The 64,554-nt window shown below is 49.6% G+C and overlaps 3 protein-coding genes and 1 long non-coding RNA gene across 6 annotated transcripts in view; 1 reads left to right on the top strand and 3 right to left on the bottom strand.

The window, feature by feature from the left end:
* Positions 1-3,834: 3,834 nt before the first annotated feature.
* SLC13A3 (solute carrier family 13 member 3) lies at positions 3,835-32,265 on the bottom strand. The gene is made up of 13 exons (XM_063350287.1): positions 32,125-32,265; positions 21,668-21,933; positions 21,140-21,303; positions 15,761-15,827; positions 14,854-15,039; positions 13,815-13,940; positions 11,342-11,437; positions 9,518-9,622; positions 8,440-8,537; positions 7,052-7,164; positions 6,543-6,704; positions 6,062-6,199; positions 3,835-5,477 (listed from the first exon to the last, which is right to left on the bottom strand). Exons 1-13 carry the CDS (start codon positions 32,233-32,235, stop codon positions 5,292-5,294), a joined length of 1,818 nt encoding a protein of 605 aa, XP_063206357.1. The 5' UTR covers positions 32,236-32,265; the 3' UTR covers positions 3,835-5,291.
* Positions 32,266-39,853: 7,588 nt separating this feature from the next.
* TP53RK (TP53 regulating kinase) lies at positions 39,854-41,483 on the bottom strand. The gene is made up of 2 exons (XM_063350288.1): positions 41,036-41,483; positions 39,854-40,466 (listed from the first exon to the last, which is right to left on the bottom strand). The coding sequence occupies exons 1-2, from the start codon at positions 41,427-41,429 to the stop codon at positions 39,988-39,990; spliced, it is 873 nt and encodes a 290-aa protein (XP_063206358.1). The 5' UTR covers positions 41,430-41,483; the 3' UTR covers positions 39,854-39,987.
* A 6,185-nt stretch (positions 41,484-47,668) lies between these two features.
* Positions 47,669-63,214, top strand: SLC2A10 (solute carrier family 2 member 10). Of its 2 annotated transcripts, none has more exons than XM_063350379.1 (5): positions 47,669-47,749; positions 50,009-51,385; positions 52,426-52,548; positions 53,126-53,261; positions 61,863-63,214. In XM_063350379.1, the coding sequence occupies exons 1-5, from the start codon at positions 47,746-47,748 to the stop codon at positions 61,876-61,878; spliced, it is 1,656 nt and encodes a 551-aa protein (XP_063206449.1). In that variant the 5' UTR covers positions 47,669-47,745; the 3' UTR covers positions 61,879-63,214. The 2 variants fall into 2 exon arrangements, with proteins under 2 accessions (XP_063206449.1, XP_063206447.1); XM_063350377.1 differs by lacking the exon at positions 61,863-63,214 and adding an exon at positions 53,915-54,296.
* Positions 57,417-64,554, bottom strand: part of LOC134522603 (uncharacterized) — an 11,977-nt gene continuing 4,839 nt past the window's right edge. Inside the window, exons 4-5 of one of the 2 annotated variants that reach the window (XR_010073079.1) lie at positions 60,136-60,268; positions 57,417-57,534 (exon numbers count right to left, since the gene is read on the bottom strand). This is a non-coding gene — a long non-coding RNA (uncharacterized LOC134522603). Of the gene's footprint in view, positions 57,535-60,135; positions 60,269-60,442; positions 61,446-64,554 lie in introns of those variants that run through there. The other variant, XR_010073080.1, reaches the window with a different exon arrangement.

Here is a 64,554-nt window from a genome sequence, read left to right as displayed (position 1 = left end):
TGTCTGGAGCCCACGGCAGCGGCAGTGGTTGGAGGACGAGCCATGATGAGCACAAGCCAGCAGAGCAAACCTCTGCCGCTTCCTCAGCCCTTCCTGCAGGTACCAGACAAGGTTCTTTCCGCCCTGGCAGCTCCACTCAACAACTCTGCTTTATTGCTAGAGTTTTTCTTTGTCCCATATGGCTGGCAGAGCAAGGTTTGCCTCCTGGTGCCCTGCAGCACAGACACCGAATGAGAAACCCTGACTGGCTCCAGCCGGGAAGAGGCACCAGCCGGGCGGGCGGGAAAGAAAGTGCCATTTGTTTGGAGCATCCATAGCAATTGCTTGCACAGGCCATGAATTAGGTCTTGAATTCAATTTACAGACTATAAAGGACGACCCCAAAAGGCCCACAGCTATATTCTGCAAAACTCGTCAGGTTCTCCTTAGTCGCTATTCTGAGATTAAACTTCTTTCTCACTGTATTTCTGAGCTAACTGATTTCATAAGCCCCTGGGACTCCATCCAGGCTAAGCAGGTAGCTTTCTGGGCCAGAAAAAAAAAAAAAACATTAGCAATAGAGAACAAAAAAAAAATCCCAAGTCTGCAACATGGTGATGAGTGTTTTCTGAGCCTGCTGCATCATCTGGCAAAGGGGAGCTGAAGTCTTTGGGGGACCTGTGCTTGGCCAGGAACTCCCGGCAGCACAAAGCGTTTGCATGCAAAGACAAACCTAGAGTTTCCCCTGGCTAAACTCAAAATGGATCTCTGGAGTACCCTAAATCTGGGATATCCTCTATTTTATAGCCCAAACTGATAACCTCTAAATAAGCCAGAACCATCAATGCCTAACTTTCCCCAGGACTCAATGAACAAGCTTGCTTTGCCAAAAAAAAAAAATAAAAATCAATTAACAGTGTTTACACAGCTACACAAAAACCCGTGGGCTGGGGAGCAGGACAGGGCAGGACCGCGCATCTCAGCGGAGCAACTGTGACACCTTGCGGCCACGTTCTGCTAAAGTACCTGAAGGTCTGCGCTCATTTCAGCTCCGAAACTAAAGTCTGCGCGTGGGAGAATTCTAAGGAAAATTGAGGAAGCGAAGGAGAAGCGGGATGCTGTCGAGCCGGCGGTGGGGATGCGTACCCTGTGTCCCCTCGGGATGCTCCGAGGGGCCTTTTCCCACCCTATGTCACTGGGGATCTTGTGGCCCGGCTCCAGGTGGTATAAAGGGACTTTGCTCTCTTGACAAACTCATCTCCATAGAGCTCAAGCTCCAAGATTTTCTAACATCCCTGATTTATACTTTTTAGCACTACAATAGGCGACCAAGAAGAGACCCCCATGCCTGCAACGAGCTTGCTGTAACTATAGGAAGACGACAGAGGGTTTCATTTGTATTGCAGCCAGGGAGCATAGCCTGGCTTTGCCCGGATTAGGGATGGTGACTGAGGTTGTACCCACCAGCACAGAGATTTTACGTCCGTTTCTGCTTTGCAAAGTACCGTGCTCACAGAGTGGGTCTCAGGGCAGTCCGAACAAGAGTGTCCTGCCAAGACACCTGCAAGTTCAACCTGCAGTGACAGGGTGGTGGCGGTGATGGGAAGGGGTGCCACGTAAAGGAGCAGCTGTAGCACAGGTAGTGTGGGGTACCTGAACTATACAGCCTAAGAAAACGGCTGGGCAAAGAAGATGAATGGAGGGCTAAAACCAGGATGATTTAAGGCTGAAGATATTTCTCCATGGCAATACCATCAGCACCTGTTGATCACGTTATTCTGCCGACTCAAGAAACTGAGGGTGTGGGAAAGATTAGCCCATTAGTGGTGATTCTTTTCTTGTTAAAATCACATGCAAATGAACAATTCATGGTGATACAGAGCTAGGTCATGTCTTCTTATGTTCCTACGATAGAAAAATCCCAGCAATATCCTTTCAGTGGCTGATGAGGGATACATGTGATACAGGAGCCAAGGCTAGCTAACCTGCAATAGCTGAATTTCCCTTACCATGCTGGGCTTTCATTTGTTTCAGGAGTTTTTCCCCTTTCTCTCCTGAACTTCCAGCATCGCTGCCGGGTGCAAACCGGCTGAGCACAGCCCCAGCATCACTCACGCTGCGGCAGCTCTTCTGTGCGAACAGTTTGTAAAGCAACTCGAAATGCGTCTGGGATAAAAGATACTCCAAAATGCTTTCCTACTGTAAATAAACCAGGATGATTTTCCTCCAAGTGTCTCAGGAGAACATGTGGATGTTGGTCTGGGATTGGAAGGGGAACATCAAAGGAGTAAAGCAGAGATATTCTGGATGTTGAATTTCAATGCGTGAGTGGCATTTCCTGTTAATTAAAATTCACAAGCAGGCTGCTAATGTGAATGGCTTTTGTGATGGTTGTTGGATTTTTACATTCCGAGAGAAATGGTGCATAGGCAGGCAAAGTTCCTTTAAAATAACATAGTCAGTTACAGAAGGTTAATACAGCACTTGAAATGCTCTTTCCTGGGAATTCTCATATCTCTACTCACATCACAGACCCTTCACGAATAATGGGCTTGGCTTACCATAAAAAGCTGCTTTTGGCCAATTTTAGTACTTCCAGCAGCAAATGGAATTCGAAATTATTCATGCAGGCCAGGTCACCCTTGAACCCCAGAAATACTAAATCTTAAAAAAAAAAAATAAATTAAAAATCGAGCATGCCAGACTACGCCTGCTCTCACAGATGCCTGGATATGAAAAAAACAGAATTAGGTAATATTGTCAATCCACATGCCTGAAACCAGATCCTCTGGGGAGCCCTGGGAAACACAGGGGCTGCTGATAAAGCTGGCAGAAGCCAGGTCTTTGACTAAAAGTAGAGGTTTAGGGCCCAGGTGCTCCCCACACCTTTCCCAGGTCTGCCAAGGCCCCGTTGTGTGACCTCAGGTAAGTCGCTGGTCCCCTCTCTGCCTCAGTTTCCCACGTCCGACACAGAGATGATAAACCTTCCCTGGCTGCGTTTGTGAAATACCTTCTGACCTTTGACTGACAGTGCCACAGACGTGCCGGGACATGGGGAGCGACTTTCAGAAACTTTACACAAACTTTGTGGACTCAGTTGTGCTTTCACGCCTAAGTAAAACCATCCTCCTGGATTCAACTAAGATGCACCACGCCAGAGCTGAGCCCATAAGTAAACCTGTGACCTCTTACATCTGCAACGGAGCAGGACTGGATGTTACCTTTTGAGCCTGGAAATCAGATGATCCAAGCCTGCCGAAGGCCCTTGCCGCCTGCCCGCCAGGCTGCAGGGACAGAGGCAGCCCTGTTCCAGCCACCGACTCCCATCCCCACAGCAGCAGCTCCAGTCGCAGCAGGGCAGCGGGACAGCAGGGCTCCTTCCTGCAGCTCCCGGACACGCAGGGTACAGCCCGTTCCCTGGCCCCAGGACAGCGATGCCGTGCTGTTCACGGGACAGACGGCTGGGAAAGGGAACGGCGGGGAGCAATTTTCCCTTCCCCGTTCAGCCCATCTTCGCTAAGGCATGACGAGGAGCATCCATGAAGAACAACAGTGCCTAAACCTGACGCGCAGCTGGCACGGAGCTGTGCTGGGGAAGCGGGACAGTGGTACGGGGTATCCCCAGCAAAGGCGCTTGCCGGGGCTGCACCTCTTTACCACAGCAGCCCTGAGACACCGGGCTAGGAACCTTCCGGTCTCATTGCTCCTCTGCTTAACAGGGCTCCGTTTTGGCTCAGACTGGGAGGGAGACCTCCCTGCCCTCCTGGGGAACCACTGCCCGAATCAGGGGGAGAAGCTATGGGAGGGCTTTGCTTATCTCCTCTCACTCTACAGAGCAAACAGGACGATGTGACGTGCTAACAAATGTGCTTTATTGTACGTTTTCCACAATCATTAAGGATTTTGTTGAACTTAAGGATTTCGTTGAACATTAAGGATTTTTTTTGAACTTGACTGATCAAAGTTCCACACTCAATCGGTTTTGGTGGTCTCGGTTCAACCCCAACAAGTCCCTACCTACCATGCCACCCCAGGGTAAGCCCCCGCAGCAGCACAGCAACCGTGGCTGGTGAGCATCACCCCACCAGCTCTCCCTCCTGGCCCCGGGGTTTATCAGCAGCACAGGAACAAGGGGATGTGCTGGATCCCTACCCCGAGCCAGACCACCTTGCCAGCTCCACCAGTTTACATCCTCAGAGAAATCCGTCCCAGCACAGGGATCCAGTCGCTCACCTTCCCTAAACCAAGAATCATATCCTTCGTCTTGCAATCCATCTCTTTCAGTGACTGATCTTTAAAATCAAATATTTTAGGTTCTTACAGAAAATTAAAAAAAAAAATCAGATAAAATGGTGATTAAAATCACAGTCAATTTGCAATGCTTTCATTGAAAGTACCCAAGCAACCTGATTTAAAAAGATGTCAAGAATCAAAGCCTATTTTTCAGAAATGTCAATAATATTCCAATGCAACTTGTCCTCTGACCTGTGACTCGGCAGGTCGCTCATGAGTGAGTCAATCTCACAAACCTAAGACTGGCCACGTTCACCAACGGTGAACCACCACCGATGCCCAAAGTCACGTCAGAAATTAATTTGGTCCCAAACCCCCATCTGTGTACTCAGTGCAAAGAACCAGGCAGCAATTACTGCCCCAGGTTTTCAAAACACTGAACGTGTTTGGAAACAAACTGTTGCCTTCCTGTTTCCAAATCATGGAGTAAGGCACCGAGTCCTACCAACGCATCTCCTGAATCATCCCTTCACACACAAACCCGAAGAAATAGTCTTCATCCTCCACAAGAGAATTACTCATGAGGTGGTGATGAGACCCCATCCTTCACATCCTGCTAGAAGCACCTGGCCACGCCGCCTTCCCCCCGGCCAGATTTTGATACACTCACTCACGTTGGGTTGCACGTAAATAATCCAGTTGCCTCCACCCTGTTCCCAGGGCTACTCTGCAAAACGAGGTAGGGTATCAGAAGCTGGAGCAGCAAAGCTCGCTAGCTTTCACGGGGGAAGAGGCATCTACCCAAAGATGCTCAACGCTTACAGGGTTGTCCAGTTAACAACCACCTACGACAGATGGACTCTGGGAGAGTCTGACTGGTACCTGTGGAAGGTGGGGAAAGATCTTCAGAGAAAAGAACAAATGGATGTTGTGACACCGACCAGTATTTCTAAAAATAAAATTAAACCAGAGGGTCCCATACAGTGTGAGCAGCCACGTGGCTTTCCTCCTGTGCATACTCTGACGATTCCAGTGCCCAAGTCCTAAGTGAGTGAGTCCTTCCCCGGGGGTGGCTTTGTTCATATTTTATTTAGTGCACTTAAAGTGACATTTTCTACAGCTGTCAAGAGTGAGGTGGCATTTTCTGCATGGATGTTGGCCCATGCAGGGAAGGTCCCCAGCTGGAAGATGCTCTTGGCCCACGTGTTCATTGCCAAGCTAAGAAGCAGAACTCCCATAAGATTCATGAGCAACCCAGTTCTTGCCTACAAAAGAAATACAAAGTCAACTGTTGAGTTTAGACTGGACAACTACAGCATGTGAAGCATGAAGCTATTTGAATATAAACATTATAGAAATGGAAGGCTTAATTGCCGTTAATATTAGCAACATCTTAAGTGGACTTTCTTAAGCCACAAAGGCCATTCTGCAGATGCTTACCAAGCTTTGATCCATCAAAAACATGAACATCTGTTTAGCCTCAGGAATGTGAGCAGGAACTGGGACTGAGCCTAATTTTACTCATAAACTTTATTTCTCTGAGCTGGGGAACATTTCCTGCACCCAGAAGCCCATGAAAGTTGAGCTGCTGACACTGGCAGGAGCAGGAGCAGGGTCTGGGAGATGCTGAGCATATTCAAGACCAGCTTTGTCACCATTTGGAGCCACAGTGGCTCCAAATTTCACAGGGCTCCTTCCATATACCTGTGCCTTCAGACACTGCTGAGAACAATATTAGACTTCTGTTTTTTCACTTTAGCACATGTTGAACTTGTAGCACTCCTGAAAATTCCTTTTCTAAACACTCCACTCAGACCGATTGTTTCCAGCATTATCTAAAAGAACTTACCATGTCCTTGACCATCAAGTGTCCAGAAGAAAACGCAATTGAATTAGGAGGTGTTGAGACTGGCAGCATGAATGCGTAGGAGCATCCTATAGTTCCTGGTATCATTAAATAGAGGGGATTTACTTTCAGACGAATGGCCTTGAAAAACAGAGAGGAACAGAAATTGTACCTTGGGGATTTGGAGTCACAGGCAGATATATCAAAGACTGCAAATAGCTAGTGCATCGTGCAGAGCTGTATCCCACACTCCATGACAAACAATCACACATCTCGCCAACAGCGTCTGAAGGATTATTATCCTTCGGTGTCCACATTATGCTACAGGCACTTGCTTTGTTGCTCCCAAGGATTTCAAAGCCCCTGAAGCCCAGGGGCAGGAGAACCACATGGTGCCCGTCACAGCACAGACGCGACACAAACCTGCCCGTGCAAGGGGCAGAGCGAGGAGGAGAGCAGAGGAGCTGCCATGGGAATACCTTACCAGCTCTGCCAAGACAGGCAGAAAGATGATAATAGTGGCTGTGTTGCTGGCAAACTCCGTGAATAAGGCGATGACAATCGTGATGAGGATGACAGCCACGGGCGGTGGCACACCCTCCAAGGGATGCAGGCGGCCTCCTATCCAGACAGACAAACCGGACTCCTGCAGAAGGGGAGAGCAGACCACCTGGAGAGCGGAGCTCCTGCGTCCCTGCAGGTGAACTGACCCTTTCCTAGTACCGCAAATTACGTACGACCTTCACCCACCCATGCAAGCACCTATACGCAGCGTCCTCAGGGTAGTTAACAGCAAGCAGTTTGAAAGGAGTTGCAAGGTCTCTTAACCTCCTGCATTGCTGTCACTCGGAGTTGCGAAACATGTCCTTCAAGTGTTGTGACCCCACAGATGCAAATTTCCCAGAGCCAAATGAGAAGCCCAAGTGATACCCCGATAAAATCCAACTCTGTCGGGCAGGATGACTGCAACGGGGCATCTGCGGGGGGCCTCACCTCACAGCCCTTTGCCATGGCAAAGCCTCCTCCAAGCAGCAAGATGATGTTCCAGGGCACCGTCTCTTGAGCCTTCCTCCAAGTCAGCAAGGGCTGCGTCTCAGTGTTTGGTGCTAGATGAAGAGAAAACCCCGATGTCAAACACCCACCCAAAGAGGAGCACATCAGGCATCATCTGACAGAATGACATCATGAGCCTGACATCAGTGCTGCAGCTCACTAACCATGAGTTGCTGACAAAATATACATATGGAATCTCTTAAGCTAGACAATTAAAAGATCATTTAACTTAATATCAGATCTTTAAAAAAAAAAAAAGGAAAAGAAAAGAATTCTAGCACTTAAAAGTTTTCTTAGAGGCTTTCTTGAGGCAACATTTAATATCAGGTTAATGTTCTCTCTAATAGACATAAACATTTTCTTCAACAGATAGGAGTCCGCAGAAGAAGGAAATCTTCTATCATTTGAATTATGAAGATGTTATTAATTTTCCAATAGCCATTCAACAGCCGGCGAGTTTTATAGTGAAGAGCTCATCTCCCCTAAAGGCCATCTCTTAATACACGATGAAGTGAGCTCTGTCATATGGAAGGACGCACTAATGGGACTGTAATTTTCTGCTGAACAAGGGCATGTATATTTTATCCAGAGGAGGCCTGATTAAATATCTTCCTGCATATGGACAGCACAATAAACATGCATGACTCAGAGCAGCAGGTATTTTGTTCCCGTAGACCCCAAGCAGTGCGGCACCATCCACAAAGGGCCTTCATCAGCTGCACCTCCACATTAAGACCATCTCTTATTCCAAGTGGCTTATGAATTAAAATTTGTGTCTCATTGCTAGTCAAGAGGCCAGACCCAAGATTTCAAAAGACTCCTGGTACTAAAACCGGCTGGGAAGTTTGGGTTTTATGAGTTTAAATTCTAAATCATTCTGGGAACTGAGGAAAGGCCCCTATTTTTGAGTAAGGATAACTCGCCCAGCTCTGCCGTCTCAGAGGTTCATGCTCCCCGCTGAGGGACAGGAGCTGTTTGTGAGTCAGCAACCAAAGCTCCGTTTCACAATCGGGTCTGCTATGGTAAATCAACACCGATTTTGGTTCGCTTCAACCCGCCATGGCATCATCTCCGACAGCTACATGAGCAACTGAGTCATTCCTGCAATCGGCAGCAGGGCAGTGACTGCTAAACCTCTTCTGGCACTTCAGAAAAAAAGCCTCTGTATGATCAAATTGCACCTTCAAACCACGCTGCTCCAGACGGCCAGCGCAGCTGCTGTGGGCTGGGGCAGGTCCAAGGGGAGACAGCTTGGCTCTTGCTCCACGCCTGCCCTGCCAGAGCACAGGCAAGGGCAGAGTCCCTGCCCAGGGGGGTCTCCTACTCACCTTTCATGTCAAACCACCACCTGAAGGAAGGTTTTTGCGAAGGGAAGAAGAACAGTATAATCACAATGGTGATGCCCGTGACTGCATCTGAGATAAACCTGTCCAAAAGCAGCAGAAACACTTGTAAGAAGCACAAGCCTGTAGAATTACAAAGTTTATGAAAACAGGGATTTAACCAAAGAAGATTACAAGTTTCCATCAGGTTTGAACAACGCTCATTGTTCACAGTTCAGTTCTTTTTTAATTCCCTGCCGAGCTACATTTCTACGATGGGCTGTGAACCCCCTAGAAAAGCTGCCCTACAAATGTAAAAACCAAGACCTAATCCCGACCGCACCGATGCTCTGGCTGTTCTGATTGCCGAGCCGTGATCAGGCCATGAGGGGTTGTGAGGACAAGTTTCCTCAGCTCATTGCAGGGAGGAAGAGAGGCACAGCCCAAACCATCTCATTTATATGAGCTCTGCAAAACGCTCAGACTCTGAGATGAAAGGCAGGCTCCATCCAGTAAAGAGCTTAAGCATGTGTTCGATTGCAAGGAGCTATTAACGGATGAGGAAAAAGTCCATAACTACTTTGTTGTATTAAGGAATCATTTACTAAGCTATGGATTTATTTTAGAAAAAACTATGAAGGTCTCTTCTGTTAAGAAATTACAACACCCTCTCTGAGCTTTAGCATTCTCCAACTGTCCGTTCTCTTCCCAAGGTATGGATGTCACAGGGGAGACAAACTTGCCAAACAGACAGGATAGCACTCAGGGTCATCTCCTGCCAGTGAAATCAGTGGATCACATAAAGAATTCAGTATTTCACTGTAAATCTACCTATAAACAGCGTTCCCAACATTAAAACCTTAGGGGTGGCTTCAGATAGACGTATGCCAGCTTCCCACCAGGCTTCATGTACCTCATCCGGGAGACAGAAACAATAAATCTGGGTCTGCTACTTGAAGTCCAGTTTAATTTATTCCAGAAAACCTGAGTAATAGTTTAGGCAATGCAATCAGAAACCCAGGAATCTCAACGACTTGGAAATGCTTTTGAAAAATGTGATGGAGGAATGAAAATAAAATCTTACCCTGGTGCAAACAAGCTTGCCCAGCCTGGGATGAATTTGGGATCCCTGGAGAATAGCATGATTGCAAACATGCAGAAGAAGAAGAAAATTGCCTGTTCCGCAAACCTAAGATGAAAAGAAATCCAGTTAAAATGCTGATGTGAGACGTTAGGCAGGTTTTCTAAAAATAACGACAGTGAAACATCGGAATAGATTGTTAACCTATTTGCAAATACTGATATCTGCCAGCAATTATCTCTTATTGGAAGACATTAAGGAGAGACAAGACGGGCATCAGGAATGCCCAGATGTCACAACAGGCGTTTGCAAGGTTGACCCTCTGGCTGCGGCAGAGGGGAAGGGCCAAGCAGCTTCTCGTGGTGACTCCTCTCACGGCTGCCCTCTGGGATGTCCCTACGGCATGGTCAGTCAGGGGTGGTTTCACTCCAGTTCAAGCAACGTAAACGGACGGCTGAGATTCAAATCATATGCGAGACAGCAGGAACAAACGGTCGAGGTCCAAACCTAAGCAGTATCCCTTAGACACATGACAAACAGCAGGGCAAATGGTAGTATCATTTGCTAAGTACCAGGCTTGACTCTAGTGGAGACAAGATTTAACCAAGACAATGCCTCAAAACACTGTTTAAAATCTCTCCAAGCACAAGGAAGGTCATTTAAACCGTTGGGAAGAGGCCACTTGCATTGATTTTAAGTTATGGGATTGCTAATCGAATTGGCAGAGCACAGCTTAATGGACTTTCTCACTTCTAGACCTCAAAGTGGGACTTTGATTCTTTCGGAGACATTTTGCAGGCTGCTCGATAATGTACTGAATGGAACAAATAAACCAATTTCTTTCATTTACAGCACAGGCACAGCCAATTGTCTTTGAAGAACCACTCCATTTTCCGCACAAGAGCAATAATTACAATGTCAATAGCACGACACAAACATCACTGAATCTTCACAGCATTGCTGTATGAAAATATTATTTTACAGATGGAGAAACACAGACGATTTAAGATTAAGACATACAGTTTAAAAAACTTTCACTATCCCTGGTTGCCTATAATATCAGTGGCTGGTTTGATTCTTGGAGACACTCAGCTTTTCCTGCTTCCCTCTTTTTTTGGCATTTCTCGTAAGTCTAAAACTCAGGTTCTGCTTGTTCCTTTCTCCAAAACATGATCCCCATCACTGCAACTTGCACCAAGCTTTTTCCAGAAGACAATACCTTTGAGAAACCACAATAAGAAGCTAAAAGAGTCTTGTTCTTTCTTCACCTAATACAGTTGAATGAGTTATTCAGAAAAAAATAACGTTTTCCATGACATGGATCTGACTTCTTTCCATGGACTTTCTTTGAGCAGCTATTAAGCATTCTTAATGTATATCCACATTCTATATGATTCATATCTATCATATGATTCATCAGCTTCCTCAGCAAAAGCTTCCTGCTGCGCACAAGAGGTATGCACAAACCTTCAAAATTTAGCCCGTGTTGGCTAGTACATAACACACAGAGGATTGGTTTTGTCCCTGGAGTAGAAAAATTACAAACAGTAATGAAACAACCCAGCATGAATTCACTCCATAATACGAACTTTGTTCTTGAGAAGATTTGAGTACAAGCTGCTATGTGCAATTATTCCTGTTAGTGAAGGTGGAGAGGCTGGGGCATGCAAAAAAGCAAACTTTGGCAGGTTACAAACACTCTGAGTGGAAACATCTATTTAATTTTCTTCTAAAAAACTCCATTTCCCCCAGTTCTCCACTCTTAAGACAGGACATTTCCAACCCACTTGACTTCTTTTTCATTTCAATCACTACTTTATGACTCACTTTGTTGGACCCAGTTTCTGATAGTCCTCCTTTATCACTTCTCTGGCTCGGGCTTCTGCATCCGCTCTTATATTTGACTTTTTATTTCTCCAGCCCCTGCCAAGAAACACAGTTATACCTTTACATGCCTCTAGTGTACCCGACACACAGTAAATGCTGCATTTACTACTGCGGCGCAGGCACACACGATGCACTCCTTCAGGGCCTGCTCTGCCAAGTTTCAAAGAGCTGCACATCTCTGGTGGCTCAGTTTGCGTTCTCTTCAGACCACGCAGACTGATGATGAAGGTCTCTGGTGCAGACACAGGCAATAAGTCCCTATTTTATATATCCTTTCTCTCTGCATTCATACAAAAGAGACCCTGCAGAGGTTAGGAAGTTTCCTCTCATCTATATTCTGAACTGTTTCCTCCAGCATGGGCTGTGATTGCCAAAAGAAAGTCCCATCATTGCAGGATTTCCTCATTTCTTTGCAGGATTTCCTCCTCTCTACCAGACACCTACTTGGTAGGTAGAATAACTAGGAAGAGGGTGACACAGAAAATTAATCTGTCCCTTCACTTCTCAAGTCACTTGCAACTTCCTGGGTGATCCCAGGATGCTGCTCAGGATCAACAAAAATGTGAGGAATTTCTAACTGGTGGGGAATGTTAATGTGCTCCTGGCTAAGCCTCTTAGCCCAGCCACGCTGACCGCACACACTGTTTGATCCTTTGTAGTATGCGCATACAAATGATATATTCATACCTCACACTTCATCTCCCATCACATCCCATGCTGCTGAAGCTGGGTTCTAACCCTGACTGTGACCTTGATTAAACCTACAAACCCCAACTTTCTGCATCAGATGCACCCACCCGGCCCCACAGCGCCTGCGCTTCCTTCGCTCAGTCACTGATTCAAAGGGATGGCGTGGCTGGATCTTCTATGTGGATGAATGGTTGATCATTTGGAAGTTCCTGAACCTCAAATAGATCTGCCCGGCCCTTCAATTTCTTATTTTTTGGGGGGTGTTATTAATGGCAGCTTCATCTCAGCTCAGCCAGCCCATACCTAAGCCTTTTCATGTCTTTTGGATTCAAGCAAAGCTGACCTGCTATTGCAGTGGTGTCCATCTGCTGCAGGCACCAAGGACTTGTCCCCATAGAAAGTCCAGCCACTGTCCCCCAGTCGCTACGGCCAGAGCAGCCCGACAGGCTCCTGCAGACGCTCGGCTGTACTTGCGCAGCTTTGCAATGTCTCCTCCGAGGCACCTCGCCACTGGGGAATACTGGTATCTGCGCTGGCCCAGCTATCCCAATAAAGCCGGGCTTTGTGCTCACAGAGACGAGCCAAACAAAACAAAAAGCATCACGTTCTCCGAGCACAAGAGCAACTTTGCATTTCGCCAGGGCCTTTGGCCAGCATAGCTACCTCTTCCCTCACCTGACCGTCCCGGGCCGTGACAGCAGGACGCCGGGGCCGTGCCCCAGCCCTCACCACAGGACACGGGAATTCAGGCTCTGCATCGCACAAGCCCTGGGCACGCGATGCAGAGGGGCTGCGAGCCCGCAGAGCATCCCACAGCAGCAGGCAGAGCCTCCTGCGAAGCCCCATGAGCAACTTAAGGACCGACGTTGCGGCATTTTCCGGATAGAAACTTTCCCATTGATTTTTTCCTGTCTCGGAGACAATGTAAATATTTGGACACCTGTTCTCTTTTTTTTTTTCCCCTCTTTATTTGCATTTTTAACTCAAAATAACAATTAAAGACTTTTCTAATACTAAAAATTCTGGTCCCTGGAGGAAGCAAGACTGTGAGTTTGTTACTATCACATATGTGAGTGTGCAGGGGGAAAAAGGGCTCCAAATGAATCAGCATGGCAATGCTGCAACCATTTTAAGTAGTGTACACTAGGGTTTGCATGTATTCATCAAAGATTTACCGGAAAAACATGTTATTCTCAGTTACAGATTAACACGTTGTTGTAAAATTAAGCCCTGTTGTGAAGTAATCTCTTCCAAACCCAAGTTTCTGCCCCAGGAACAAATCCTGGGGGGTTTTATGTTCTAGGAGATTTTTTTCTACTAATTCCAAGGGAACCAAGATTTCATGCTGGTCTTCAAAGTTCGATCCCACTTTCCCTTCTATCGATGAAAGTCTGCCATTTACCTCCCAGTCCCAGTAAAACAACCTTTAAAAATTGTATGTTTAATTGAATGAAGATATAACACCTACTCTATACATGTATGTATTTCAGTTAGATAAAGTGTATGTAACTATGAGATATCTTTAAAATCTTCCTGTTGTATATCAGCTTCTTAAAAATGGATGACTTGTTATAGCATCCTGACGTTACTTATGAAACCCCCCACCATCCAGGAGATGATCCTGGGTGATATCAGTAGATTTAATACGAGAATGATGATGAATGTGTACTGCACAATGCTGGTAGAACCAGACAACATATATGTACAGTGACTATAAACGTACCTCAGGTTAATTCCTCCATACAGGATGGAGATCCATAGCCATCCCAGGAGAAGAAAAATCAGCATTAAAGGAAATGCAAACATAAACCAAGAACCAAAGTTCACCACATCACATTCTGGAAAATAACTAAGCAAACGGGAAAAATCAAGTTAATGCAAGAAGGGAAAACATCCCGTCAATTTAAGGGTAAGCAAACATCTGAAATCAGCATCAAAGTATCCCACAAACTTGCCAGTGTGCATCTAAGAACTATTCCTCCGTGTGCATTAGCAGTTACCTGGGCACTAGGAGATTTGGGGAGCGTTGCGTTGGGACAAATCCCCCCAGGCCACCCTGCCACCCACAGCCCAGCCCAGCTGCGCAAGTCTCCACGGGAAGATGTGGAAGATCTCTCTCCAGGTGGCTAATGCTTTCATACAATGATATTCCTGAAGACCCAGGATTAAACCCTGCTACGATAACTGCTGGGGAGTCTGAGCACGAACCTCATAGGGATGCTGTACATGCCTAGGAGAGCCTCAACAAACTACTTGTAGAGGCCAGCAAAGTTAAGAAATGCCTGTGGGCACTTAGGATGGCACAAATTTCTGTTCCTATGCACACAGGAGGCATCTTTTATGATTAAGAAAACAGGCCAGAAGTAGTGGGTTCCTTATTTTTCTTTCTACCATACAGCACTGGATGTAATTGCTCACAAAACACTACACGGCCTGTTTCATCAGAACAGTTACCAGGTTAATTGTAAGCGTGTAGTCAAGTCCCATTAAATTCAAAGGGATTAAGAGCATCAGGAAGGCGAAGCACATATGCACCAGCTTGGCTGACAGCCTGGCTGGGTACACTGGAAACCTGCTTATTACAGCTAAGGCCGATACAACCACCCTCTGCTTTCATCTGCTCACAAAGTTTCTCAGAATGTTCTGGAAGGGCATAAATTTTCTAAACTAGCTCTCGGCCCAAAAGGAAATTTCCTAGAGGGATGGAGAACATGTCTCTGTTTTCCAGGATTTACAGGGCTCTCCAGGATGGCCTCCCATACCTCTTGAGCTGTCCCAGGAGGATGAGGTTTGGTGCAGTTCCCGTCAGCGTGGCTGTACCTCCGATGCTGGCTGCATATGGGATTGAGATGAGGAAACCTTTCCATATATTTGTTTTGTATTCCTCCTCCTTCTTTAAGTCTGAGAGAGTATCAGTGGTAACCTCCTTCTCCTCCGTCAGATCTTTGCTTTAAAACAGTCCAAAAGAGAATCCAGTGAAAGACCTGGTTTAAGTACAGCGCAACCACTTCAGAGCCTTGACAGATGGAAAATTCCCAGTTTTTTAGAAATCCAAGCTAACACTGTCCTCAAGGACACCTAAGCAGCTCAGTGCAGCAGAGGGGTCTGCTCGGTGAACTGCAGCCTCGCAGAGGGCAGAGCACCCTCAGCACCCGTCCGTCGGAGCCGAGGGTGCACGTGCCTTGCCCGGCCCCTCAGCAACTTGTAACACTTAGCATAAAGTCCACAGGACTGCTAAAAGGAAAAAAAAAAAAAATAAAATTTGATAGCACCAAGAGGAAAGAAACATCTGTTCCTGAAAAGATGCTTCCTTCCCATCGTTGTTATCAAAGCAGGACCATCCCCAGTGTGTAAATCCTGGTGGTTTTACATCACCAGCTTCACACCGGTGTGTTTGATGTTCCTGAGAAAACCAAGTCACAATTTCCCGTCAGGAGACACCTCTGACTACCATTTCAGAGTGACTGGAAAGTCTCTGCAATGATTTGGACATGCAGAAGGATGCTGCACACACAGAGGAGGGTTTCTATCATCAGGCTGCTAGTGATTGGGACGTTTAGTATAATCAAAACATTTCAGTGATTGAATTTCAAATTCCTAAAACTTGGTCTAGCTCAGGGGATAATTCTCTCTTTCAACTCTCTAATACAAACTTTATAATTAACTTACTCCTCAGTACTTGCCAGAAACTGCATCTCAGTTGGCACAGTGTAAAGTTTATTCTGCTGTAAAGATGCTGAAAAAGAAAGATGAGGACTTTAAAACAGTTCAAAGCATCTAGAAAATTCTCCTTGAACCACACAGAGGAACGGAGGAACCAACCGCCATTTACCGAGGGGCTGTGCAGACAAAGGGGACAGAATCGGGAGCACCTGGCAGGGATGAACGAGCCTGTCTCCTCCTGCCACCGCTCCGCTCCCACCACAGTACCCAGCTTCTCCTTCAACGCCCAGAGGCGCTTGGTCCTTTTACTACTTCTGCCACCGGTCAGATCTTCTAACATGACCAGGAGTTCCAGGGTGTCCGTTAGCAAGTCATGGGTTTGGGGTGGGGGGGTGCATTTTTTGGGTAACCATAGCTCTTTCTTGGGAAGAAAAACTGTTGGGCCTGACGTATCTGTAAGGCACGTTCCCCAAGGTACATCAGGAGCTCATCCTGCTGTGGAGCGCCATTCCCAAGGGACGAGAATGTTATCCCCTGCAGATATCTAGCGCAAAGTCAACATAAAGCTGTAATTCCCTCTTAAAAGGCAAGAGACAGACACATTTGGGGATTAGGCTTCGTACCAGGTACTCTGAAATCCACCCTGACCACAAGGACCATTCCCAAGCCCATCACCCCCTCCCTGAATGACAGACCCTGCAGGCTGAGCAACTGGTCCCTGACACAAGTTTAGGGCAACCACAGGAAGAGTCTGTTTCATACCCAGCTACCAGGGACCGTCCTGCATATTTCACACAGACTCTGCATCACCGTCCTCCTTATCACCAACCACAGGGAACACAAGTGGGACTTAGGAGCACTTGAGGAAAGGGTATATTTTGACCAATGTTCTCTTTGGCAGTAAACTGGGAGCTGCACACCACTCTACCACACACATACATATGCAAGAATTCAGAAATCAAAAGAGAGAAATGCAATACAATCACTTTTTTTTACCAGATCCCACACTAAGGCTTGTGACATTTGTAGCCCTGGTTCATGGCTTGACCTCCTGAGGTTGGGAGCAGACATGTGCTATTAAACCCCATTTTCCATATTCTTCCTCAGGACTGGAGCACTTGTGAGTTTTATGCACCTTCAGCCCAGGTGGCCCTTCCCTGTCACCACTGGCTCTGCTCCTTTTCTTGTCTCTGCATATTTTTGGGTCCAGAGGCCCGTGTCCCTGCACTTCTCCAGGCTCTGCAGACCACTGCCTGCAGAGCCCAATTCCTGGTACTGCCACCCAGCAGTCCCCAAATTTCCTTGCACCCCTCCTCAGGCTGAAACACCATCCTCTTCTACCTATGTATGCACTAGAAACCAAAAGTAGTGCATGGAGATTAGCCAGTGGTCAAAGTCTCGGGACTCATTCATGTGTGCGCCGAAGACACCGAGCTCGTTCCAGCTCAGTGATCCAAGGATTTTTGCAATGTCATGTTTTACACATCGCTAATTTACTGAATTGGAGTTAATTGGTTTGGACACACACATGCTGAGCTTTCATCCCAAAGATGCCGGGACGGAGGGATGTAATCAGAAGGACAAACATTAACCCATGGTTGACTGTTGATCCCCCAAAGCATTTAGCCCAAGGCCATCCCACTCAAGCCTAGTGCTGTCTCCGCAAAGGCACATATTTCATTCTACCTCTTAACATTTCTCAACTTTTTCTTCCTTGCTAAGCCCAAATTCCCACCCCATCCTGACAGGACAATCTGTGAGTTACCTCTCAAGGAAGGTTTGCAAAAGGCAACCATGCACAGGAAAGCCAGAGTTGCTGCAGAACAAACTTTTCCTACGAAACTTGTAAAAAGCAGTTGAAAATTGTTACAGGTCCGTAAGTCAGAAAAGGCCAAAGACCACCGAGGCAGGACCTGGCTGTACACATCTCTCACCAAGCAGTATTCAGTGGCCATTTAACTCAAATACCTTGTATACCTTAGAGGCAGAAAGGCTTGTCCTAAATAAGTTTGGCTTTAGTGACGTTTTTATTACTTCTAAAAAGTTGAAAAGGCCTGAGAAGGAGTATTTCCTGGGGCTGTACCCTGCCAGCAGGGCTGGGGTCAGGCAGCCAAACCAGGCAGCGGTGTCCAAAAATGCACATTTCCCACCTGCCGCTTCAGAGACCTCATTTCCAGGTCTGCGACCCAACGAAACACCTCAAGCACTGGCTGCAGTTTATCTTGAATTTGCAGAAGATATTTTCTATGCAGAAAAAAAAAAAAAAAGGATGGAGATAGTTTCTTGTGATTTTTACCAGGAGATACTTAAGCTGCTCAGAGAAATGAGATATTGCCAATGATGGGTTAGTGGGCAGAGCGCAGGTGGTCAGGCTCACTAGCACAGTGGTTTCCAGTTTGTCACATGTCTATCACACAGTTTGGGTTTAGGGCTGGAGATGTCAGATAGAGTTGTAGGGCATCTATAACCCACCTCCAAAAGGAAAGTTCTGGAAGTTGAAAAAAGCCTGTTGGTGTTCAGTTTATAACCCTGCTTGGATCAACCAGAACCAGCTGGGACTTCAGCCACCAAAGCTCATCTAACTGCATTCTGCCATCAGTAGCCAATAGGGTCAAAATCAACAAAACACTCCACCAAATTTTAGCTATCAATGACATAGGCATGCCAACATTTACCGCTCTATAACATGCTGCCCACATGGCTGAGCACAGACATAAGCGATTGCGACCTTGAGGTTCTCTCCTCAGCAAAAAAGCGTGACCAACTGATCAGAGACACCGCTTTAATTCTGGCACTGTGTGCGTAAGCAAAGCCTTTCACAAAGCTGGTTTCATACACTTGTTGAGATTTCTTCAGAAAACCAAATGCTTTTACATGCTACATATTCTTTAATATATTTTTAATATTTTTTTTTAGCCACCCAAGTATTTTTTAGCCTCCTGGACACTACTACAGTATTATTAAAGCATATCCGAGATATTCTTTATCATATGCCATTGTAAAAGTTTGCTTCCACATACAGTCCTCTTCGCTATTAAATCTGCCTGTCTTTTTTGCAACACAGATTCCGATTCAGTTGGATTATAAAAATTAAGTAAACTATGAAATGAGTATTCCTTTTTCTCACATGCACGTTCCTTACATTTGGTTGGGTTTCATCAGGCCTGTGAAAAAACTAACCGGGACAGCCCCACTGGAGATGTGCAACCAGCCCTGGCCGCAGACGACACCCGACAGGCAGGAACCCCCTGCAGAAAGCTCACCTTCACCTCTCCGCTCCTAGAGGTAACACCGGATTCGACGCTTTTGACTGACTTCAGGTTTAGGGCTTCCTTCAAGGAACTCAGCTTTTCTCATCCATTCAGAAAGATTACAGAAAAGGCTGAGTTCACCTCAGGACACTAAAGTTCAAATAAGAAGTCTACAAGAAAACTTGCATTTTGATGTTGTACATTTTTCAGATGACCCCTCCATCACTTGTATTTATTTCTTTTATAAGTCTCTACCTCAAAAGAAAAATGCATCATCACGCCATCACATGGTATTTGCAAAGCATCACTTTATTCATTCTCTTTGCAGGCCCCTCACTTTGCCTTTTCTGGCTTCTCTCACCACTGTAAGCCTTGTGAGCCAAGGACGTTAATTTAGTGCTTGCCAATGCCTAGGGCAAGGGGGGTCTTGATTTTATGTATTCCCAAACTCTACTGTATTTACAGTCACAACTACACACCCAAATCATTTCAGAGGATGGGGTCAGGTAGGTTAAAAGCAGACTGACAAAACACAACGCTTCTACAGAATAAGGAATTATAGCAAGAAGGTCAGGGTGTTTGATTTTAATAGATGTGAACAGTCAAAAATTCATAAAGCAAATGTGATAAAGCAACCTGGAGTGCAAAGATCTCATGATTGCTAGACATTAATGATGAATGATTAATTATATCTTTATTAGAGTACACACATGTTTGAGTCGTCTTCTGGGAACTCATTTTGTTCTGCCTTAGGACTCAGTGGGAACCAAAAAGCCATTGCTTTTAAATCACAGAAGAAGTAGTACTAATTAGTGCAAGAAAGAGAAGCCGCAACTACTGCTCCAACTATCAGTAATAGCTGCAAAGGGGACTTCATGACTCATTTCTCTTTTGCTGTTTCTCATCACTGTCTGCCAGAAGCCCAAACTCCTGGTAAGTGACTTGTGAAGAGAGGGCTGGAGGAAGACCTTGTCTGACAACATACCCCTGACCCAGCCTGGACGTGACCTGCTCAGGAGCAACACCAAGCAGTAGCACCAAGCTGGGAAACCACAAAGCCCTTTATAAATCACAGAATGGTCGGGGTTGGAAGGGACCTCTGGAGATCATCTGGTCCAACCCCCTGCCAGAGCAGGGTCACCCAGAGCAGGTGGCACAGGAACGTGACCAGGCGGGTTTTGAATGTCTCCAGAGACGGAGACTCCACCACCTCTCTGGGCAGCCTGTGCCAGGGCTCTGCCACCCTCAAAGTAAAGAAGTTCCTCCTCATGTTTAGGTGGAACTTCCTATGCTCAAGTTTGTGCCCGTTACCTCTTGTCCTGTCGCTGGGCACCACTGAAAAGAGCCTGGCCCCATCCTCCTGACACCCACCCTTTGAGTATTTATAACCATTGACAAGATCCCCCCTCAGTCGTCTTTTTTCCAGACTGAAGAGACCCAAATCCTTCAGCCTTTCTTCGTAGGTATTTAACCTACTGGTTACATATTTAAATAGGTATTTAACCTACCAGCCTTCCCTTCTGTCCTCCCTTTCTCCTCCAGCTCAGGCTCCAGCTTCATGGGGGAACAAATAGGAAAACGAGAGGAGAACCCAGCTGTCCACGAGCGCCGGGCAGCCCTGTGTGCTGCCATGGAGGGGCCGCTGTCCCCACTCTTGCCCCGCTCTCGCTGCCTGGCCAGTCCCTGCCTGTCCCTCCAGCAACGCACCATGAAGCACCACTCATCTGCCCAGGTGTTACTATCCACAGCCCCCCTGGCCCCGGCTCTGGCTGTCCCTGCAGCGAGGCACCCTACGAATCCCATCACCACCGTGCCCACAGAGCTGGACCGTGACTGGTGCCAGCAGCAGGTTTATGGAGCAGGTTGGCTGGGCATCACCACTTCTTGGTTTTTCCAGACAACTCATGAGCATTGCCTCCTGCGTGACATGAGGAAGGGACAGGATAAAAGGGAATTTTATGCCACTACTATTCCACCGAAATAACAAAGTGTGTATTAAAATGGGACCAGCACTGAGATCAAGCTGCAGCAAAGAAAACTGGTACTTGTGCCAGTGAAGTCAATAAAATGGGGCATATTTGATGGCAGATGGGCAGACCTCAGCTGGCTTGTACTACTGTCCTGTCTCATTTACCTTGGTTTTCTTCATTATCCCTGTTCATATCCTTAGATGTGTCTTTGTCCCCAAAGAGGCTTTTTAAAATTGCATTTGCAATTGGAAGCATCATAGCAGTGGAGGCAGTATTACTTAACCACATGGACAGGAAAGACGTTGTCAACATCATCCCTAAAATTAGTCTGGAAGAGAGAAAAAAAGGAAAAGCTGAATTTCTTCAGGTTAGCAAGCTCTCTGATATATTATAGCTGTAGGAAGAAAAGCTCGTGTGCAGGGATAACAAAACTAATAGCAAAAAACACTTCTGTGACTATCCTGTAACTGGATGGAGCACAATTATGGGGCTGAACCAAATGATTCTCCTCGTGCTCCGCCGGCCTCTGAGCAAAGGCAAAGAGGTGATTAACTCAATAAGCTGGAGAAAATGGGATGTGGGCAGCTCCCTGGCAGGGGAGACACCCGCATCACGGCCCACCACAGCAGAGCCGCTTCCCAAGCGCCTGCAGCTCACGTCCCCCATGGAGATCCCCCTGCTCCCATAGTCACCTGGCTGGCTGGACTCCCACCAACATGAGGACCCGGAGCGCGATCCTGCGGTGTAAATTCCACTCCTCAATGGCCGAGGCCATAATTAAACCACTGAGGAAGAGGAAGTTGGTGTCTAAAAAATATTGTGGGCAAACTTTGTTAGACGGGAGGATCCCCAGGAAGGGAAAGAGGACGATAGGCAGCAGAGCTGTCACGGCCAAGGGCAGAGCCTCTGTGCACCAATACAGGGCCATCAGCAGGATCACATAGAGACATCTTCCTTCCTGCAAAAGGAGAGAGGAAAAGTAAGACATGGCATTACAGAGACATCTTTCCACTTGGAGACACTTAGACAAGAAAAACGCAGCAGTTACTCCTTGAAGGATACAGTATTTCTCCCAAATCAATTCCATCATGCGCAACACCTTCACCCCTATATTGCGTAGGGGTTCAGGACTTACACTGATCCTCTGAGACCACCGCAAAACCCAAATCCTCCTCGGTCGCCTGAGCTTCCTACGTGCTGCAGGGTAGCAGTGCACTGGGGCATCAACCAAGGAAGCTCCGGAGAGCAGGAACTACCCATCCACGTTGAGTTAGGGCGCTAATCCCCAGCAGGCACTGCTGCTAGAGCAAGTGCTGCGAACAGCCTTAGGTGTCCCATTTTCTGACCCTGCTACACTTAACATGTTTGTGCTTTCTCTCCCGCTTCCACAGAGTGTGCTCTGCACGTCTATGGAAAAACAGCTTTGAGATGGCTGTATCGAGTCCCCACATTCGCAATAGGAGGCACACAGAAAGGTTTCTTTTCTTGGATCAGAGGCTCCCGAGAGACCTGTGAGAAACCATTTGACAGCAACCCATCCCAGTCCCCACGGAAACCAGTAAATCAAGCGCCCTGGTGTCACATCGCTTCCTGAGGGCAGGGAGCTCACCCATGCCCAGCATCGCCCCAGCCTGGGCCAAGGCTGGCAGAAACCCAGCGCCCCCCGCGCCGTGAATTCATTCATCCACCCAGGAGGTGCAAAATAGACCAAAGCCATTTGTCACGACAGGCCACGGCCGAAATAATGAGCGACGGAAAGAAGTCAGGAGAACAGCTCCAAGCCCAGGAGGGGAGAGCCCCGGGGGGGCAGGGAGAGCCCGGCACGGAGCTGGGCTCGGGCACGGCAGGGCTGAACAGGGATATTGTCAGCGACCGCGGGGCAGAGTGCCCACAGTGCTATAAATAACAGCCGAGAGTCATTTGGAAGCCACAGAGCTATTTATTTTACCACTTTTCCAGCTTGTTGGACAGGTTGAATTGTTACTCAAAGGCACCTCTGTCCCTCTGCTTGGACCTTCCTCCCTGGCACCCAGGGCTTTGGTGAGGGAGATGATGGCTCCGTTCCCTGGCGTGGCTGGGTGGGGAACAGCGTGGGCTGGGACCTGTGTAGAGCTGCATTTTGGGGACAACGTGGTCTCGGCTGGAGCGTGCAGCAAGGTACGGCAGAGACACAACTTGCCTGGCCACCTGCAAACAATTCACTCCAGGCCTCAGCTGAATGTGGTTGCTCCCAAGCTCCTAGAGCAGACACCAGCACAGCAACACCCCCACAAACTGAGGATAAAAAATAACCACGGATATTGAGAAAGCCAAAGAACTGAATCTACCCTGAAACCCCGCTGGGTGCACAGAGTCGAGTGAATTGAAACCGATACGGGTTTATTGCCCAATACATCTGTACTGAGTGTTTGAAAAGTGGGAAGAATGACGGAATTTCTGATTTGTTTTGCTTTTAGCACTCAGGCTTTGCATTTCACAAGCAGTTCTGCTAGCAAAGCTCCAGTGCTTCAGTGCACGTGGGAACGCAAATATCACAGAACTGAGAGTAATTTGCTTTGATTTATTTTTTTTTAATACATTAATTGCAGCAGAGCCAACGCGTCATGTAAAGTTCCCAAGATCTGGATTTAAAGATCATTTGCAGTCCTAATTTTAGATCCCAGTAAAGAGACATACTGTGAAGTAAACCCTTTACATTCCCAGGGCTCAGCCCTGGCACCTGGCAGTTCCCATGAGCTCCCCATGGCTTCGCTTCCTCCAAACCAGCAGGACAAGAGCAGCAAACCTGTCAGTGATAAATTTTGCAAAAATAAAGAATCATCTTTTAAAATGTTTGCACGCTAGATCAGTGATTTCATTCCCATTGCAGATGATAAGTTCTCTTTACTCTGGTTCTTTTTATACACCAAAGAAACAGCTTTGCTCTCATTAAGCACTTTTCCATTTCATCTCTAAAGGCCATATAAATAATTTTTTCTCCCACTGGCAAAATATTCTTCACTTTTCTGCAAGGAAAGTTGCACCAAAGTCAGCTTCAAAATAAAGACACTTTGCCTCTTACGGTGGTACAGCAACTGAAAATATTTAACAACGTCTTGATATAAGAGAATATCAGTGAGGGCTTTAATTGACTTGATGAAATAGATGAAATACAATTTAGAAAACTAATTATAAGTAAGGAATATTTATTCTCTGATGTATGGAAAACATTCTGGAAAACATTGCAATGAAACACAGCATGAATCTAATAACTAATCTTCATTGCAAAAATCAAAGGCCAAGGGGTAAAACCAAAACAGAGCAGAAAGAACTGCTATATGGAGAGTTTTCCCGAAATTTCAAAACCTATACGGATCAACAGCAAACCACTTGAAAAGAATGCTGTAGCATTGTTTATGCAATTTATTCTGCCCCAAAAGAGGGCAAACTGCACCTATATTAAACAAGTTTTTCACTGAAGATGGGACCATCATTCAACAAAAAAGGAACAAGACCACTTCAGAATAACTCAGATTTGGAGCAAGCACTCCCCAGAATAAAACAAAAAAATTCAAAACCACTAATAAAATTGAACCAAACTGTATATAAAATCAAAAGGTTAATCAATGTTAATTAATTAATGCTCCCAGTGCCCAGCAAGTTTGGTTAGTATGCAAACAATAAATGCTAACAAACGGCAGAAGAATGGTCCTTTAGAGAGACGGCTGCAGCTGCCCCGGGACACTCCGGGCTGCATCCACTGCTGTGTGCAGCACCATCACCCCGACATGATCTTTATCCTTCGATCCCTCTGCCGTGTCACTGTCAGACGACTCCTCACCTCCCTGCAGCTTTTTTTCAAGATAAGTCTATCAAAGTTCAGGGGGGAAAATGGTAGCACATACAAACTTTAAAGTGGGTCTCGTGATTGGGTTAATTCTATAACCACTTAATGATTTCCAGGGAAGTGCTCTGGACTACAGCGGCTCTCCTTCCTGTTGCTCAAGAGCCTTGAGAGCGACCTCTGCCCCTCCAGACACAGATCCTGCCTTCGCTGCACTGAAAGCACCGGAATTTTCCACACTGGGGGACCTGCTGAGCTACGGCAGAGGAAGCCAACCCACGAGGTAGTCTCCCGTGGGCAGGAGAGCTGGAGGGAGCAGGTGGTCTCCTGGAATGGCCAATGAGGTGCCCCAGGGAAAGAAGGTGCTGGCAGGGAATGTGGGTCAGATAAGGCAAATCGGTTCACCCAGGCATAGCACCAAGGCACGGGCATCCACGTGTCACCAGTCCCCACCACCAACCTGAAAGGGAACATCAGAAGCTTCAGCTGGACCTTGTTCTCCACCAGCCCCAGGCGGCTCCTGGGCAGCCCCGTGCCACCTGCCCAGTGTCCACAGCCTCCCTGCCAGACAGACCCAGCGCTCAAAGACATCCTACCCAAAGGCACTGCCAAGCTTTGTTTTTTCTCCATCAACCTTTGCATGTTACATGATCATCACAGCCTGACTACCCCGATATGGGCTCTCCCCATCGCCACGCCGCCCTATGACCAGGCAAACGAGTGACCAGGCTCCTCCAGGACCTCAATCCCAATACCAAGAGACATTTTGGCTGAGACTAGAGCTTTCCAAGCCCTTTTATCCCACTGCCATCACAAAGGAACATCCTATCTGCAATACTCAGAACTACTCAGTACAAAAAAAGTACCAGTTGCTTTTAGCATCTCACTCGCAAACTGTTGTCACGTTGCAGCTGTGACCACGCTACTGGCCATTTCTCTCTCACCTTCTGCTCGCCAACACAATGGATATGTGAATCTGATTTCTACCAACCCAGCTCCTGCAAATATGATGTAATCTGGACACAAACCAAGCCCTGTTTACCAGCCTCCCTGCCAGCAGAGTTGTTTTGCTCCCACTGGGTATTTACAGAGTGGCTAGAAAGGGGCCAGTGACACAAGGGCACAAGCTCGAAGAGCTGCAGGGAAGATATTTTGCTCTGGAGTTACGCTAAAAAGACATAAAGCTTATTAAACATTTCTATTTAAACTTCTTGAAGTATTTTGTAGTTGGCAGCAAAACAGAATCATTTTCTCTATTTTGGAAACCGGATAGCCGTAGCTCAGAGAAAGTGGGCAAATTGACCAAGATCGTGTAGGAAACTACTGACAAAAATGAAATGGGCATCTTAGAGAAAATCCTCCCTGGCTCAGAGGTCTGAGGCTCACGCCTTCTCTTGGAGGCAGCAATAGATCCTGCATCTTCAAACATTTCATGGACTGTGAAAGTAAAACAGCACGGTGTGATGACTTGACACCCCGTGCAAGGATAACAGGGCTCCCCTTTTGAATCTCCATTTCAGCATCTGGGTTTGGGATTGTTTTTAAGATAGATCCACCACATTTGGTTAGAAAAAAATAAGCATTTTCAGTGACGGTGGACCCGCCATAAATTTAGTAAGCCGTTCCTATGATTAATTAACCTCTCTGTTAACATTACGTTGTGATAATCTGAATCTGCCAGCTTCAACTCCCTGCACCTTCTTATCTGCTCTTCCTTTATCGCCCTTACCCAAACTCTGCTCATGATGGATATGCCTTCAAGCTAGTGATCAAGTTACTCCTTACCTTTTTATTCTTTGGAAGAATAAGGTTGAGCTCCCATAGCCTTTCATAACATGGCCTGTTCTCCAGTCCTTTACTCGTCCTGAGATGTCTCCAATTTGTCAAAGCCATTTCTCAGCTGTGGAAGCCAGACTGTAAGGGAGTTCTGGTGAAAGCCACAACCTCAGCAAACAGCAGCCTGGTAGATCTTCATTGCTCTTTCTCAACTTTCACATGTCCATACACACAAATATCACATTAACCCTCTTGGCTGTGGGTAGCCCGTCTGGTAGCCATGTTCAACTAATTAATATTGCCATCTTAAGTCCTTTTTTGGAATCTGCTTCCCAAGAGTGACTCCGGATCATCCTGACCTGCAGCCAATGGTTCCACTGATCTCCATCTACCCTGGGGTTTGTAGAAATGCACCTGCTTTATTGGTTCACAAAACTTCTCTCATATGGAAGTTGCCTAAACCTGTAGATTTTAAAGTAGCCAGGGCTGGATGCAAGTATTTTAATTTCCTTTAGTTACTGTCGTAATAAAAATATTTCATTATCAGACAACTCCTTATGATATAGGACTGTACTACAAGTGCTTTCCCGAGTACAGAACAAAAATGCTTCATTGAATGCGGCTATTTCTGCGTTGTCCATCTGGCGACAGAATACCACGGGTCAGATTCCTTTTGTGCCACACACTCGAAACACCGCTCATCACCCTCAACACCCTGCCCAGGGATTTCGTCCTCAATTCTTTCACATCCCTTTTAATGTTTTCAGTGGTTCTTTGCTTCCAATCTGACTCTTGTCAACATCCCTTTTCCCCTAAGTATTGCTGCTTTCGCTTCCTCTGTGCCAGCCTGCTCTTTGCCCAGCCTCCCTTCTCTCCAGACTGAAGCTCACAGAGCACGTGGTAAAATGCAGTCGCCCGACTTCCAGTTATCACCCCTTTTTCCCCATTGAAGTTCTTCCTCTCATCTCTTTCAACTGACCATTGCTTCTGGTTTTGTGAAACCAGCCTTTCTAACTCACCAAGCACGTATGTAGCAGGGATGGACTTTGTGCATGAAATGTACACTCGGGCTACAATCACTTATTTCACCCGCCAGGCTGCCCTCCTGAGTGCTGCCTCCTTGCCCGCCCGTGCTCTCCAGCCCAGGATCCAGCTCCCAGGACACCCCGCTCCCAGCCCACCACCCCGCTCGCCTACATTGGCATCACCCCCTTTCCCCACAAAGCCTTTGTTTGGAGACTATTCATGTTCTTCGCTTTCGAGCGCAAGCAATATCATTTTTCTTCTGGAAGTTCTCAAAGTCTCCTTGTTCTAATCAGGAGGACTCATTACATTCAAGTTAATTTTAAATTGCTCTATGGCCACTGAGGAAGTCAAGTCTGTTTTCTGAAGGCATGGGGCCCTATTTGCCTGCTCTGAGCTCCTTTTAGCAGATTTGGCTGCCTCAGCTGTTACCAAGCCAAGAGGCTGTAGACATTGAGTTCATTAGAAGCTGTTGGAACAAGCTCTTTGCACAGCTCATTAAAAGTGCCCCCCATGCCCTTTCCAGCAGAACAGTTCCTCCAGCCCCTCCTGCCCTGCCCGAGCTCTCTGCAATCATTCACAGCCCTCCGAGCAGGGGGGGTCGCAGGCACTTCCACTCGCGGGACAAATATTCAGCCATTTCAGCAGCAACGAGAGCGGGAGGCGACAGAGACCCTCGCGCAGAGAACTGGTTCCGGGAAAGCTGGTCCACACAAAGCATTTCCTTCTCCTGTTTCATGCGACGGACACAAGTCACTGCTCCCACCCCAGTTTGGGGAGCACACCCTGAGGTCTCAGCAAACCCACCCACAACGCAGAAATTTCATTTTTCTATTTAGGAGAAAGGAGATTGCAGACAAAACCACTTAGGCAAGTCTCCCTCTCCACGACCACAACCTACAAAGGGCATCAAGTAAAAGCAAGGGCTATCAATGTAATGTCAGCGTCATGTCAGCCCTGTCACTGTCCCTCTGCGAAGTGACTCACACAGAGATCTGGAGAACGACCGCTGCAGGGTGACAGCTGATGAGAGCTTTAGCAGCAGCTTGCAGGTAGGGATGCTGGAGTTCAGCAGCAACAAGCAAGGCCAGACTTGATGGATGATTTTTCTCAAAGGATTTTGTCTCCAGGGAGATGTCACCCAGGCCCAGGTTTCACTAGAAAAATCCACTGCACCCAGACCACAGGATGTCACTCAGAAGTACACGCTAATCCAAGAAGCCACATCCTATTTGTAGTTCTCTGTTATATCAACTTTAGGTCATGATTTCTTGGTCTCCAGATCCAAGTGAAAGACTACCCTTGAAGCCAAAGCTCAGGTGGCTCCTTATGGCTGCAGTCCCCTGGGACATTAAGATTGCTGCACATCCCAGTGGGGAGAAGGTAAATGGTGACACAATGTGGGAACAGATTTTAGCATCCCCAGAGCAGAGGATCCTGTAAGACACCTTTTTACAAGGGAAATCTCATCCTGAGGTTAGCAAGGGCTGAGCGTCACTGCTTCTCATCTCCTGCCAGTTTCTGTAACACCCTGTGGGGCAGCAAACCGACCATCCCAGCAGGAACATGGGGTTCTCCAGCCCACCCAGCTCTGCCATGCTCCACATGCGCAAGTACTTGGTAGCATCAAGGTTGCTACAATGACTGCACCACACCAGGAGCTCTTCCTGCCCCAGCCTGCTTTCCGTGGGTGCCCTGCCTGGGACAGCCTCCCAGTAACACCAGCAGCAGCCCAGTCAGTCGAATTCCTTCTGAGATGAAACTTGCTGAACACCTGCAGCCATTCTTGCAACCCGGCTGCCCAGGCTGGACTCGAGCCCCGCGTTAGGAGAAACCATCCAACCCAAGCGGTGCAGCTGAGTGCGCACATCTTCCATCACACACCAGGACACCTTCCAAACTCCACCACCACCAGATCCCCCGCCTGCTGAGCCCTCGCCTGTCACCCCTCCCCGTGGTTGTTTTTTACTGTGGTTAAAAGCATAACCTGTTCCCTTCCCCTCCTGCAGCCCCCTGCGGCTCGGGCTGCGGAGCGCAGTCCAAGCAAGCTCCGGACGTCAGAACTTAATCCCCTGTTGATGCAACAGCAAGTTTCCTTTCTTGCTGAACAACTGAGGGGCAACTTTGTGTTGAAACTGTAGATGAACCACTGACCCCTGAACATGAATGCATACGATTTCCTGTGGTAGCTCACAGCTACAGGTTCACCCCTGTGCCAAACTGGGGAGAACTCGGTGAAGCTGTAGTTGGGCAGCTTGAAATGTTGCGCTGGGTATCAGTCCCGTGAGCATCAGAGTTTTGACAGTGACAAGTGCAGGTACCAGCCAGCCTCACTGCTACCAGCTGCAATGCATTTAGCGCCCACGGAAAATGAAGAACTAAGGCGGGCGGACCAGTCGGCTCCGCCAGGGCCTCTCCATCCCCACCCACAGCTGCCCCTCTGCTCCTTCACCCCCTCAGCTGCAAGCACTTCCACTCTCCCATCACCCGTTTTTCTTTAATAAGGCGGCATTGATCAGACCGGACTGTCCACAAGGTCCACTGCAAGGGTGGAGGGGTGTGAACAGCACCATGACACCAGCAGAGACTTGGTTTTCTTCTGTACATGTGGAGAAATCCCTTTCCTGAACACCCAAATCTTTACGCAGCCTCTGTAACACTATACACTTCTACCCAGTACACAGAGCATCTGGATCGAAGGCTTTCTTGCAGCCCCGTGCCAGATTAATCTGCGATTTATTCTCACAGTTAACCACGGCGCGGTTCGGGCACAAGCTTGTGCGGAGCATACAGTGCATCTCCTCACCCTCTAACTGTATCTCACGATTTTATACATGCTCAAGTCAAACAAGATACTATTAAATATAATTGAAGTCACTTGGTCGGCTACTGTAAATGAATGTACAAATATAATTATCTACTTATGAGTCTGCAAAGGAATTAAGTACCTGTTGTGCAACATGCTTTCTGCTCTTTGAGGCAGACATTTAGTATATTCCTATTAAGAACTCACGCAATAATGCAAAATAGAAAAAAGGGAGATAAAATCCAAAGAATTTTCTCTTTTAACACACGGTATCATTAAATAAAGCAATGGTCATTCTATTTTTTTTTTTATTTGCGAGATTTATTTTGCTATCTTGAATGTAAAGGTTTCACCTGACAAGCACTATACTGGCAGAATTAAATGCCACCTTCATGTCCTTACAGCTTCTGAATCATTCTATAATCACTAAGTACTGAACATCACTTCTTTTCTGATGTAAACAAAGTCATTCTCAAATGGATCTGAGTCAGAACGTAAGAGTGAAATCCTGTCCATACTGAAGTCAAAGGCACAAAATTTCCCAGTGACTTCCCGTGGACTTCCACCGCGGCTCGGACCTCCTGGTGCAAGGAGAGCTGCGTACATGGGACAGCTGCAAAATCCTCCAGCCTCCAAAGTTTTGCCACAGATTGCTTAACGTGCAGCCTAACACACATGCCAAAACCCAAACCTTACCAGGAGTCCAGTCTATTCCACATCTACAGGACACCACAAACGTCTCACTCACAAAGCCTTTTCAGATACAGCACCAAAGGTCCCCCCAAGAATTGCCCTCAGTGGTACCGGTGGCACTTGCGGCTCCCCTGCATTTCCCAGCCCCGCAGCATCCCTCTCTCCCTGCCCACACGGCCGCTACCCATGCAGTTCCCATAGGAAAGGGATAGGACAGCAACGCCAGGCAGCCTCAGAGCTCCGAGCACTTGCCTTCTACCCCAGCTCTACAAACACCTTGCTGGGTGATGCTGGCTGTGGACCAGCTCGGCCTCAGTTTCCCCAGATCCCCTTTGAGGACTACTGATAAAAACCACGATAAGGCAGGTAGGTATCAGCAAGAAGTACTAGTTAGTGCTACTTAGTTCGAGCCGATTCTGAACCATAGGTCCCTTACCCCTCCCCATGTCTATATAAGCAACATAAATACAGTCCACACTATCTGTCCCTTCTTCCCCCTAAAAGTTAAGGTCACCCCAGGATGTCCCCTCCATTTGCGCTCTAAGGTGGCTGCAGAAGTGTGAGGAGCTGTGGCAGACTGCAGGCTTCGGCGGTCCCCTCCCGACGTGGGGGAACCCTGGCAGGTAGCAGGGTGACCCTCATGAGGACCAAATACTGCTGGGGCTGAGGGACAGGGGAGCAGCAAGGTGGGACAGACCACCAAGGCGATGTCCCCTGTCGGTGTCCCCAGGGCCGTGCCCCACAGTTCACGCCCCCAGCCTGTAACGCCGATCCGTACCCTTGGTCCATGCCCGAGTCAGTGTGCCAGTTTGTGCTCCTGGTCCCAGCCGCTGTGTCCTGCTTGGTGTCCCCTCCTCTATGTCCCTGGTTGCAGCCCCCCCGCCATCCGCATCCCGGCTCAGTGCGCCCCACTCGCTGTCCCCTGCTCCGTGTCCCCAGTCTGCAACCCTGGGTGGCAGCCCCAGCTGGCGGGGGGCTCCACGGCGGTGGCCTCCGCTCCGTGCCCCCCCCGCCCCGGTCGCGGGTACCTTGGGGGGCAGGCTGAGCAGCACGGGCACCAGCGCCAGCGGGGCGCACAGCAGCACCACGAACCGCCGGACGCTCCACACCTTCTTCACCAGCGCCCCCAGCGCCGCCATCCTCCTCCCTCCTCCTCCTCCTCCTCCCCCGTCGCCGCTCCCCCCCTTTATCCCGCGGGAGCCGAGCGCCGCCGCCCCGCCCGCCGGGAGGGGCCCCGCTGTGCCGCCCCGCCCCGCCATACCGCCCTTCGGCCCCCTATACCGCCCTGCTATACCCCCGTTCTGCCCGCTATACCTCCCCGCCACGCCGCCCTTCAGCCCCCTATACCGCCCTTCGGCCCCCTATACCACCGCGCTATACCCTCTGCCCTGCCATACCACCCTTCCACCCTCTATACCGCCCCGCTATACCCCCTCGCCATACCGCCCTTCAGCCCCCTATACCGCCCCGCTATACCCCCCCGCCCCGCCATACCGCCCTTCGGCCCCCTATACCGCCCTGCTATACCCCCCCGCCCCACCATACCGCCCTTCGGCCCCCTATACCGCCCTGCTATACCCCCCCGCCCCACCATACCGCCCTTCGGCCCCCTATACCGCCCTGCTATACCCCCCCGCCCCACCATACCGCCCTTCGGCCCCCTATACCGCCCTGCTATAACCCCCCGCCCCACCATACCGCCCTTCGGCCCCCTATACCGCCCTGCTATACCCCCCCGCCCCACCATACCGCCCTTCGGCCCCCTATACCGCCCCGCTATACCCCCCTGCCATACTGCCCTTCGGCCCCCTGTACTGCCCTGCTATACCCCCCCAACCCACCATACCGCCCTTCGGCCCCCTATACTGCCCCGCTATACCCCCCCACCTCACCATACTGCCCTTCAACCCCCTATACCACCCTGCTATACCCCCCCACCATACCGCCCTTCAGCCCCCTATACTGCTCCACTATACCCCCCTTGGCCATACTGCCCTTCTGCCCCCTATACTGCCCCACAACCCCCAGATCGTGTCTACCCCCCCATCTCACCATTTTTCCCCAGCTTTTGCAGCCAGCGGGGTTCGGCAACAGAGACAATTCAAAAGTGGTTCAAAAACTCCGGTGGTACAAGAGCTCATTCGGTTTGACCATCTGGATGTTGCAGGCCATCAAATAGCACCTGGCTGCGCTAATAACGTGGGCACAATACTTCTAAATATAAAGAAATAGTACAAGTGACTGCTAGGAAAAAACACCCAAATATCTGGTTTAGTTATCAAATATTTCTGCTCCAGGGACAGAAACAGTACACAAATACACATCATGAAAAACTCAAAAACATGAGGAAAACAGGGAGCTGTGATTCTTTTGACAATTCAATTTAACCAGTGACTCAGAGGTTTGACAAGTTGTTTGCAGTGCCATGTGAAATGCTCCTTTTTTTTTTTTTCATTAAAAATAAGGGAACACAACCAAACAAAAGGCCAGTGGCGCGGAGCGGGATAGAGCCATGGGAAATACCGGAAAAGCAGGAGACAAAGTCTTGGCTTGCACAAGTGTGAGCCCAAGAAGCAAGCGAGTAGCATGACTATACCCTGGCTGCCCTTAAAATAACCAGGCCAGACTCATGCAGTTAAGGATGCTTCAATCATGAGTCAAAAAGAAAACACAAAAGCTGCCCAGTTCTAACTCCGAGGGCAGATTTCCCTGCCAGCTCTGCCCTGCGTCAGGGACATCAGAAAGAAAATGGGCGAGTACATGGGGCAGGAGAGGATGCCCTGCCCTGGACCGAGGTAAATCTCTGCGAGCGCTGCAGAGGTTGCGGGTGTCCCTCTGACTGCGGGGAGCCCAAGCGAGAGGCAGACACCACAGGAAACCAAGCGGAGGCACCATCAAGTTGAGCAAGAGATCAAAGTCAAGGGAGCTGGATTTTCTCTCTGCTTTTTGCATCGCCTGGATTGTCGCCATTGGAGGCTAAGTGAAGCTGAGTAATGAGGGGGAAAAAGGGAAAGCAAAATAACCCCCTGACTTGGTACCTCACCAGCATCCTGAGTGCTTTAAAACATACTCAAAACATGGGTGAGTTGGCCCCATGCATGTGAAAGATGTATAAAAAAAAAATCATGTTCAGCAGAGAAACTCTTCCCTTTCCACAATTAATCATCTCTCTGGAGAATTGCTACCTCCAGGCAGGTCACTCCGAGAGCATCGAAGAAGTTGGAGTCAAATGCACTGGATAAAAAAGCAGATCCCTCCGAGGGAAGCTCTCCCCGGCTTGTAAAAACCATGAATCACTGTCACGCAGGGAACAAGAAATCAGAGAGGAAGACTGCGGTGGTACCATCGGCACTAGAGACAGGACTGTACCCCTGTCTGAACAGACTCTGCTCCCGGTCGGGACCCACCTCTGTTCCCTCCCCTCTCCTTAACGGCATATATATTTAGTTGTGCACAAATAGTAACAAACCAGTTAATCCCCACACCCATCCCAGGCAGGGGCTAGAGGATGACGGCATCACCACTGCAGCTCTTTTCAAGTAGCGGAACGGACACAAAAGCTTTCGCCGGGCACTACCGGGGGCCACTGGCAAAGCCAGGATCCGGCATCCGCCTGGCTCCTGGCCCCATGGCTGCCCAGCCCCGCTGGCAAGTGCACCTTCTTTTGGGGCCCAGAAGAAAGCACAGAGCTGACTGAGGGAAAGCTATGGGGATTTATATCTTGCTTTTCTTTAACTGCTAAATTACGTGAATAAAAAGTCATCATGATAAAAAAAAAAAAATGAGTAGGGGACTCCTGTGCCACCTTGATGCCCCCACACTGGGCTATGGTAGCATAAGCTGCTTTATCACTTGGGTAGTGATGCATGACCGAGAGGATGGGAGGCTGGATGGCTAAGGACCTGAAAGCAAAATTCAGCCCATCAAAACAACCCAACTGCTTAAAACAGGTCCAGTTTACCCAATAGACCCATCAGACCGGGAGCACGTATATGAGTGTGTGCCACGTGCCGAACCAAAGGAGCTCTACAAAGCTTTTCCTCTCAAAATCAGCCTTCTAAGTTAAAAAAAGCTTCAAAAGAATAATAAGCCATCAATGCCACAGTCTGTTCTTTCTCTTACAAAGGTACAGACTTCTGCCAGTGCGGAGGGCGAGGGGAACAGGAGCACATTCCCCCTCCGAGACACGAGTCACGTCCCATCCCATCCCACCCGGCCCCTCTGGGCTCAGCGCTCAGCGCTCCCACCCTAGAGCATCGTGCGGGGGCTACATGCTGGTTCCCTCGGCCTTCCAGGACTTCAGCTGACAATTAAGGTTTAATTAATTAGTTTCCTTGTCTCTACCACCCCCATTTCCAGGGCCAGCAGCAGCTGCCCTCACTGTACCGCTCCCCGTGCTCCCCGGCCATCGCTGGGCTCAGACCCCTTCTCCGTTACTTTCAGAGGAAGTTTAGCTAAGCACAAAAGAAAGAGGTGCTGCGTAGTGCCCGAAGGGACCACTGTGGGACCCAGCTTGTGGTCAGGCCGGGGAGAGGATTTATTTATCTGTAGTGACCCTCACATAGTGAACTCTGGGTTACAAATGAGCTTTTATGCTTTTATTGCACTAACTTGGTTTCCTATCAGCAGCGATGGGAGGGGGGGGGGTCGCAAAAGGTTATCAGTGTTTTGCATCTTGCAAAACTGGAAAAATATCAATTTCCTGCAGACATCAAGGCCTAGACTAAAAAAGGTTCACTCAAAAAAAACCTACACGGTATAGCTTGTATGCACAGTTTTTACATATACACACAGTAACTGCCGGCACAGAGCAGCCACTGTCCAAAAGTCACGGTAACAGCACACCCAGGTTATGCAACTGCATTTTCATTCCTCTTTCTTGCCACGCTCCTATGTGTTTTCCTCCAGGTCTGTTTTTCCTCCTAGCGCTCCTATAGCACCAACTCACATCTACTTCCAAAAATCCCCATTAAATGCACCTGTGGCATCAGTGGGCAAAACAGAACTTGCTGTTATTACTGCAAGCTGAAGTCAGGCTGGTAACCCCGAGCTCGCAAGCTGGCTCCCCACTTCCACGCGGGAAATCACTGGCACTAGTCAGACTCCAAAATACACAAAAAGGCAACCCCGTCAATAACCACCGATTTCCTCTGAAATCCTGATGCTGCAAATTCTGCTGATGGCACTCTGGCACTCCTCTACTTCCTTTTATTCCTCTTTCCACACCTTATTTGCACACTCCTTGTGTTCGTGGCACTTCACGTTATACCCGGGTGTGTTGTAAGATCGGGCAGGTGCTGGGAAGCCCCTGAAAATGAAGTTGTTCCTGGCAGGCCTGGAGTTGGTCCCCCGAGACAATTCATTCTTAAAAGCAGGAAGATTCAAGCAGCAGAAAGACCCAGAGTGACCAACAGCACACAGTTATAAATATTTTCTGTCGAGAGAACATTTTTCCCAAGTATAAAGTTTTTTCCGGTGCTAGCGACGGTGGCAGAGAGACCCCCAGTGGCCGGGTGCAACGTGAGCCATCACCCTGCACACCCCCGGCACCCCTCGGAGCCCCCCGGGAGGGTTTGGGGGGGATGAAGGCCAACACAGCCTTTGGGGCCGGAGGGAACGGCCCCTCGGGGTCAGCCAGGGCAGGACATCACCGCTTGTCCCGGTGTCACACAGCGCTGTGTCCGTGCTCAGGGTGCGACTCGTGCTCTGAAGAGGGTGGCACTGAGCGCTGGGCTGCTTTGGCCGGCAGTGCAAATACAAAACAAGACAGAGAGTTGCTCCAAGTTAAAAAGAAGCTTGGGCTTCTAGCCAAAAAGACAATTTATCACTTTCCAAAGACAATTTTCTTTCAATTTCACTTAAAAGAGTAGTTCTTATTTTATCGGGTTTCCTTCAAAACTCAGTTGAGCTAAACTTGGTTGCAAAATGTTTTCAAGACTTTGTAAAAAGCCAGACCAAACTCTGAAAGAATATTGGTGGCTTGAAACTGCATTTGCAGTGGATAAACTATTCATCAAAAAAAAAAAAAAACCCACCACAAAAAAAGAAGGAAAACAGGAGTCCTATTTTACTTATGAGAACGCATGCACACTGGAGTGTCACCGAACAATAAGCGGACAGATAAAGCCTGAGTATTAATAATGCAATGGCAAATTATATCAATAATAATAGTAATTTGGGTGTTGCTTATGACCATGCAGATGCACTGAAAGCTAACACAGCAGCAAGACAAGCTATCCGCAGTCCAGCCAGGACTGGAAATTCCACCTGCCTTGCAAACCAGCCAAGGAATCAGAGCTTTTCATCCAAGAAGCTGCTCCCACAGGCCCAACCAGCGACACAGCTGTGGCTGCAAGAAGATGCGGGTGGACGTTTTGCAGGTCCAGAGCGTCCCCTTCGCTGGACCGGCACCTGCTGTGATTTTTCCACCCTCAAACAGCAATAGCCCCGCATTCACCACAGCAACCCATACAGACACATCGGGGTGATCAAGAGGGAATATCAACAAGCCGTCACACAGATGTGCAAGAAGTAACACTTATGTAACAAGGAGGAGTTTTATCATGCAGTGAAAAAGCAAAACATCTTGCTTTACATTACCAGTAATCTCAGTTTTCATTACCAGTTCATCTCCGAGCACCGCGCCAGCCACAAAAACTTGCAGTCGATCAGCTTTGTTTCTACTCTGCGGTCCCGCAGGGAGAGCTGCATTTTAATAAACATACTGACAGTTAGAAACAGGCTTCTTCAAAGGGCTTTACAAGCATCACTCAGCCCCAGCATCACCAGGAGAGAGTCAAAGCGGTGTTTGTACAGGTGGGGGACAGCGGGCAGGGAGGTTTAGGCATGCTGCCTCCCCTCAGTGGGTCCGGGATTCAGGGCTCAGATCAAGCCTTAGTAGGGGACTCGTTAGCCCACATCCACCTGCTCCCACTGTGGCGGATGGAGCACCATGGGCCACCCAGAGCCACCTGGGGAGCACAGTTTTGAGTCACCGTGCGCGGCTTGGGCTGTTGCGTTTGCTCTCCAAGCAGGCAGGACAGCGTGCGGCATCTGCAGCAGCTTCTAAAAACCCACTGCATGGAAACACAGCTCCTTCTTCTTGCCCCCACGGCTGTGCCATGCCGGGGCGAGCACGGCTGGGGCATGCAGGCAATGAAAACAGAACATACACCATGGCAGAGGGGGATCCAAAGCTGTGGCTGGGCACGCAAGCAATGAAAACAGAATATACACCACAGCAGAGAGCCGGGGGGAGGGGGTCCAAAGCTGTGGCTGGGCGGTGGAACCCAGGTCCCCACGCCGGGGCCGGGCACTCGCCCAGGCGGCTCCTGTGGCAAGAGGTGAATGCGCAGCGGGCACAGACAGCCCGCCGCGCTAGGACACTTGCGCCGCCGCGAACCAGCGACCCCGGTATGTCGGAGCAGCGCCGCTACGGCGGCGCCACCGCATGGAGTGAGCGAGTGTTTTCGGCAGCGCCTTGTCCTTCCCGGCGCCCGCCCCCCCACGCGTCCCCGGGATGCTGCCCTGCTGCTCTCCCCACCTCGAGCCCCCCAGCTGGGCCCCGGTCCCCAGCCAGAGCGCTACCGCTGGCCCCGTTCCCTCCTGACGCGTCCCTAGGCCGGGGTTTGCTCAGGCTGCTTTGCTTTAAGCAGGTAGGAAGAAGCCCCCCATCCCCATGTCCCCAGCCAGGCAGGGCTGTGCCCACCAGGACCCCCCCACCGCTTTTTGCTGCTGCTTTTACACCTCCGGAGGGCTGTGACCTGATGGAAGGGACACTGCCATTGAGGAACCACACACCCACACGGCTCGCTCCCTCTTCAGCAGAAGCATTTTCGGGTAGAGCACAAGTGACAGCGTAATGGAATAGGATCTTCCGATCATCTTCCCCGAGGGGCAGAGGCTGCCCAACAGCAAATCGCCCTGGGAGAAGTTCACCGTTTCTTTCAAATCATTATCTAAAGTAAATGATAGAGCTCACACACTCACCCAGCACACTCACCCCATCCTCCTTACAACACAAAGGACCGATTACCTTCAAACCCACCTACTCTGGGGTTTATAAGTTTTTCCTCTGAGCCATCTTACATTGACACTATTAGATAGTAACCCAAAAAATCAAGTAACATAGAGAAAACGTTACCAAAAAAGCCAGTGCCTACCTCTGCCAACTGCCTACCTAGGCAGGCCACCTCAATACAAACAGCCCCTCTAATAAAGCTCCAAATAATGGCAATTTACAGCAGACTGCTTGCTTAAAGTGGAAGTTTCTCAGCAGAAAACTGTTTTTGATTAACAATTTTTATATTTCCTTAAGGAAAGACCATCAACTGAAAGTTAAAAAAGACAAAATTACTGCTGGAAGAAAATGAACCTGTCTTATGTTCAGCACTGTATTTCCGCGTTGCTTACCTCCCGGAACTCAGTTTTCAGGACATGTAGCGTCATTTATAATGGTTTTAAACACTTTGTTGTAAAGTATTCTGAGAAAAATAACACATTTGTTTTTCTTAATTACCTTCTGTAGATGCTCTGGTATCCTCAGGTCTCTCGTACCTCACACAAATCCAGAGTCCACAGGCTGAGAAAGATTACTTGGTATGATTCTAACCACACAAAGAGGGCGAGCTGAATGACACTGTAAACTACTTTTTAGAAGAAATATTTAACATTTACAAAAGAGGTAACCCTTAGTTGTTTCTGTCTTATCAGTGCTCCCATCTCACAATTGCTTTGGTTACTTTATGACACTTAAACTCATTCAAACTCATTTATTTGTAGACACAGTTATCAAAATAGTCAACTCTGAAATAAAACCAGCTAGAAGTGTAAATAACCACATTTGCAGAAACTAAGTAGCAACATTTCTCCGTCCCTAAGCCTGCTCTCTTCTACCCAACCATGGATCTCTTCCTTCCCCTTAGTCGTACTTCATCCAGCCTTTTGATCACGGGACCAGATTTTTTAGATGTAGCTGCATAGGTCTTTAGCAGAGTTTTAAACATAGCTTCAGTATCTGGATGAGTACTGAGGAAAGCTTTCTCCAGAACATACAAATCAACTCCTTTATCCTCCGGAAGACCCGAAATAAAACTGAGTCCAAAGTCTATCAGTACCAAGTCCAGCTTCTCCGTGGGTGGTCGCAGAAGTATATTGGAAGTTGTAAGATCCCCGTGTATAAGATCTTCATCATGCATTCTCGCTAACAGCTCACCCATCTTCTCTGCTAAGATAAGGAGGCTACTGGTATCATTTCCACTCTGCTGTAGAGAATTAATATGATCTTGAACAGTAATTGAGTCTACAATATCTTCAAGGTATATGGAGTTGGTAACATAATCCACAAAGTAGACCACTGGAGCTGAAATCCCTATTTAAAAAAAAAAAAAAAACAGAACAAACGAAACACTAGTGGTTAATTTACAGGATTTTCCAACTTTAAGAACAAAACACAACCAATACAAGCCTTAGCCAGAAATGCCAATTGAGAACACCCCCGGCCACTGATAACCCACATGGAGGAATGCCCTTTGCCAACCTCTGGGTTCCAACCCACGCTCTGCTGGCCTCCAGCCTTAAATCCCACCGGCAGCTCGAGCTTGGCAGTAGGATCAGCCCCTCCTGGGGCTAGACTCCCTGGAAAAACACGCATAGGGCCTTTCTGGCCGAGGACAACTGCGGGTTTTTTTTTGGCGGGGGGAGGGGGGGGACGGGACGGGACGACTACTCTGAAAAAGCAGAGCAGGTCGCCCCGGGATGAGAAGAAACCACCGGCATCCTTGTGGATGATGCAGGAAAGCCACCAAATGTCTGTTATCTGCTCTGAGAGACGTGCAGACCGGGGGGCACGGAGGCACCCGGCCCCCGGGAGTGCCTCTCCTGTCAGGGTAGCCTCGCCTCACACCGCCGCGGCCCGGCCCCGCCGCTCCCGGGGCCCACCTGCCCGCCGGCACCGCAGCAGCGACCGCGCCTCCTGTGCCGTGCGCCGCCGGCTCAGCCGCTCCTCCAGCGCCGGGTGGCGGTACCGCTTCGGGATGCGCAGCTTGGCCACCGCCGCCCGCCCGAGGAAAAGGCCCCGGTAAACACAGGCCTCGGCGCCCTGCCGCACCAGCTGCAACCCCGGCAGCGGCGGCGGCGGCGGCGGCACCGCCTCGGCCACCACAGGGCCCGCGGCCCCCGCCTCGGCCATCGCGGGCCCCGCGGCCCCCGCCTCGGCCATCGCAGGGCCTGCAGCCTCCGCCTCGTCCATCGCAGGCCCTGCCGCCATTGCCCCGACGCCGGCCCCGGCCATGCCAGAGCGCAGGCCAACCACCTCCGCCTCAGCCGCCGCCATTACAGGAGCCCGCCTCCACACAGCGCGTGCGCGGGGCGCCGCCGCCTCGGCAATCTCCGTCAGCCCTCGCCGCCGCCTCGGCAATCTCCGTCAGCCCTCGCCGGAAACGCCCGAACTCCCCTCGGCTCCGCCCCTCCCTCCCCCGCCTTACCGCTCCCCAGCGCCTCCTCTATAGCGCGCTCTGGCCCCCTCCTCCTTGCTGTTCCCGCGCCTGCTTCTGCCAAAACCCGTCTTTGTGCTTCCCCTCCGATAAGTCCTTGTACCCTCTGCCGTGCTGCGGGGTACTGAGTGCAGCGGAATGGTGGGACCCGTGCCTGAGCCTGCCCCAGCACCAGCCACGGCAGTTTCATGTGTTTCTGCCAGTGCAAGAGTGAGACCTGCAGCTGGGTCCCAGGCCTGCAAGCAAGGCACTGGATGGGCATCTTCACAAGGTGGCAAGTGGGGCCCTGTGGTCACCCCACAGTGCTCCCAGCACCACCTTGGAGCTGCCTGCCAGGCCATGACTCCTGGGACGGCACCCCTGGGGCATCACCACCAGGATGCTCCAACACTGGGACATCACCATGGGGACTCCACCACCAGGGCATCACCACCAGGGCACCATCACCACGACACCACCACCAGGATGCACCACCACTGGGGCATCACCATGGGGACTCCACCACCAGGGCATCACCACCAGGGCACCATCACCACGACACCACCACCAGGATGCTCCAACACTGGGACATCACCATGGGGACTCCACCACCAGGGCATCACCACCAGGGCACCATCACCACAACACCACCACCAGGATGCACCACCACTGGGGCATCACCACCAGGACATCACCAGCAGGACTCCACCACCAGGGCATCACCACCAGGGCACCATCACCACAACACCACCACCAGGATGCACCACCACTGGGGCATCACCACCAGGACATCACCAGCAGGGCTCCACCACCAGGACACCACCACCAGGATGCTCCAATACTGTTTCCTGGGGCTTTGTGTGCCAAAAGCCTTCACTGGAGCCCATGCAGATCCACTGGAGCCGCCCAGTTGGTGGTTGGGGAGGAGAAGGGGTTTGCCCGTAGGCTGCAGGGGATCACCAGCCTGCAACAGGTCATGGTGTCACCCGGGTCCCCGTGCTGGGCAGCAGCAAAGTTCCTGCCCCTGATGCTGGCACAGGCTGCTTGCATGGTGACTTGGGTGTCTCCAGTTCCTCAAGCGGCCAAGCCCCACATCTCCGCGTTAGTTAAAGATGGACAAACCTCATCATCTTGTGAGTAGTACTCGGGTTTTCATGGCACACTGAAACCCACTGCTCTACCGGGTGATCTGCACATACTGCAATTTACGTTCCTCAGAAGATACACGGGGCTCAGGCCAGTCCCTGTAAATATGTTTTCAATTGTTGCCTTTGGAGGTGCCACAAGTCCATTTTGTCCTTGTTTTCTCATCCGCAACATTTGTTTCCTTTTCAGAACATTTATATTTTATTAACACATTCCATACAGCTTACTTGTCATTGCATGGTGGGATCACGCCTGGCAAATATTTATCTTGCTTCAGCAACAACTTTTAAACAACCTTCCTGAGTTTTCAATGATGCGGGTAATGTATCCCACAACTCTGCCCGCTCGTGGCGGTCTCCTTGGGCTGCCCTCGCCGCGGCAGGGCCAGCAGCTTGGCCAGGGAAAGAGATGCATTCCTGAGCTCCATGGCTGGCATTTGCAAATGCCACAAACAATCATAAAAAACAAAAAGAGAGATTTTTCCCCATGTTGCGGGCAGATTTTATCTAAGCATCCATGCACAGCCCCCACAGACATACATATATAACCTATGAGCAAGTGCACACAGATGCCCTGGGTTCGTTATTCTGGTAAATACAATGGTTTTCTCTCATGCTGGCCAAAAACATCCTCCGGAGCTTTCAAAATACAAAAGAAAATATTTTTGCTTTATTTTTCCTATTATTTTATTTATTTAAATTTTATCTTCCCTGTGATTTCACTTATTCTTTTCTCTTTGAATGTAATAAACAGTTGACATAGCCCTTGGAAACCATCTAGAGCCATTTACAATATTTATGGTATCACCCAGTATTTTTATTGGAATATTGAATGACCCCAGAGAATTGCACTGAGGCCACAGACTCGCTGGTAAATTGTTTAATTATGTAGCTTTGTTCTCCTGGTGACAAGCGTTTATAAACTCTCCTTTTGCAAACAATGTAATTGAGTTAAAAATTGCAGCGCAGCAAACTAAGCTAATGGAAACCGAGGCAGATCCCAGGGGCTCCTCCCCGCTGTCCTGCCGATCCCTCGGCATCGGGCAGGCTGCAGCGCTGCAGGCGCCTCTCCCCTCACCCCCCAGCTTGTATAAGGATGGAGGCTGCGATCCTCAGAGCTGGACAGACTGGAAAAGGGCTGAATTCGGGCTACATCAGGTGGCTCCTCGCACCCAGCTGAGGCACTTGTTGGCTCTGAGGTTGTGTCCTCAACCTGCAAAGTGCGGGCACAGGGATAAACCCTCCTGTGTGTGAATTGTCGTTGCTGACTCCCATCGCAGCTCAGAATTATGGATCTTGGTCAGTTCTCCAGGCAAGAGGAGGCTACAGGCAGGGCGGGCTGCAGGGACGAGCCACCCCATAGAGGTCACAGGGGTGGGGGGGGTCACCTTGGGTTGCCGCAGGCTGCCACGCTGGAGGCATCCCTACAATGTGCAGGCAACAGGACCCATGGGGCAACCACCAGTACTGACCAGCATTGCCAGTGAACCCGCCTAGGGTTAAGATACCGTAAAAGAAAACGCATGCAGCCTGGTACCAAAACGAGCACCCAGCAAATGCAGGTGCCTGGCGAGCTGGCGCCGTCCCAGCCAGCTGTAACACTGGGCTCTGCTCATGGGTTATAATTTTCATCAATAACTGAGTTGATCTTGATCAGTTTGGTCCCCAGAATCCCTTCCTAAGGGTCAACTGTAATTAGAGAAAATGTGCTGGAGTGTGTGATAAGCATTGCTGAATCCTCCCTTTTTCCAGGATGGACTTCTCTCTCCTCTGGTATTTTTATTTTCATTTGTGATTTTTAAAGCCACTTCTGGCTGCTCCAGCCCTGAGGTAGCAAGTAACATTTTCAGTAATCCGGGCCGGGTTGTGATACCAAACGCAAAGGCTGCTGTTTCAAACACCAAGCCCTTCAGGAAGCACATTCCTGCGGCTCGGCCCCGGAGATGACAGCCCCAGACACAACGTGCTGTTGGGCTGGGAAGCAGGAACGTGCCCTTGCGCCCGGCAAGCCCAGCAGCCAAGAGCGAGATAAGGATCAGACGGGGAGATGGCACTGCCAAGACACACAGTCTCAAGACAAGGAGGAGGAGAAGGAAAGCATCACAGGAGGGAGCGAGGTTAGAAAAGTGCCAGCAGGCATGATGCGTGAGCCAGTCCTGGTGGATCCAACCCTTCCAGACCTTCTCACACGGAGCTTAAGACTAAAGCAACCAACTTCAGCAGGCCCAGAACGCCCATTAACTACAAATGGCATGATAAGAAAGGTATACTTTAAAAATGGCAAAGGAAGATTGTTTTCCTGCAAAGGAAAAAAAAAAAAAAGAAAATGCAAAGGAAAATTATCCCTGCTGTGCACCATCACAGGTTTTCACGTTTTTTTTCAGAGGACCATAACTCCCAGCCACGTGCAGCATCAACACGGTGGTTGCAATTCTGTACATACTCATGTCATATTTTTGGCCGCCTTTTGTAAACATACCATAACATTCTGCCTATGCTCCCCCGGACCTCGCCTCCTTCCTGTCTCTGCTAATAATGTTTATTGCCCTGCCAGAGAACAGGCAGCCTCCAGCAAATGGCGAGGTGGCAGATAAACAAATGCTGAGAGACCATGGAGAAAAATATCATTTCTTCCTTCTGACACTGGAATCATTTGAGAAGGAAGGAATTGCTCAGGCAAATTGCAGATCCGGTAGCCAAGAGTGGGTTTGCCCAGCAGCTGCTGAGGGCTGTAGGTCCCCTCCGGCTGTCTGCCTGGCGTGGTGGGGAACCATGAGTGGGTGACGTCTTCAGTTCGTAACACAACGCACCCAAAGTGTGTAGGCTTGAGCTCCAGGGAGAAGCTGCAGGAGCCAGAGATCACAGGCAAGATCACGCTGCGTCCCCAGCATCCCCCGTGTTCCCAAAACGTGGAACATATTCCTAGACACAGAGCTGTAGTCTTTGCTGCCCACCATGAACGGCCTCACATGCAGGGTCTTGGGAAACAGAGAAAACTGCAGTCATTTCTCCCTCCGAGTATCATGAGAGCTGGTCCTGATGTCAGAGCTTTTAAACTACTTTAACATGAACTACTAACCCTATTGAAAAGCTCCTTCCATGAGCACCATAGGTTTCTGTTGGCTGATGTTCATGTTTGAAGCTGTTCTTCACCATGTGTGTGATCCCTGTGCAGCTGTCAGTTTGTATCAGATGCGAGGTTTTAGAAAAGGTATTTTTAAATACTGTATTTACATTTAAATTGAATGGGAAAGCATTTATTTAATCTATAAACGGGGTAAGTGATTTGAAACACTTCTAATATTCAGTATGACTTTGAGAAGAAACAAACCCAAAACCTCTGATCAACTGCCACCCACGTTGCAGGTCAGATAACCAAGAGACTAAGGCTGAAAGGATATGCGTGATCCGGTATTGCCCAACTCAAGCATCCCAAAAATATGAGTAGGGGCAAACAAGAGTTGACACCGCTGGTCTCCAGAGCAGAGACATAACATACATTCCCTAATGACTCTTTAAAGATTTCTCTTAAATGTCCCACTAAATTAACATGTGGAATGAATGAAAAAGCTCGTTCCAAAAAATATCACGTGTTCCTCATTCTTCACTCAACCTGCTTACTTTTGCCCATGTCAGAGGGGTGTGCCTGCACTGCAGGCGCGATGGTCACTGATGCAGACCTTCCCCAGCTCGACCCTGTACTGTGGCAAACAGCTGTACCAGCACGGGCTCTGCAGGACGCTGTGATGGAGCTTGTGTTGTTATAACTGTGTGATTAAATGAAATACTACCTGCAGTCACATCCCAGCTCGCAATGAAGGGCTGTGGTCATTTGCACTCATCCTTGGGCGGCAGTGCCTGCTGCCCGGCTCTGGGAAGGCTGTGCGAGCCCTCCCCCAAGCCTGTGACAGCACATCATCTCTGCGCTGGCCCCCACGCCAGCTGGGCTACAGCAAACTTCTGAACATCGCGTGTACTTCACTGCACGCATGTACTTCCCCACAGCGCAACCCGCCCAGCAACTGCAGTTTGCACGAACAGCACCGAGGGAGAATGTTTACTTTGTGTTATAGAGTTTTGAAAGCACTTCTAGGCATATCGAGCTTTGTAAAATCCTCGTTTTACAAACTGGACTTTGGGACACATGAATTTAGCCTCGGGCTCAGAAAAAAAAATATCGTGCATCAAAGTGGGAGTCCCAGTGTCTTTTATGCAGTAACCAGCAGGAAGGTTTCTGTTGCAGTGAGCAGAACAAGAATGTTAATTGCAAGGAAAGCTGAATACTGAAATGCTTTGCCTAATGGAGCACTGTGCGGGGGGGAAGGAGATAAGCTCGACAGACTGATCTTTCTCTCCAACAGAAGAGAAAGGTAAGAGTGCAAACTCAGTCACGCTGCTCTTTATTTTTTTTAGCTTTGATCTGGCCATTTCGTTCCTAACAGGTTTCCTTGGCTTTGCAACGGAGCTACCTAAAGACTACCATAAACTGACAATCTGTCGTGGGCTTCCCAGAGGCTTTCTGGTGTGGAGGGGTGAAGCTCTGCATGAGAGCGGGTCTGCAGTCACCGAGGAGATTCCCATTCCTGGCTAAAGACAGACAGAGCCTGTCATCCCAGCCCCCCACGCCGTACCCTGCCACATCTTCGTTTCCAGACCAATTAGCAATATACCCCTGGTAAAATGTCGCCAGCCAGACCCGCTCACCGCCCCCGATTACGGTGTCCCGCCGGGCTCCCTCATCCCCCCGGTGTCGCGCTCCTTCTCCCCGGCCCTTCGCATCACCGCGGGCGGCCGGTACCCCGAGCAGCACACCCCGGCGAGGGGTGGCCCGCTGGGGACAACCCCCACCTCCCACCCCCCACGGCTCCCCGAGGGGCGGGCAGGGCGACTACAAGCCCCAGGCTGCCCGGCCGGGAGGCAGGGCGGGAGCGACGTGGCGCTGCGCGGCCCCGCTCCGGCCGCCGGACCCCGCTCCGCCCCGCTCCGCGCCCGCCGCCCTCCGCGGAGCGCCGGGGGCTCTGCCCGCCGCGCCATGGGTGAGTGCGGGACGGGCGGGACGCGGGGCGGGGGGACGGGACGCGGGGACCGCGGCGGGGCGAGGGGGGGCTTCCCAAGGCCCCGCACTGGCGGGAAGGAAGGCGGCGAGTCCCTCTCGGGATGGGAACGGGCGCGTCCTGCCCCGGGAAAAAGTTTTCCAAACAACAAAAAAATAGTTTTCAACTTTTCCTAAAGGCTGAGACTGCGTCTCTCCGCTCCCCCGCCTCCAGCCCCTTTCTTTTTTTTTCAGGACTTCCAGCAGCAAACATAGCAAACATAGCGAGACAAGTAATTTCCTGTGGCACAGCCCCTCGGGCCATCCCAGGAGCGTTCCCGGGAAGAGGGGGCTGCGAGCGGGAGCAGGGCTTGGGGACAGCACTACGGTTTTGTTAAAGGTAGCGGTGCCTGTTGGCACCGGCGTAGGCAAAGAGGGACTTCAGCAGGTCAAAAGTCAGCCCAGTCCCGGTCGGGACAGTGGCACTGGTTACGGCCCCATCCTGGAGCACGGCCCTCCGACAAGCGTTTGCCATAGGCAGGGAAATTCCTGGCACAGCTCCTTGGGAAACCCAGCAAACTTTCCATTCTCATGTGAACATCTGAAGAGTCCTCTGACTACATCAGAATAGGCTATATATGGATTTCAATCCAGGCTAGCTAGATTTCAATCAAAGTTCATAAACTGTTCCTGATCGTTAAGTTAACAAGAAATACAGCAAAATCTGATGGAACCAGCCATGGTATTCACAGCAGGGCTTTCTGTATCGGTGTGAGTTTGTGGCTTGAAGCTATGGCATGCCCAGTTTATGCAAAGCCTTTTATTCTCAGTGAGCAAATATTTTTTCTCATTATCTGCATAACTTGTACAAGGAGTGATAAAAGCAGTGCAGGTAGTCACACAGAGCATGGTGGGAGTGACTGGTGTGTAGCTGGGATGGTATAAGAAACACAAATGAAACAAATTACAGAATAAATATAAATATATCCATCACTGAGAAATAACCTTTCTTGCTAGCTGTGATCAAAGGCTGAATAGAGACAATTCTCATAAAACACAGTTTTTGAGGGGAAAAAAGCCCTTAGGCACAGTGAGGAAAGTTTTCCGTCGTCTCGTGGTTGTGTCCACATTCTTTCCACATACAGCCTACTGAAACTGTGAGTGAGTATTTTTAATTAAACAAAGCCAATGTGAGAATACAGATAGTATCGTATGCTGGAAACAAGCACAAACCTCTAAAGCAATGCACTTTACTTGTGCCTTGAAAATTGTAACTGGGGGGGGAGGTCCCTGCATCAGCGCTGGCTCTCCTGCCCTGTGCAGTCCCCCCTGCCGCAGCATGACGAATGGTTCACCCATGGTCACCCTTTCATCCTCTCCCCAGGGCGAGAAGCGTGTGCAGCCAGCACCTTGTTTTGTTAGGGTTGTTTGGGGTGGGTTGGTTGGTTTGGGTTTGGTTTGCTTTTGCTGTTGTTTTTTCTTATTTTAACTAAACTTGCATACTTACTAAACTCGCGTGCTCAGCTATATGGGAAAGGCAAGGTCAAAGAATTGCTTCTTGTATTTGAGGCAGGCAACAGTGAGCTTTTTGGCTCATGATAAAGTTTGTCGTGTGGTCCTGGGCCAGCCTGAGAAGGTTGTGCCTGGCTCAGGGATCCTGAGCGCTGTGTGCTATAGAAGGAGAGATGAAGACATTAGGGCCACCCCCACAAAGTCATGCCAAGAGTGCAAGATTAACTAGGAGAAATAAACTTCTGCGAGCAGCATTTTTAACAACAAGGTAGGGAGTGGGAGTGCAGAGCGCGCAGTGAGAGGTGCCACAAGCACTGAAACGTGAAAACGATAATGCAGAACAATTCAGAACCAGAAAGCAGAAGCTGTCTTTCCTGTCCAGAACAGGTTTTGTAATTAGAATCGAGGGAGACCACGGAGGATCCCCCGGTACAACTCCAGGCAGTACAAATCACCGTCCTCCACTTAAATACAAGTCTTAACTGTGTTAGCAAAGTCCCGTTTGCACAGTTCTGCACCCCAGATGAGTGCCCCTGCAGATAGTGGATGGGTGTGCAGGCTTGGTAGGTTGTGCGAATATTTGCAAGTGCCCCTACACATGGCCTAGTGAGCTACGGGGAAGTTCAGCATCGTGGCTTCGTAGATGGAAAACTTTGGGTGTCCTGGGAGAGCTTTTTCCAGCTCGTGCATGCTGATGGCTTGTCCGCCAGCGCCAGGAAACTGAACCTAGCATTCCTCGCTTGTTTTCCAGGTCGTGCACTGCTGATCCTCCTCTTGTCTGCAACAGTCTCTCTCCTGGGTGGGCTGATATTTGGATACGAGCTGGGGATTATCTCCGGTGCACTGCTGCAGTTGCAGACAGACTTTCACCTCAGCTGCTTCAAGCAAGAAATTCTCGTGAGCGCCCTCCTTATTGGAGCTCTCCTCGCCTCTCTGGTTGGGGGGATCCTCATCGACCGTCATGGCCGGAGGAGAGCAATCCTGGTCAGCAATTTGGTCCTGTTGGTTGGCAGCCTTATTCTCACATTGGCGAGGTCATTTATTGGGCTGGTCATTGGGCGCATGACTGTGGGCTTTGCCATCTCTGTCTCATCCATGGCCTGCTGCATCTACGTCTCAGAAATGGTGGCTGCTCATCAGCGAGGGCTGCTGGTGTCTCTCTACGAAGCGGGCATCACCGTAGGCATCCTGCTGTCCTATGCGCTGAACTACATCTTTGCGGATGTGGATGAGGGATGGAGGTACATGTTTGGGCTGGCCATTGCCCCGACGGCCATGCAGTTCCTCAGCATCCTCTTCCTCCCAGTGAACCCTGTTAAATTAAGCTCCTGGGATTCAGACTGCCAGAAGGGCCTCATTCAGTTGCAGAACACTGAGGACAGAGAGGTGGCAAAGCGGGAGCCCTATAAAGAGAAGCATTACTCATTTCTTGACCTTTTTAGGACCAGAGACAACATGAGAAGGCGGACTCTGGTGGGCCTGGGACTGGTGCTCTTCCAGCAGTTCACTGGGCAACCCAATGTGCTTGGCTATGCCTCCAAAATCTTCCACTCGGTAGGGTTCCAGAGCAACTCCTCGGCAATCCTGGCCTCTGTTGGGCTGGGGGCAATAAAGGTGGTGGCCACGCTCATCGCGATGGCCTTTGCAGACAAGGCTGGCAGGAGAGCGCTGCTCATGGCTGGCTGCGTGGTGATGGCCATCTCTGTCACCACCATTGGCCTCACCAGCCGCATTGCTCCGCTGGCCATGGCCAGGGACTGCAAGGCAGCTGCAGACCCCAATGCATCCCACAGCCTCACCCAGCACCGCCTGATGCCCTCAGCCTCCCAGGCTGCTGTGTCCCCCATCCCACCAGCATCGAGTGCTGTCAAAAGTCAGGCAGGCCCTGGTTTTGCTGCCTCAGGGAGCCTTAGAAGAGTTTTTGAAAGTACTCAAAGCAGAGCGGTTGTTCCCGATTCTTCCCTCACTCAGAAAAGGGGCTTGGTAGGTCAGTCCAAAAAGGAGACAGTGGAAAGCACAGGCTCTCCTTTTGGTGGTGCTCCCTGGGCAGAACATATGGTTTTAAATTGGATTACGCTGCTGAGCATGATGGCTTTCGTGAGCGCCTTCTCAATTGGATTTGGACCAAGTAAGTATGGTGTTTACATATCCTTGCGCTAACCCAGAGAATAAAACTAGGGCTGATCTTTACGTTCTGCTTGAAATGTTCATTATGCATCTGCTTTACCCCGCAGCTCAGTGTCTGGGAACTGGAAATATGTCCCCTTCTGCCCCCTGAATCATTTTCTAGCACTGCAGCTCTGGCAGCTGTAGGGCTGGTACACCACTAGAATAACTTTCTCTTCCATGCGATCACTACCCTCGTAATGTATTTTTTTTCTGTGAAGCTCATTGCAAAATCAGAGCATCCCACAAGCACTACCTACTCTTCCTAGCACCCTGTAAGGAGGAAAAGAGAGGGCTGAGGACAGAGGGACTGAGGGGCTTCTGCTGTGTGATAGTCAGTGGCAGAACTGGAATTGGATTTCTGAAAGTTTCTCAATATCAGTTGGTCTTTTTCTGAAATCTGTTATTCATCAGATGGGAATAGAGATTACTTCTCGCTTCCACATGAGCTCTACTGTTTTCTGGCATTTCTTGCTTTAAATGCCTTGATGGGAGAAAGCAGCATCTAACTCAAGAAAAAAACATAGGTGAGCAAGTCTCGTGGGTTTGACAGTGACCCTGTAAATTGTTTCAAGCAAAATAACCCCGGCATAGGTGAGACTACTTTAAGATATGTACTTTAAGATAAAGCTAAAGCTCTGCTTTTAGCCCAAATGTAACGTAATCTCCCTAATACTACCTGTTTCTCATTTCTTTACAAAGAGCGTGTGCTGACAAGCAGGTGTGCCAGACCTTTTCCATCAGCTCTGAGTGGAATAACCAACTCCCCTGCTTTCTCCTTTGCTCCCTGGACCTGTTCCTTGGTATTTCATTCTTCCATGGAGTGCTCAACATAGGAGTTTTGAAGTGTTCTGCTGTAACCTGACTCTGAGGTCGATGAGTGTTTGACACCACCAGCAGCAGGTTCTGGGTGAAACCCCTGCTGAAAATCTTCCTTGCCCATTTCCCATATAAACTGCATAACCACTACAACTGTCTTTCTGATCTCTCTAATCCGTGCAGTGACCTGGCTGGTCCTCAGCGAGATCTACCCTGCTGGGATAAGAGGAAGAGCCTTTGCCTTCTGTAACAGCTTTAACTGGGCTGCTAATTTACTGATCAGCCTCTCCTTCCTGGACCTTATTGGTAAGTGGCCATCCCCCATCCCTCCAACTCCCACAGCTGGTCAGGGAAGGTGGCCACCACAAGCTATTTGGAAATTAGGTGGCATTTTGAACCTCTGGGGAACTTGATGCTGAAATAGGTCTGACCCTGATGCCTCTGAGAGCAGGCACCAGCACCACTGGTCTGAGCCCCTCCACCACCCGTTTCATGAAAATCATCCATCGCCCACTGGGCTGCACTGTAATACTGCAGTATCAGGAAACCATGGAATTTGCAGCTTCCATGCTGATAGCTTTATAACGTTTCTTGCTAGCAGAGCTCACAGCTGAGGCACTCGGTGGGCACTGCTGGGCCCTGGAGTTCTCCTTCCCTCTGTGGTGCTGCTGGCAAAGCCTGGTGTGGACCATCCTTACCCATTGCTGATTCCTGGTCCAGGCCTTGCGGATAAAGAGCTTTCCTGCCTTTTTGATGGTTTCTCGAAATAAAATGCCCCAGTCAGGCATCAGTGACCACCTTGCAGTAAGCCACCAGCTTCCTTTGTATCTCATGGTGTGACCTGCCTTCAACAAACCCTTCATGCACTTGAATCTCTCTGCAGATGCCATTGGTTTCTCTTGGATGTTTCTTCTCTATGGACTGATGGGAGTGCTGGCTGTCATATTCATTTACCTGTTTGTTCCGGAAACGAAAGGACAATCCTTAGAGGAGATAGACCAGCAGTTCTCCAGGAAACGGTACGTGTGATGTTGTCCCAGCGGGAGTGCTGGCTTTGGGTGCTTCCCACCAGCAGTCCCTGATGTCTGTGGCACTAGGCAGCTCAGGGCTGTGTCAAAGTCTGGTCCGTGCTGCTGAGGAAATCTCCAGTTTGTGGTGGGGCTGTGGGGACAGGGTGAGAGAGCTGCAGTGGTTCATCAGCAGGTCACTGCACTGAGCCTTGTGGCCATGCTGCTGGAGGGCACTAGTGATGCTTGTGAGGAAAAGGGCTAAAAACCAGGGCTTGTGGCTGAGGGAAGGAGAACAGGACCAGAGCATGGCACAGGCAGGTCCTTAAAGCAATCTTGGACTGATCCTTCTCCTCTGGGGCAGAGACCTCTCCTGGCCTAACATACGCCACAGGCTCTCCCCCAGTAATTTCACCTGCAAAGCCTGTAGTTCTGGCTGGGCTAGGGAAGATGGAGAGGTATTTGTGCAATTCTGGTTGAGAAGGAGGAGGCAGGGCAAACATCGCTGGAGCAGAGAGGGGTTGTGCGGCCACATGGCCACGACGCCAAGGGGCAGGAGCACATGGAGGGATGGCCAGGAGGGGTAACTGCTGTAAACCCCTGCCTGGCTCCTGGCTCCTCGTGAGCAGCAGCCACTGCAGCTGACCCTCGTCATTGTGTGGCAGGGTCTGGGAAGGAAATGTGTTTAAGCAGAGACGTGGAAGAGGAGCAAGCTGCAGACATGCACAGTACCAGAGAGTGGAGCACGCCAGCAGCACATGAAGCCAATGGCATGCCCACAGCATCACCCCGAGGAGAGGAGCAGACTGTGCTATCCAGACAGTTCTTTTCCGTGGCCTTTAACTGGTGGCCTCTGCTCAGAGATGGTTCTCACTGCAGTGCCTTAGATCTTGGACATGCCGATAGCTGTCCTTTGGGTCCTTGGAGAATCGCTGATTCCAGGCAGGGAACATATCCTTTGATATCTTCTTTTTTTTCATGGTTTGTATCTCCTATTGTTTAAGAGATTAATGGTTTTATACACAGGAATTAAAGCAAAACTTTTGCTGACAATGCTGTCCATCTGTGCAGTTCATTTGTGAGCCAGGTGTATTATTTTCCCGGTCTTTAAAGTATTTGATGCTTTACAGAGGGCACAACAGCGCAGGATGAATGCATCAAGCACTCAGCAGCATACATTAATATTGTCACCCTTTGTAACATCTATATGGAAGCCTGGTATCTGAGATGGGACCTGGTGCAGATAAACGCCCCGTTTCAGTGGAGGCAGGACAAGTGCTCGCTCACGGGCTGCTATTTGCCACAGCATCAAGGCCCAGCAGCTCACCTGCTGGTCACCCAAGGCTCTTGTTGAACGAGTGTAGAGGTACATCCTACCTGCATGTTTGGCTGCTTTCTTTTGTACTCACAGGCTGCTTTGTATTTGTGACCAGGGTTTGCACAAACAAAAGTGCACGCAATGTTCTGGTACTTTCTAGAAGTTTTCCACCTCTTACAATTGTGCATTCTTTGATTAATTTATCCCTCCTCCTGACCCATATAAATTATAAAAAAAACACCCTACTAACACCACTCAGTCTCCAAATACTGTGAGAGAGGAGGAGCTGGTATCCTGCTCAACAGCCAGCCTTGCCCCTTTTGAACCCCTGAAGGAACTAAGCCCCAAAGCTTGAAGTTTTCCACTGAAAACGCAGCTCCCTGAGGACCAGTGACTGCTACACTGGGCCACCTGTCTGGCACCACAGGGACAAACACAAAGGCTGTGGCCATGTCACTCAAACCCCTGTGTCAAAGAGAAGCCACAAAAACACTGGAAAATGATCTGACCTTAACCGTAATTCAGTCCATGGCTGTCGAGTGTCTGCCATGGAAGTGCTTTTCTCTTCCCACTGAGCAATGGGGGGAAGTGCTTTTCCCACCTCACACCTCCGCTGGAGCTAGAATTTGGTCCCCTGCGCGTGGCAGACACCGTCACCTCAAGGCACACAAGGACACCTGCAAAACAGAGAATGAATGCTCTCTTCCTGCAAAAAGCCCATGAATACTGAGCTGTATCAGGGGCAACTCTGATTTTCTGCGGGATGGGGGGAGAGGGGAAACATCAGCACCGCCCGAGGAGTTAGGGTCAGCCTCCAGATGGTGGCGGTTGATAACAGGGCCGTACATTCACCGGGGGATCCCTGGCCAGGAGGTGTGGGAGCACAGGGATGCCCGCACGCAGCCCTGTCCGTATTTGGTCGGAGCGGGGGGTACCGCGAAGGGGCAGCGGAGCTCATTAGCAGTTCTGCCGTCCGGGCTGTGCCCATTCGCCGCCCGGGCAGCCCCCGGGAGCGGTGCGGGGCCGGGGGTGCACCGCGCCGGGACAGCCGGCAGGGGACACCCCGCCACCGCTGCTGCGACGGGGACCTCCGCTCCCGCCCCCGCTGCGAGCGCCCCCGGCTGCGGTGTGTCACCCTGCGGTGGGACGGAGGGACGGACAGACACACGGACCCACCCGCCACCAACATCTCAGCCCACCTGACCCCTCGCACACAGCGTTTGAGCCAGAGGGACCCCCCCCGCCCCGCAGAGCAGGGCTGCCGCTGCCCACCCCATGCTGTGCCTCCGGGCTTGGTGGAGGGAGATGGGAATGGGAATTCAGGGGCACCCCGGCACGGGGGCGAGCAGGCAGCTGGGGCTGCCCTGGGGGGCGATGGAGACCCTTGGGCCTCACAAGGGGGTGGTGTGGGCCCCAGTCGGGGGGCTGGTTGGGTTGGGGGGAGCAGGCAAGTTATCTCTGGGGGCAGCAAACAGGGCTACTGAAATGGCCAGGTTCTGGGGGTGGTGATACAGAGAGCAGTAAATGAGTTTGTGGTAAAGGGGATTAATAATCCCAGGGTAAGGGGGCTATCATTCCTGTTTCTGCAGAAAGTGAGCGCGATGAGGGGGTGTACGCAGCTGGGAGGGGTGTCCTGCTGGGGAGATCACTCTGAACCTGCCAGATGGGTCCCACACCTCCATCGCAGCAGAGCTGGGCTGGGGGGACTGAAAGAGGGAAAGGCCATGGAGAATTGTTTAAATGAGAAGCTGAGAGTCAGAGGGTGCAGAAATTCAGACTTGCACCCCATGTGAGGAGGATGTGGCCAGTATCCAGGGAAAGAGCAACAGGGAAATAAATGGTACAGCTGCACTAAATAAGGCGAGTTTGCCCATGTGTAGTACTGGTGGACCCACAGGACCATTAAGCAACAAATCAAGGGCAAAACTTAGAGGTGCTTCTGTCCCTATACTAGATATGCTTTTTGAAAAAAAAAAAAAAAGAAAAAAAAAAGATAATGCCAGGTTTTCCCATTGCCCTGAATGACAACTCCAGTATCCCTACAGATTTCTTGAGATGGGAAATCCCAGATTCCCACAGGAAAAAATGTAAAGCCAGGACTGCGTTACTCGCCCCTGATCAGGATAAAGGTAACGGTCAGCAAATATAAAATGAGATTAGAGAAGCTAGTCACCTCAGTGATCCATCAGGGAATAAAAAAAAATATTTTTGGATAGAATAATGAGTCTCCTGGAAGGAGGAGCGCTGGCAGCGGCGAGGAGGGCTGCTGCTCTGGGTTTGGTGGGGAGCGGTGCACAGGACCTGCTTCACAAGGTGTTTGTGGGAGACCTGCTCTCTGCTAGTGACCACAAAACAACCAATTTAATGCTGTAGTGGGAGAGAGCACACCAAATAAATCCAGCCTGTGGTTCTGCAATTTCAAGAAAGGGAACTATGAAAAAATAAGGTGATTAGTCAATAACAACAAAACGAAAAGGAACAGACAGAAAGCAAGGGGCCTGCAAGCAGTCTGGAGGCGATTACAAAAATGCTCCATTAAAACCCAAATAAAACATGTGCCACAACTCAAAAAGAACTAAGAGGTCCTAAAACACACCCTGCCTGACTCACTGCTAAGGTTAAGGAGGCATCACAGGGAGAAGGTCAGCGTTTCAAAAGTGGAAAGGTTTCCCACATGAGGAGAAAGGGAAAACCCATAAAACAGAGTGAGTAAAGCATAGACAGAAAATTAAAAGAGCTAAAAAAGAGCACGAAGATCTACTTGTAAAGATGTATTTAAAGAAACATTTTTTTTAAAAAAAAATATCAGAAGTAAGGAGCTGGCTAGGGAGCCATTGCTCCTTACAAAGGTGCAATTGGGTACCGAGGAGGATAAGGCATGACAAGGCAGCTCAGGCTCTTCTTTGTGTCGGTCTTCACTGCTGCAGGTATTTGGGAGATCCTCGCACCCAGTTCATTCTGTGGAGCCTGTAAGTTAGAGGAACGAGATCAATGTCACTTTACAAATGGCTACTGTACCAGGGGGCTGGCAGGCTGCTAGTGTAGCTGCCACCTACAAACCAGGCTCTGGGAGGGGACCTTGGGAGCCGGAGACGAGTGTCACCTCTGTCCCTGCTGGGGTGGCCGGGTCTGCACCAGCAATGAGCACGTGGGCAGACAGGCAGGTGGGAAAGAGCCAGCAGATACTGCTGCTGGAGAGGGAAAACTTGCCTTGCCAGCGTGCTGGGACTCTAGGAAAATATCGGTATGCACACGGATAGGGAGAAACCAACAGGAAGAGCAGATAAAATAGTTCTGCCATCTCTTAAAATCTCTTAAAGATTGAAACAAAGGGGTTGAAACAAAGGTACTTTTATGGATTGAAACCTAGTTAAAAGGTATTGTAGGTAGCAAAGTGCAGGGTTTAACGGACAGTTTTTGAGGACAAATGAGATTCAGCAATGGGGTGGCCCAAGAATCTCTGCTGGGTCTGGTTTGAACATCTTCATTTGTGGCGCTGGGAAGGGAACAGACAGCAAAATCTCCAGGTTAGTGGATGATGCTAAGGTCTTTTGGAAAATAAGATGTTTTGCCAATGACAAATGGCTCTAGAGGAACCTTGCAAGAGTGAGTGAGTGGGCAAGAAGGGCAGTGGGGAAGGATGTGCCAGGGCAAGATGCAGGCTGGTGCCAGAGGCCTCTGGAAGCCATCTGAGGTTAGCATGGATTGGAAGCGTCCTCGAACGGGCGAGCTGGCTCCCTCCATCGTTGTCTAACTGGACAAACGTGTCCCTGCTCTAAATTTGTGACCCATTAATGTAGCAACAGGCTGTTTCTCTTTTTCTCTCCCCTGAGGCTGAGACCTCATAAGACTTGAGGATACAGAAATGCTTGAGGCAGTGATAAATCTTCTTTAGTGGGCTTTTATTTCCTTTTCTTTCACAATATTTTCTTTAGTTTCCTAGCCAAATTTTTTCTAAGGAAAGATTTCTGACTTCCTTTGAGCCACAGCTCAACATCTGTCCACATTGGGGGCTGAAGTAATACACTGTTAAGGGGTTTTGATGTCAAGCCCAAAACCCCACCAGGGATTTATGCAGCTCTCCCCTTTCCTCCCTCCTCCTCTTCAAACAGCCTTTCATTTGCTCTCACTAATTGTGCTGTCATGCCTTTCTTTTTTCCCCGGGTTGTGCAGACAGCCTTTCATGCAGACAGGTTTCGGTGACAGATGCCTGTGCCATGAGCTTTCGGAGGAGGCGGGTTGTGCTGCAGAGCGTGCGCATCGTCTGAACGCGCAGAGCCGCCCTGAAACGATCCAGGCACCCATCCAGCCCGGGGACAGATTAGGCAGTGGCTTCCCTGCTCCCACCCCCCCACCAGGAGCTGCTGGATAACCGCTGCCGGTCGGGAGAGCCCTGCCAGCCCCAGCCCACCCACAGACACCACTTGCTCCTCTAAGTGGGCAGGAAAAGATTAGCTGAGCATCTCTTGGGAAATGGAAGGGGAGAGTCTCCAGGAGGATTCGGGCTGGGGACAAGGACACTGCAAAGCCTGGTGTCCCAGGGGAGGTGGCTGTGGGCAAGAGGAGCACAGGGCGGTGTGGGGAGTATTGCACAGGATGGGGGGGGGGGGTTGCAGGGGGTTGAACAGAGCGGTTCTGGGCTGTGCCCCCTTCCCCAGGCGCACACAGCCAGAGCTGTGGGGTGGGTGTGAAGACCATTGCTTTCGATGACTTGTGTGAAATTGTGAAACAGGGCTCAGCCCTGGGGACCGTGTAAATCAACCTGCTCAAATGGAAACCTGCTCTCAGGCCCTGCCAACAGAAGGAGAATGACACTTTTGAGCTCTGGCATCTGGGACACAACCAGAAGCTAATGCTGGAGGGGCTCAAAGCTTGAATTTCTTCCAAGTTGTGTTGTGCCAACTTTGTTGTTGGCAGGAGGACTGGGATATAGCAAGGGGGGCAATGCACATCTCGAGTTCATAGATAATCCTTATCCCGTTATCTCTGTTTTCCATCTCTTCTTTTGGTCAGAGGATAGGAAGGACAGCGAGGGGTTAACCCTGATTGTTAGCCATCTCACAGACAGCTCCTCACGGGGGAATGGGTGCCCAATTTGGAGACCTCTGTTGCCCCTTCCCCACAGGGTGCCTGTCCCCACAGCCCTGCATCCCTCCTGGTGCTCCCCCAGGTCCCCATCTCCTCCCCACTGCAAAAGCCACTGCCCTGGGGTCTGTATTAATACTGTGCCAGAGGCAGAGGGGGAAGTGAACTAGATGTTTATCCCTTTTTTTATCTGATTAGAATGTTTTTCTTGTGTTTTAAATGTCTGTCTGCAGAGATTTCCAAGAGAGACAGAGAAGCATTTCATCTGTCCCAGGGTCTGCAGACTGGCACAGGGATGGGCTGGGAGGTGGCAGGGTGAGGGGCACTCAGCACTGAATTGCAGGGGGTTTTAGTGAAGTTACGGTGCACTGTCAGGGTGGAATTCTAAGAAGCACTGACAACCACCGCTCCCACCGCCACGTACATGTGCTCCTGTAGCATGCTATAGTCAAAATCTGAATGATGTAAGAAATCAGTACAAACCTTGGCTTGTTACTGCTAGTCCAGACTCACTTCAGAAACCAGCTTGTACAGAGGTGATGTAAAGTTTGAGGGGCAGCCTGTGCCATCACCGAGTCCTCGAGCTCCAGTGTGGTAACGTGATTGAGGTGACAGACTGAAAAGAGAGGGAAGTGTCAGTCCCTGCTGCAAACGCTCCCACAGCTCAGCAGAAAGACGCGGGGATGGGGGTCCACGTCGCTCTTGTGCATGTGAAGGCAGCACGCTCAAGCACTGGATCCTGCTTAGTCTCTGCTTGGGGGGATACAGGGCTGGATGAAAGGAGCCAGGATACATGAAATACGATAACTGGAAAAAATACAAACCAGAAGATGGGCTATTTAATGCACTACAGATCCAGGAAAACAACCAGAGCTGAACAAAAAACATACCTCGTATAGGAACAAAGATACTGGCTGGACCCTGGGAGAACCTGGAAGAAGAGTGTGTTGAGATATGCTTTGTTAGCTTGTCTGTCTCCAGGCACTGTGTGGATCAGACGCAAGCCCACCATGTGGTGGTGGCTTTCTCAATTCACTGCATCTCTCCCGTCCTCTGCAAAGTGCTCCTTCCAGCACAAGCACCTCTAAGCTCCCCACATTCAGTGTCTATGGCCCATGCCCTTGTTCTTCCTGCTCTATCTGGTCTTCTTGCTACTGCTTCTGTCCTCCACTTCGCTCAGCCCCAAGGTCTTCCCTTTGCTTATTGAATTAGTGGAAGGAGAGTTGCTGTCACTTTTAATCATAGGAGTAAAGCAGAGACAGAAAAACAAGGTTTTCCCGCAAACACCAGGATGCTGATGGTTTGCAGACTGAGTTGCTCTGGCAGGTCACCCACCTAGAAATGTCCGTGTGGAGATGAAATACCTTGGGCAGGGAGTGAGACCTGAGGGGTGGTACTGGACAATGCAGAAACCACCGCTCTGTCCCTGGACTTACCGGGACAAATTCAGCCTCTAGATAAGCAGGAATCACATAATTACCTTTACTGGGGAGTTTTTCCAGTTGTCTCTCGGTACTTTAGAGCGGCTGCGCTGAGCTTTCAGCACTAGGAATGGTTTTCTTCTTGCCACAACGGCAGGAGCTGCAAGGAGCTGGCAGTTGCCAGGACCCTTGGAAAGGTCCTCTGCGAGGCCCTGGGGGAAATAATCATGCTCGGGCACGATGGTCCCACCGTGACAATCTGGCACCACACCCGTGGCTGTATCTGTGCTCACCGACATCTCTTGGGAGTAACAACCATCCCTTTATTCCCAACTCACACTCACAGCTGAGTGCTGGTGCCTGTTGTGACCTCTGCAGCAATACAAATAAAAATGTCAGTACTATGACTATTAATAGTGTTTCTATTCCTGCTGCCATTATGATTGCTTTTGCTACTATTAATAATAATATTTACATATGCAAAACCACAGATGCAAAACAGATGGTTTGGTTAGGACCTCTGAAAAAACTCGTCTCTGCCACACATATTTATGACAAAGACAGAGGGTTAACCACACAGAGTGCCATATAGAGAACAAATAGACGGGGAAAAAGAATGAAATAATTCCTTCCATATTCCCGACAGAGGCCAAAACTCATCCATTCCTTCTCTCTGTTTCTCTCCTTTCTACCATTTGAGACTCTTTTCCAATACCAGGCCAGGGATGGTTTCCATATTTGTTCAGACTTGTCTAATTTTATTTTCCAGTTCAGCTATTATTTTTTCAGATGCAGCTTTTCCTGATGGATGGAAAATACAAAAGGAATCGCTCATCTGCTCCCTGCAAGCTTTTTCCTGACCGCTGGGAAGCCCAGGCACTATTCCAGGCCTGGAGTAAACCTTGCCTTGTGGAGAAAACTTGATCCTTGTTTGCTGAGTTCACACGTCTGGGAATAATTTAAGCTAAGGGGAAAAGCAAAAGTGAGAAAGACAACCACCATCCCCGAGCCCATCTCGTTCCCTTCACCATGCAGCCCTGCCTGGGAGGACATCCGTGATCATACGAGATGAACGGCCACATCTCCACTAATGGCGTATACTGTAAGGCAAGAAAGCGGCAGCACAGGGCCGGGCAAGAATTTTGGCAGTTTCACCCAGGCTTGTTTCACAGAAACGGAAAGTAACGGAGAGTCTGCCAGCAACACGGCATCCCCCTCTGCTTTCGGCAGTGGCTGCCGTAGGGCTGGGCTCTCGGCAGCAGAGAGCAGAGGGCTTGGCTTGGGTGGCCACCTTGCTCTTTGCTCCTGCTTTTCCCTCAAGGATGAGGAGAAACTGAAGGACGAGGCCAAAACAAAGACCTCTCTTGCCTGCATTGATAAGTAGCTTTGAACTAGAATTATGCAGGAGTCCCACGAGCATGAATGGCTTCCCTGTGGGCATGCTTCGGTCTGTTGTCCATATATGTATGGTTTTGTGGACACCAGAGGCACCCATGGCTGTTGTGTTTGTGGCCAACATGACTCCCCAGCTCTTTTCCATTGACAAACACCCTCAGGGACACCCTGATCTCCCTGAGCAGGCCCAGGCCCAGCTGCTCCTTCTGTGAGCAGAAGGAGGAAGAAGAGTCTATATGTTCTGCCACAACACAGCAAAGCTTAAATGGACAAAGCCACTGAACAGCATGCTAATGAGTACAGCACAGCATCCCCGGGCACTAATGAGTAATAAAGTGCCCCAGAAACTAAAGAGCCCCCAAGTGCTACTGAGGACTAAGTAGTCCCCAAATACTCACATCTCTCTCAGGTCAAATTCCACTCTTTAAACCAATCCCCATTACATTTTACACATCGGGCTGCAGAAGGCCTCGGAGGGGCTGTTAGGTTCTATTGTAGGGGAATAAAGCAAGTGTCAAAAAGACTTTTAATGCCCAGTTAAAAATGGCCAAAATACAGCCTGCAGTTACCTGATAAGCTGCAAGGTCCCTACTGGGAGAAATATTTTGGTTTTTAAATTGTCTCAACCTTTGCACACTTAGAGGAGGCTGGCCTTGGCTCTAAAATAAAGCTTTGTCAAGTACATTAAAACAATATTAAAAGCTTGGCTTTTGTTCCATAAAGACTTTTAATGCTTGTTGGTTGGGGTTTTTATTTCTTATAATGGTTATGACCAGTAATTATTGAGCGTATCGGAGCACTGCAGATCTCGGCAGCTCTGTGCAGTTTACAGCATCAATACTCCTCCCAGCATGGTGGCTGTCCCATGCTGGTGTGGGAACCAAAGAGCTTGGGGGGATTAACATCTCCAGAGATGCACAGCAGGGCAGTGCCAGAGCCAGAGGACAACACCGGGTGCCATGGCCATCGGCTCTGCTCATTGCAAGAGAAAATATCCCTGGTCTGCCCTCAGTGCAAATCACCCTCTTACTCTTTACAGGGAAACTTGAGATATTGCACCCTTTTACTGGTTCAATTAACGTTTTTTGTGAAAAACTACCTAATGGCTATGGACTATGCCTAGACTATGGTGCCCATCACCGTGGCTCCATTGGTGTTTTTTATGTAGCTATTTGGACATTCAAAAAGTTAGATGTTTGAACAGATAGAGGTGGGTTTTGTTTTTTTGTTTTTTTTTTTTTTCAAAACAGATCTGTAATTCATTCAAAGATTCAGCCTCAGAGTGTCAACAGCCAAGAAAGTCAGGGTTCAAGGTGCAACAGGGTGTTTCTTACCATCCCGCGTTGTTCCTCTGTGCTGTAGGGGCTCTCCTGGGCAGACCAGCCTCATGGTGCTGTTTTGCTGCTATCGCTGTGCTTTGGGAGGCATGTTTGCATAGTAGCAAGCAAGGCCAACACACAAAATTAATGGCATTTGAAGTTCAGTGTGAGTCTTGACTGTCAGGAATGCAGCATTAAAAACAAAACTTAAAGCTTCCATATTGCAAAACCTATTAGCTGCTTTACCGTTTTTGCAGTCATGCCAGTTCACTCATACTGGAGCTTTTACCAAAGCATGACAGCTCATATGTTTAGCTTGGGCCAGGCTTAAAGTTCTGATGAAGCCTAATCTTGTGACCTGTATTTACTTTGGCCGGGGATGCCTTTTGCACAGACGACTTCCTATCCTTCCTAATCTTTCCCGCAGGAAAGGAGCTGGGAGTTACGAGTCGGGGGAGGAAGGCAAAGCCAACCAGACACGCAGCGAGAGAGAAACAAGCGCTGCACATGTCGGTGAAGTGGGCCAGGTTCAGGGACCTTGTCTGTTAAGGGAAGGAATTAAAGAGGGTGTCAGCACCTCTGCTGTCATCATCTGAGACGCATCAAATCCATCATCATTTCTCCGGAATTTTACCCATCTGGAAATATGGCTGGGTGCAACTGCGACAGCTTCACAGCTTAAGGATGGAAAAGTCTCTGCTTGGCTTGAACTTGTCAAACCTCCCACTGGAGCAGAGAAGAATTTTGTGGGTATAAACCCCCAGCAG

This window comes from Chroicocephalus ridibundus, chromosome 12 (assembly GCF_963924245.1).
Source record: "Chroicocephalus ridibundus chromosome 12, bChrRid1.1, whole genome shotgun sequence".
Taxonomy (NCBI): domain Eukaryota; kingdom Metazoa; phylum Chordata; class Aves; order Charadriiformes; family Laridae; genus Chroicocephalus; species Chroicocephalus ridibundus.
Note: the sequence above shows the minus strand (reverse complement) of the source record. Positions and strands in the feature narration are given on the sequence as shown.

Coding starts and splice junctions, on each gene's coding strand:
- SLC2A10 (XM_063350377.1), top strand. Junction 51,386..52,425: donor CTCAATTGGATTTGGACCAA/GTAAGTATGGTG, acceptor TAATCCGTGCAG/TGACCTGGCTGGTCCTCAGC. Junction 53,262..53,914: donor CAGCAGTTCTCCAGGAAACG/GTACGTGTGATG, acceptor ATTGTGTGGCAG/GGTCTGGGAAGGAAATGTGT.
- SLC13A3 (XM_063350287.1), bottom strand. CDS start 32,235: ATGGCGGCGCTGGGGGCGCTGGTGAAGAAGGTGTGGAGCGTCCGGCGG. Junction 11,438..13,814: donor TATGGAGGAATTAACCTGAG/GTACGTTTATAG, acceptor GTTTCTTGGCAG/GGGCTGGAGAAATAAAAAGT. Junction 9,623..11,341: donor CAGAAACTGGGTCCAACAAA/GTGAGTCATAAA, acceptor TTTTCATCTTAG/GTTTGCGGAACAGGCAATTT.
- TP53RK (XM_063350288.1), bottom strand. CDS start 41,429: ATGGCGGCGGCTGAGGCGGAGGTGGTTGGCCTGCGCTCTGGCATGGCC. Junction 40,467..41,035: donor GCTGCGGTGCCGGCGGGCAG/GTGGGCCCCGGG, acceptor TTTTTTAAATAG/GGATTTCAGCTCCAGTGGTC.